We start from the raw sequence: 72,089 nt of genomic DNA, 5'->3' as shown, positions 1-72,089 counted from the left end.
AAGTGTTAGTTAAAATGTGGTAACTGACCAATTATCTGCAACTCATCTTTTACCAGTTTGTTTATAAAAATAATATATATTATATTCGATATTTTACATGACCGTTTAGTCCTCTAAGCCGAGCGGAACTGTCTTTTTATTAGGATCGGAGTTAGTGTTCGTGTGTTGTATGAACGAATCTGCACTAAAACTCAATTTAGATTCACATAGTACATTTTTGTCATCAGTTGTCAAAACGAAAGTACGGTTGATATTCAAATGCATTATTTTTCTCTTTCCGGGATATTGTTTTAGTACGTTGATTCTGCATTAACAAAATAAGTGTATATGATGTGAAAACACCAAAAATGAACAACGGTTGCGATAGACACTTATACATGCGCATAATATCACTTTAATTGAGCAGATGTGTATGTTGAGAGCAGTCTCATATTTATGTAAGATAGTCACCAACAGTTAAGAAGTTTTACTTAGTTTAGATTAAAAGTTAATCATTTGATTATAAAACAAACGCAAACAACTACTAAAGTTTTTCGGCTATAAAATCTGCAACAATATTATAATTACCATTATACATATTTACTATTTCACTTACGTGGGGCTGTGCAATATATTCATTGGATTAAATTTTTACATAATGTATCGTAAATTTTTTAACTATCACAACCATAACTTCAACAAACTGTTTGAAAAATCAACACAATTGTACAACAACTTCTTATTGACGGGCTTAACGTTTTTAGAAAAAAAAACTAGACTAGAAGTAATGCAAAACTATAAACGTTTCAACTTACGTTTGTTTTTTTAGCTGCCATAACGCCTGTCGGCTACATCGGACGTCAGTCGGACGTGACAATCGGTAACGGTTGCGAGCGCAAGGGCACCGTCATGCACGAACTTCTTCACCGCGCTCGGCTTTTGGCACGAGCAGAGCAGGACAGACCGAGACAACTACGTCACAGTCCATCCGGAAAAACATCCAGAAAGGTTAATATGTTATGTTATCTTTATTTAGTGAGAAAGCTGGTGTTAGTCATTCTTACTAGTAGTCAGAAAATACAGTCAATTTACTTCTTAAATTAAAACCAAATATTGTTTTGGACGAGATAATTTGCTAACAAGTTACACAATATTAGTCGTTTGAGCAATATTTGTTGTCATTTTTATATAAGAAAACCTCAGCACCAATTTGCAAGTAATTCAAGAACAAATATGAAGTTAGTGAAACTCTTTAGGAGGTCTACAAAATACTGGCAAAAGTTGCGTATTAGCAATTATTGTCATCTTCACATTGAAAAAGTTATAAACGAAAGAAGAAATATGCTTTATTAAGAATCTTTTAAATTAGAATGCCATTTATTCAATCGACTTTTGAACCATCCATTTACAAAGAAAGAGATAGATTAATTTGAATCACTAATTGACCCATTTATATGCGTAGCGTATAGAAAAAGGGCCTTGACAAAAAGCGTACACCCATATGAGACGCCGCATCATGCGGCGTCTAATCTGAGTCTACGCTGTTTGCATAACATAATTTATGTAAGAAATATTCTAAATATCGAAATAAATATACTAGACATCGCTAATTTTCGGAATTAAAATTGATCCAATTTAGAAGGATGGGAGAGTCCATTAGGCATAAATGGGTTAAAGTCTGACATACGTTCTAGCAACAACCATAACATTCAAATGGAGCGATAGTCATCTAGTCATCTTTCTACGCAATCCTCTCGGACAACGAACAGAAAGAATTTGAGTCGCGTTCTGAGAAAACTGGGTATAATGCATGTACGTAAAGTGTCGTCCCACATTAGCAGGTCCGCACAGGCTTATGACATTTTTCATTTAATGAAGTCTGTTCTTAGCAAAAATCAAATTTAGGCGAAAAGCGTCGTCCCTGTTTAGCCTGTTGTACTGCACAGGCTAATCTGGGGTGACACTTTACGCACATGCATTATGCCAAGTTTTGTCAGAACACGACTCATCTGGTTGTTAAATGTAACGGAAATGCTGAATATTTGCTCTTTCGATAAATTGCATTTGACTGCATCTTTAACATTACCTAGTGCGGTATGTGATTGTTACAATATTGTTTTTATGTTTGTCGATAAAATCAAGATATATATTTCAAACGTTTGCGCGGTGACAGTGAAATTTGTTTATTATTTTAGCGGCTGATACTATGTACTAAGTAGATTTAACTGCCATATATTCGCAGGTACCGAGGGAAACTTCAACAAGTACCCGACGGGCTACATCGATATGCTCGGTCAACCATATGACTATGGCAGCATTATGCACTACAGGTATGGTGCGAGTAAATGTTCAAATCATTCGTATTTACTAACTACCGTTATTTTAACCCTAATCACCGTTATTTTAACCCTAATCATGTTACAGCTAAAAATATATTTAGTCTTTTTCTTAATCTAGTATTAATACAACAATACGTTTACGATCATATAGATACAGCCTTCATGACATTTGAGGAACGTTTTCGATAAGCTAATCCTTCGGAAATTTATTAATTAACACAATTCACATATGTATAGAATACATATTCTTTATAATATCGAAAAAATGCACCAAACCATACTATATAACACCATTTCATTATGCTGTATAATTCCTATATAAAGACGGTTTTCTAACAGAATAATTTTTTTCTGCTTTGACGGTCATTGTTTACGTCAGTCGATAAACTGTTTTTTTTTCCGGTGAACGCGTTAGACATAACATTATGAAATACAATTTTTGCTACAACACATCTTGATGTTGACTTTTATTCACTCATGAGCTAAAAAAATAAGAACATTCAATATTGTGCAATCTTAAGGAAACAAATGCTGTGACATATGCGCCTTATGGTTACGAGTTATTAAGGCATGGCAACCGGTTGTTACGTCTTGGCCACGCAATTATAAATAAAAATCAAACACATTACCATTCCTCTTTTCCGAATGATGTTAAGTTAACGGATATTGTAAATGCATTTTATAATGTTGTACGCTTTATTTTGCTTACGCATCATACAAACAAAATAAACATTACAACTCATTTGTACGAACAGATTATTCTCTAAAAATAAACGTTTAAACTTTAGGAAAATTGCACACTTTTGAATCCATTTAAATTGTTGATATTGTATTATATTTTGTTTTAAAGATAATATGTCAACGTGAAACAATTTAAGTTACCGCTGATTTTGTATTTTATCTTATAGCGCCTATGCCTTTGCAATTGACCCACATAAAATGACCATCGAGCCCAAGCGGCCTGGAGTGACCATTGGTCAGCGAACAGCCCTGAGCCCTACGGACATTAAGGAGATCCAACTTTTGTACGACTGTATTGCCGCAGACCCTAATGGACACACGTCAGACCCATTCGTGACCGCCCCTCCCACGACTACCCCCGCCCCGCCCACCGGCTGTGAGTGTTTTCGTTTATCAATAAAAACCATACATTCGTATGAGCATCGTTGATTTTTATATTCATTCCATGCTTATTGACAAGGCAAAACGAATAGTGCATTTAATAGAAATACTTTAAACGTGACAAATAAAACGGAGTTGTTAAAAACAAATACAAATAACAATATCATAAAAAGGTCGGAGATTAAACAAGAATGTTTTTGTAATATCTTTACAAGCTTATTTCAACACATGAATATCGTTCAGCCTAATGGATGAAAAGTCAAATTGATAAAAAAAAGTTACGTGCTTACAACGGTTTCGTTCGAAAATTCAAAAATACTGTGATTTTACTACCATACTGTTCCACAACCCTTGACAAAACCTTCTTTTGTTAGGAGATCTGTTTTGCTTTGTTAGTTGGCATTACGTCGAGTTATATTGGCGTTATTTTGGGTGAATATGACATTGCGTTGGGTCAAACTGGCATCAAATGGAGTCATAATATGATATGGTTAAGTCATGTTAGCTTTTGGTTCTGTAACTTATACATTTGGTTGAGTGAATTGGCATCATGTTTGATCAAAAGGGCATAATGTTGGTTGAAAATGGCATCATGTAACGAAACATGCCAAGGTTTATCTCAACCATACGTACTCTCTTCGACACATGCATCAGACGAAATGCGACCCTACTTAAATGTATCAAAGAAGTGAAGCTGGTCATGTGATATTCTGTAAATGTTAATTGTACATAATCGTTAATGACATTCATTAATTCCGAAGCTGACGTTTGCACCTTCGAAACTGGTCTCTGCACGTGGACTAATTCGCACTCCGACACCATGGACTGGACACGTTACCATGGCTCAACGCCTTCGGCTAACACCGGCCCAACAACCGACTACACCGGCTCTACCTCACGTAAGCGAAGTTATTAGGGAGGCGGAAAACTACAACGATCGAGGCATGGTCAGGGGGTGATAACCCCAAAAAAGGGTTAGGGTTAGGGGTCGGGTTAGGGTTAGGGTTGGGTTCGCTCGTTGTCGTTTTCCGCCTCCCAAGTTAATACGCCTAATTACACGGGTACGCTTTGCTCATCGCATCGATTACAAGTTACTTTTATATCTTATTTCTATTTGAGCATTGAGCTATAATATTTGAAACTACTCTGTAGCGCCGTTAAATGTCGCATCGCCGTTATATGTCGCAGGCTACGAGATTTGTCGCAACGTTGACGATAAATGTCGCAAGGAACGATAAATGTCACAAATCCTACTGACGATATATGTCGCAACTTTAACGATAAATGTCGCAAAAATTTCAACCGCCGATATATGTCCCAACATTAACGATAAATGTCGCACACCTTTGTAAGTCATGTTAAAAACGAAAACTTGAAGTAAAATGATTAACACTTTAAGGTTATATTTAGAATACCCGACGAGGTTCTTTGAGCCGACTTCCACCAGAATGGTCAGTTTTTAGTTAGTATTGTCCGAAATGGTTAATTGTGATCAGTATTTTCCATAATTGTCAGTTGCGGTCAGTATTGTCCGAAATGGTCAGTTGTGGTAAATATTGACCCAATCAATTCTTATAATTCTTGGCTCGAGTAGCCAGTTGTTGATTTCCCAGTGCTAAATGGACTGCTGTTAGATTGGCCAAATGTTGTGAGATGTGATAAAACTGTAACATTATTACAGCAACACAAATTACGATAAAATTGTTTTGAATATTGTATGTTAGTTACATGACTGTAGTACATGTATCATTATCTTAGTTTATGTATTACTATTTTGCAGACGAACTGGCATATGCCGGAGTTTGTACTGGCATACTGATGAACTGACTGAAGAATAATATGTTCTTTTTATTTTTTCAATATCGTTTCCTTCAATTAATGCTTAACATATAGGCAGCGGTATTCTATGTCGCCGATTCACTGGCTCGCTGCAGAGTATCAATCTAGTGAAAAATACCTCATCCTCGTTTATCAGTGAACTTAGCCTTTTGTTAGTTATTTCCTTTACTTTCATGAATATAAAAGTTGTTGGATAGTAACAGTGTCAAATATCATCCTCCGTACACAGTAATTTTGTTTTATTAGATTCCCGATCCTTTTGGAATTTGAACTCGTACTCCTTTAAACTAACCAATCACGAAAATGGCCGCATTTACTTTAAATAAATAAATATAAATGGAATTTGAACTCGTACTCCTTTAAACTAACCAATCACAAAAATGGCCGCATTTACTTTAAATAAATAAATATATATATATATATTATATATATATATATATATATATATATATATAATCTGACACGAGTTCTCGTTTCATACCATTTTTTACAGACATTTATTTTTTACAAATTTTTATCTATGTAAAAATTGGGTCGGTTAAAAACGAAGTTTATAAAATTCAAAATACTATCATTTAAGTTGTATTTTAAACTTTGTTTTAATAGAAACACTATATACAGCAAAAATACCTAGAAATGGACAGATTTACCGTTTACTTTTTGAAATAAAAATAAAAATGCAACATGCATCATTCGTATTTTCAGCAGTAAATCACCCAATTTAGCCATAACGTTGTTTTAATTTTAAAAATTGAAGGATGTGCATCAAAATTTTAACATATTTAACAATAAACATAGTTATATGCTATATTAAATCAAATTACGTTAGAAAAGAAATAAAACGCGTCGCAAAAAAGTAAGCGATGTCGGCAGGATTCGAACCTGCGCGGGAAGATCCCAAAAGTTATCTAATACAGTGCCTTTACCACTCGGCCATGACAACATCACAGTAGTGCAAGCTTAAATTAGATATCCATAAGTAAACAGGTTAACAGGCTTGTCGATTTTTGAAGAAATCGCGAAATCGTATTTTTCAGATGATATTTGGATCAAAGTCAATATTTATTGTGAAAATAATGTATTCTAAAGGAATTACGTAAACATATATCAAAATTCGAAGTTTGAAAAAAATAAAATGCATCTCTCGGAAATAACCGATCATTGAAGATCGGCGATGATCGTAAAATAAATCGCGGGAAATCATTAGGGGTGCGCTACCTTAAGAAGAGAACCCGTAATTCCTGGCAGTTTTCATAGAAAGGCATTTTCCTTTGCCGGCCCCATAATTACCCAAAGAGCTGAGCACAGAGGTTGGGACCAGAGGTCCCGGTGTGATCCTGGATCGATGATTCTATCCAAGAATATTCGCCTTCTATCGCTGATTCAAAGATGGCAAAGCTGTCAGTCTCCAGCAGAAATACCGTGGCATTCACATGTTGTTCTACCCAGACGGTTCCTGTCAGACTGACCTTATATAACCAAACTTGTCGAATCGGCCTTAACCCCAAAGCAAAAACTTACGGGCCCCTCGCTTTTCCGATTTCCGACCAATTTAAAACAAGGATTTTGTCATTTTTGACTACAGCTTAACGTTTTGGGTCGAAAATGAATAAATATGACCGCTTCGGTCGATCTTCACCGCAGCTGACAATTATGGACAATACTGACCACAACTGACCATTTCGGACAATACTAACTAAAAACTGATCATTCTGGTGGAAATCGGCTCAAAGAACCTCGTATGTTAATCTAGATCTAACCTGAAAGTTTGAGTCATTTTTACTTCAACTTTTCATTTTAACATGACTTACAAAGGTGTGTGACATTTATCGTTAATGTTGCGACATTTATCGGCAGTTGAAATTTTTGCGACATTTATCGTTAAAGTTGCGACATATATCGTCGGTAGGATTTGCGACATTAATTGTTTTGCGACATTTATCGTCAACGTTGCGACAAATCTCGTAACCTGCGACATATAACGGCGATGCGACATTTAACGGCGCTACATACTCAACTCTCGGTGCTTCAAAGGTGTGCGTTCCATTGAGACTGAAGTGGGTCATTTTAAGGGTTGAACATGAATTACACAATTGCCTTTACTGCTAATTGATTAAATGGACCGCGCTCGTGAATGAATTAGTGTTTTAACCATTTTAGGAGATGATATCACATTGAAAAGAAAATATTCAAGTTTTTTTTTCATTTTGTAAATGTTTACATGTAATAAAAAAGAGAGCCTTGTTTCTTTTCAAGCAGAGGTTGACCTCGTTTCCAATACATACAAATGTGACTTATAATTGTTTAATGTGGTGTTTAAGAAAACATATTCCGGATGAGAATTTATTAAAATTATTCCGGACTGTGCATCAAACAAACATCAAAAGTGAATGCTTACACACCAACAACTTTCTCGTACAAGAACTGGTATTTTAATAAAATTAAATAAATCGTACAAACACGTCACTGTTTATTTAAATGTTTCTGGTACTAAACATGTTTCGGTCGTAGCCTTCATCAGTAGTACATTATTATAAACAAATACAAAGGAAGTGACGTCAACGTCATACAATAACGTAAGGTCGTTTGGCGGAAAAATATATAGTACATAATATTACATAATACATAATACAAAGATGGATCATTGCTGATACAACAGTCTATTAGTAATAACATAATTCATAAAAAAACATAGTAATAGACAAACATCAAATGTATATGTAAAATATGTTTATGTTCTATATGTCATACAGCAGTTTATTATTGAGACCGTTAGGAATCATTGTTTTTAATTTGTGTATCCAATATGTTTCTTTACATAAACGGTCTAGATTGTTTTGAACAACATCAATAGGTACAAAGGAGAAATTTGATAAAGTGCAATCATTGTGGGTAGATCCAAAATGTGTAGCAACATGTGAAATAGGATTTATTGAAAAATTTCTGATATCAATGACTATTCATTCTGCGGGAAACATTCTGATTAGTTTGTCCAACGTATTGTTTATTATTATTTTTACATGTAATAAGATATATAACATTGCGCGAAGTATAAATGGTATTTTACAAATTATGTTTCATTAAAACACAATTTCCTGATGTGGAATTCGCTTCTATTGAATGTGTAATTGTTCCCTCAGATTTGTTTTGTTTTGACATGTCAAGAACATTCCCATATCAGTCTATTGGTGTTAAACCAAAGTTTGTGTTATATCTTTACAGACTACTACTTGTACTTGGAGGCAACCGGACACGCCAATAAGGTTGCCCGCCTCGACTCGAAGCTGTATCCGGGCGGTGACTACTGCGTTGACTTTTACGCTCATATGCACGGCTCTGGAATTGGTTCCCTGTACCTCAACGTCAAGGCCGGGAATCAGATTATTCACTTGCAGAGCTGGAGTGGTGAACATGGAACCTTGTGGGCTCACATCCGGTTGAACGCCAAAGTGCATACTACCGGTTATTTCAACGTATGTTATGTTTATTTGTTTTATATGGCACTCGCTTGTTGTTGTCATTTTTGCGCAGTACTCCCTTGTTACCTCGTCGACGCGCGATCCATTCCGACTTCTGGTGTATTTTATATACACATAACAATTAAATATATTAATTTAGTAAGTCAACATTGTATAGCCAGATTTTGCCGCTTTTAATCGAGCGAAAAACGTTGCAGTGTCAAAAATGACGGCAAAAATTCTTAGCATTACATGACTGCATCTTTAATTGTAGCTTTAGGTAGTCATTTCAATTTTAAATGCGATTTGCTAAGGCCCTGTTTAAACCCTCTTTTTAAATTATATTCCCACCGCTCCATTCCAAAATCCATCGTATTATATTCCCGTTCATTCGCTGCAGTCCTTATCAGCGAATGTCAATACACAGATTCAAAGGAAACGGTTCAGTAAAAAAATTATAATTCAAATAATGGATATGGCAAAAAGTATTAGATATTTAACCCATTTATGCCTAGTGGACTCTCCCATTCTTCTAAATTGGAATAATGTATTTCCAAAATTTGGGATTTCTAGTATGTTTATTTCTATATTTAGAATATTTCTTACAGAAATTCCTTTAAGCAAACAGCGCAGACCCTGATGAGACGCCGCATCTGGGTCTACGCTGTTTGCCAAGGCCTTTTTTCTAGGCGCTAGGCATAAATGGGTTAATGGTATATCGATTTTGATTCAGTGAGCTGTTAATTCCCATTTAGGGGCAAGACTATTATGTAGATTAGGCTTTTATTCTTAAAAATTATCGTTACAGTTCGAGTTTGAGGGGCACACCACCAGTAGCCAACTGGGCGATATCGCCATCGATGACATCACCATCCATCCCGGAAACTGCTAGTCACGTGACTGACCGTATCCCAATGTACTCACTGAGTCGAATAAACATGATACACACAACTCTTGTTTTTTGTGGTTCAGCTCACCGGGCCATGATGTGCTCGGATGGGCTTTCGTTAGATTTGGTCATGGGTCATGACTCCACAAATACAAATTGTTCATTAATACACAGTTATATTTAAAATACCAATGCTTCCAATACACGGTTGATAAATAGAAAAGAGAGATAAGTGATGACTTTTTGGAAGTTGTCAACCCCTTGTTTTAATTTGTAAAATTCAGATCAGATATTCTTTGCTAAGTTTGATTTAACAAATAATTACTTTGAGTGTATGTCTTTAACAGACTGTATTTAAAGTGATTAATATTTAGTGAGGAAGGAACCACCGGTTTTAAAAACGATAGATAGATATGTTAATTTATATTATAGATACAAATCTGTTATCTCAGACAACCAATCAGCGGAGCTTAAACCGCAAGTGAAAGGTAAATGCCGCGACTTCATTGGTCATCTCTTAACTATAGGGTTAAGAGACTTTGAACTGCGGTTCAACGTCGTAAACTGCGGTTTAGAGGCGCGGGATACACATTAATTATTTAACAGTTAATTATATAGTTAAGAAACTTTGAACCCGAGTTCAAAGTGCCGTTTGCACAGGGTTAAGAGACTTTGAACTGCGGTTCAAAGTCAAAGTCTTCAAAGTCTTAAAACTGCGGTTCAAAGTCTTAAACTGGGGTAAAGACGTGCGGAATGCACATTAATTATTAAACAGTTACATATAGGGTTAAGAGACTTTGAACCTGCCGCTTGCACATTTATTCCTTAAACCCGAGTTCAAGAGTTTGAACCGCGGTTCAAAGTGTGTCTAAAAATAGATACAAATATCTTATCTACATAATTCAGAGACAATCAATCTGCGGAGCACAAACCACAATTAGAAGGCAAATGTCACGATTTCATTGGTCGTTTCTTAACTATAGAGTTAAGAGACTTTGAACCGCGGTTCAAAGTCTTGAACCCGGGTTTAAGGAATTATGTGCAAACGGCACTTTTAACCAGGGTTCAAAGTTCCTTAACTATATAGTTAACGGTTAAACCGTGGTTTAAGACAATAATGTGCACTTCGCTTGCCATACTGTGCAGTATTGTAATCCAAAATTAAGAAAATAAAATTTGGAAAAAAAACCTAACGAAACAAAGCAGTTTAACACACGGACACAATTTATTAAAGAAACGAATGTGAGTAATATGTATAATTAAAGTAAATTGATGGATGCAACATAACTAATGGACAGACACATGATCAGTCCCTGTCTTCGTATACATATATATAATTCGGGCAGGCAGGCATCCCTAAGAGATATCTGGTTTGTTCGAAGGTGATATTGACCTGTTTCTCGGCGAGAACCCGCTGGTAAGTGTGTAGTGGTGATTGATATTTCGTCCTTCGTGGCCCCTGTAAAGCCGCCTTTGTTCACAAAAAATAGGTCTAATAATAATATCTAATGCTCAACGATAACAAAATGATTTTACTCTTATAGGGATCACATTCCTCACATAGCATTGACTAATTATTTGCATTTCATGAGAAGTTTGTCATTCTATGGAATCATATCGCATACGAATTGAACATAATTATCCCGTTTTTTGTGATATCCTGCATACTCAACTCTTTAGATAATTTGAACATTATTCTGTACTTACTTACAAATTACTTGTCGTGTGAGATATATTATCCGCCACATAACGAAAATCGCATTCAAAACAAGATCTCACTGATTAAATCCCAAACAAGCAATCGAAAACTGGTTCGGATTCTTTTCGGTAGTCCGTTTTGTGTGAAATTATTGCCGTGTCGATACGCCAATAATATTTGCTCTTCTCAACTCGAAGAAGCATCCAGTCGGTGACTTCTTCGACGACTTCTACACTAATCTGCACGGAGCTTGTATTGTAACTCTGTACCTTCACGTCAATGCCGGGACATATTTTGCTATTGCAGAGCTGGCTGGTAAGACCGTCACCCCGTGGTCCATCCCCGTTTGAACACCCTAGTGCTTTCTGCGTCAATAAAATTGAGGCAATTACATGTTTGTTTTGTGTATTTGATAATTTGTGGATGATGTGTTCAGGTACGCTGCCGCGATCGGTCATCGTCTTTCGACAATCGCCGTTCGGCTACGATTTTTGCGTTCGCCGCACTATGACGGACGACAGATAAAACCCGCTCAAGAAATTTCAGTCCGAACACTCTATGCCTGTACATTCATAGATTTACAATAATTAAAATGGAAAAGGGAAAATGTGTTTGATATATAATCATTGGGGAAATATGATTGCCGCGAGTTAAAAATATCACCTGCGTGTTTTGATAGTAATTGCGTAGAGAAGTGAAACCATCCAGACTTTTCAATTTTGTTGCAGTGTCTACCTCCCCATGTGTTAACTAAGACACTGAATTCACAAGTTCAATTCTTTCGTCTACACTATCGTACGAACTGGATTGAAAATAGTACTGCAATGCCCGCTCTTCGGTTGTTGAAGGCAAATCCAATTAAGCGTGTAGAGGTTATGTGAATTGTAAATGAGATCAAATAATTGTTTATCAAGATCTTTTAACGAGGCTTTTTCACGAGAACTTTCAAAATTCACTAAACAATTTCTCTTTCCCAAAGTCATCTAACAACAATAACAAAAAAAAGCATTAACAACTTGACGTCGATTACTTGGTAGTTTATGATACTTGTGAAAAAAGGTAATGGTAACGATGAACACGATGATTTTGATCATGATGCTGATGCTGTTGCTGCCGCTGATGAAAACATTACTTTTAATGATGATGATGATGATGATGACGTTTATATAAACATGATGGCGATATTTGCAATTTGCCTGATGACAATGATCGTAACAACGGTACCCAAGATAGATGATGATGAATGATGATGATGGTGGTGGTGGTGGTGACGATGATGATGATGATGGTGATGCTGATGGTGGTGGTGGTGGTGGTGATGATGATGATGATGATGATGATGATGATGATGATGATGATGATGATGATGATGATGATGATGATGATGATGATGATGATGATGATGATGATGATGATGATGATGATGATGATGATGATGATGATGATGATGATGATGATGATGATGATGATGATGATGATGATGAAATCTGGATTATTCCGAAGCAACGTACTTTTTAGTGAGTTAAAATGCTAATTAGAAACAGCGTTATGTTAATCTAGATATTCATACATATTCATTATAAATCTTATTATGCTTATATATGGAGTATTGCTTGGAGTTGTTATCAAACAGACACATTCATAGAATCAATGAATTGGTTAATATCCGACTGTGATTCACGGACAAACACGACAATAATAGCTGCATGTCCATGTTGAATATTCATGATTGGCAGGGTAACTTGATAAAACAACGTCTGTTGACCTGCTAGCATGGTCAAACAAAGTCCAGTGACTATGATTCATTGTCCATCACAGACAATCGTGCAAAGTGCAAATAAAATCCGTGGCAAACATCTTTAAAATTAACAATCGTTTCAAATTAAGTTATTACTAGACACTTATATAATTAAGTAAGTTTGGCACATTTTTAAGATTTCCCTTGTTTTCTGGTCAAGCTGTCGTTTCACATGGTTATGCATAAGTCACATCAATGCAGACCATAGTCAAATGGAACCTGATAGTCATGCACCAGTTGTACAACATAGCCAACCATGCTTAGCATGTTTAACCATGGTCAAACATGATTCAAGATTAACACTTCACGAGGTCAATGGTTTTACCATGAGTAACCATCATTTGACATTCATCTGATTGTGGTATTTTTAATATGGTCTGATTATGGTAACCGCATTCATACCATGGTAAAATCATGGTTTATCATAGTCAAAATCGATTAGAGTCGAAGTCGTCTCGAATAAGATGATACATCTGGCTAGTGTTTCTTTAAAACAAATTGCAGTATCTTTACATATCCATACTGTATACATGAAGATTTTAGATATGAGATAAATCTAGTTTAAATACACCTTCTTTGTTTACGCATAATTTTACATAATTGAAACCTGTTTTGACAGCAATCTAAGCACATATCAGACATTCGGACTAACAAGTTATGCAGGGTGGTGATTATACGAATTATGTAAGACTATTAAAGTACTTGAAAAAGAAGTTTTGAGACATGTTGGATTAGTCTACACGCGAGTGCTGATCAAAATAGAGATCGAAACAGCATCCATGGAAATTGAACGGGTAAGAATTAAACATCGTAAGTCTGTCAATTTAAAAAATACGTACACTTAGGCGAGATATTTTTTGTTATATACTTCAAGCCGCCAATGCGAATTTATCGACTAGCAAAAATGTTCTACTTAAAAATGTAGTGTAATCGATGGTAAACGCGAGTTTTTTTTGTTCACATCCCACTTTAAGAGTCGTCAATTAAATTATATAAATCACGTAGGCGCCTTTTCGTATAATCCAAACATCTCTCTTTAGTTTTCCAACACTGAGGTCGACGATTTTAAACATGCAAGTTAGCTTCCTTTGTATTTTATCATAACCATAACATTGTTAACGTACTTAAATCGACTTCATTATGTTATATTCTCAGTCAAATACTTTTAACATTTTTACTTAACAATATGTAATCAAAAGTTAAATTGTTCGTGTTAATGTGATCAACAATCACATTCTTATAATGAATGGCTGAGAAAAGAGTCTCCGTTAGTTGATTACCAACGGTAGGCAATTACGCATCTTCTGAAACCACAAGGTCCAACGGTTTGAAAATCGACATATGACGTCGTTTGTTTGTCCTCTACCTTGATAGCTCAAAGCATGTTCCTGTGGTCATAAACAGCATCGTCCAGGAAGTTACTTGTTTATATATCTGTATACAGAGAAAACTGTTAAATATTGCAGAAACACCTTCATGAATATGTGTCTGTGTCAAAGCCGGTTTCCAACAGACATGAAAGTTTTGCTGAAACTGGTTTTAAACGTCGAATTTGTAACCAACCGATAATCAATAGGTTTTATTTCAGCGAATGTGCAACATATTCAAAGTGATTAGGAAATTAAGTGTATTATCAACTTAATTATAATAATAATCAACATAATAATGGTATTGTTTGCATTGCAGGAAAACCTGTTAAACACCGTTGCTGACGCCATAGAGACGCGGCCTCAGCACAAAGCGCGTCTTTCGATCAACAGAAACGTCTATACACAGGACCAATACGACGCCAAGTATGCACAGTCAAATGCCACTAAGTCCAACCTGTCAGCACTTGTCAAAAGAAACTACAAGCCTGCACACCCAGACAGGCTGGTGAAGTCGCGCTATCGTATTTCCCGTGCGTGAAATTCGTGCGTGATTATGATATTAAGAACGATTTCGTCGGGGACTTGATGTCGGGCATTACGGTCAGTTTTATGCATTTACCAATGGCATTAGGTTTTGGAGTACTCGCAACACTACGTCCTATCCATGGCCTATACTCCACCTTCTTTTCCGTGTTGGTGTACATGATTTTAGGGACGTCCCCACACGTTTCCTTTGGAACCAACGCTCTGACTGCGTTGCTGACACAAACTGTTGTTGAGCGCGAAGCGAGTGTTTTTGTCGACGCCAGACGATCGGCAAATGAAACTGTTCCAACTGAAGAAGAAATTATGGAAGTAAAAATTGGTACCGCTATGACGTGTAGTTTTCTTAGCGGTTCAATTCTTTTGGGAATGGGGTTACTGAAACTTGGTTTCATCACGACGTATTTGTCCACCTCGTTTGTGGGCGGGTTTACCACCGCAGCCGCCGTCCATATAGTAACAAGCCAGTGGACAAAAGTAACAGGTATAAACTTGACAAATCACGCAGGGGCCGGGAAACTCATGTTTACGTACATAGAAATATTTATGAAGATCGGCGAAACGAATGTAGCGACAATCATAATTGCTGTGATATGTATGGCATTGCTTCTATTTGTAAAGATTTGCATCAATGAGCGCTTTAGAAGCAAAATGAAAATGCCGATGCCTGTTGATCTTATTTTAGTGATAGTTGTGACAATCATATCGCATTTCGCGAAATTCAATGAACATTTCAAGGTCAAAGTCCTTGGCGAGATTCCTAGTGGATTTAGCATGCCTACGGTACCACATTTCAGTAACGTTGATTCGTTAATAATGGACGGCGTTATAATCGCCGTTCTGTCCTTTACTTTGAGTATATCGATGGCAAAACACTGTGCCATTATCCACGGCAATGAAATAGATGACAACCAGGAACTAGTTGCGTACGGCGCGAGTAATTTGATTGCCTCTTTCTTCCATGCCTTTCCGGCTGCCGCTGCCCCGCCAAGGACCATGATACTTAACTCGCTTGGAGCCAAGACAACGCTACACGCGGTGCCCACGGTCGTGTTCATCTTGCTAGTTATTTTGGTCATTGGTCAGCTTTTCGTTTCCCTGCCAATGACAGTTCTGGGCGCCATGATAATCGTGTCAATGCAGGACCTATTGCTCCAGTACAAGAACCTTCCGCGAATCTGGCGTATTAATAAGTACGACTTTGCTGTTTGGGTGACCACAAATGTGGTGGGCGTTTTAGCTGATCTTAATTACGGCATAATGGCCGGCGTTGGGGTGTCGATATTTCTCGTGGTTGTTCGTGATCAGTGCACGAAAGCGAGTGTCGCAACTGTAGCTGTGAACGAAGACGTACTCGTAAATATAAAAGAATTCGACGGCGCAGCGAATGTCAAGGTCTTTCAAATACCAACAAATCTGTACTTCGCGACCTGTGAGCGCATTAAGTCCGATCTTTTTAAGCGAGTTCCTGGCTCTATCCAGAAAACGAGACCAGTCGATACTTCACTTAATACGGCGTTTAATATGGATATAAATATTAAAGATACCGATTTGCATCCAAATGATGAAATAACGAGAGCAAACCCAGTGGAGAAAATTGATAATTGTGTTATCGAAGAACATGTGGTTTTGGTGATTGATTGTGTGCGGGTTGGGTACATAGATGTGGCTGGCCTTGGGGTTATGTTACAGATAGTTAAATCATACAAGGCAATCGGAATTGACGTCTTTTTGACAGGGTTACACAAATCGGTATTAGATACATTGACGAACGGAGAGTTCTTTAAATCGTTTTTACGGTCCAACGTATATTATGACGTTTTTGACGTTATGGAAATGCTGTCCTCGAGGATGGAGACATTATGATTAGCTGAAAAAGTGAATACAGGCAGTGCTTGCACTAGATTAGAACAAGAAATGACACGGATAAATAAACTAGTATATTGTTTTTCATGGAAACAAAACATAACAAAAGGTGTTTTAGCAGTGCAAAATATATATAACTCAACAGCTTTCATGTACCCTACTAAAAAGTATATAAGGTGACGAAAAGTGTCTCCTTGTTGCTCATAATACTAACGAATTTATTAATATATACATAGTAATACGAGTCCGATTGATACCCTATTGATTGAAATTACTGGGTTTATTATTCTTTCTTATTTTTTGATGAATTTAAAGCGCATATGTTAAAACAAACGTATTTGAACAACATTACTTCGCGCTATTTATAGAACAATAACTGCCTCGTTAAATAACGGGACACAAGGAGTTAAAAAAATAGCATGCAAGTTTATTTAATGCTTCAACAAACAATATTTAAAGAAGCTCCGTGAATTTTGCTATAACTAGTTCGCTTATTTATCAGATAAACAGAAACATGTCACTTTAAAGTGTGTACTTGTCAATTAATTTAATTTGGCACGTCGCCGTGGCGTAATGGATATGGTTTCAGCCAAGCGTACGGGAGGGAATTGGTTCGATCCGCACTGTGGGAGCAATGCATAAACGTTATGATCGATTTGAGCCGCTCAAAAAGCATCATCACATTTATTCTTGCTGCGTAAATACAGGTTGTTTTAAATAATTATTTAATTATAAATACCATATCACTCTAAGTAAAAAATAATATTTTTAAAATTATGCACAATTATGTTCAGTTCAAGAGTGTAGGTAACATGTATTCGCATAAGTGTATTCTAACCACTTAATTTAAACGAGTGTGTACATATTAAACGTAAAACATATGCAACAGTCACACGTATATCACAGGCACTCGGCATTATCTACTACCCCCTACCCCCAGCTGCTACCCCCTTCCCAAACTCTCAAAATTGTCCATTAGTAATAAAAAATAACATGACAAAAAAGTTCGCCGAATTTTTTTTTTGTTTTTACTTATATATATTAAGTCCTTTATATATATAAGTAAAAAAATAATTTTGTTTCGACGAACTTTTTTGTCATTGGGGTAGTAGCTAATGCCGAGTGCCTGTGGCGTACATGATACATATTTTTGCAATTAGTTTGCATTATCTAAAGTTGGAACAGTTTAGCATTCAATATTGCCGCTACATATATTATCGCAAGAAATAAAGATACAAACGTGAGCTTTGTCAGCGACGCTAAACAAACTTTGCAGTTGCACTCAATCTAAGTAAACAACCATACATTTTCTAAAACGAAAAGATATTATTTATGCAAGATATGTTAATATCAACTTCATTATGTAATACAGGCCATGTAACGCGGTTTTAAATGTACAATGCTACATTAATGTTAAGTGTGCATTCATAAATAAATTTCTCGATTTAACTTCTAACAATGTTTAAGTTTCACACTTGTGTATGCAAATAAAGCTACAAATAAATTTATATTTTTAATTTCTAGTTCGGATTGCTCCTAATACATTATTAGAATAGTTAACAGTTTAATATGAAATGATGTTGTTAAACTGTCAAAGTTTTGAATTAAATTTGTATGAAGCTTTTCTTTAACGGATTTTTTTGTCCACATAAACTGTTAAGAGAGATGTGTCCACATTAATAAACTAATGTCCTGAATTTCCAATATCAACAAAGTAACATTTTCCAAAATGGTCAAAACAACGCACGCCGACGATACGGGATGTCACCTCACTGTGAAACCCAAAGGGAAGTAACCATAGTATTAAACGAAGAGGGACTTAACCGCTGCGATAAGATTCGGTTACTGTTCCGTGGCAAAGGTTGTAACTGATGCGATGAGATTTTGCTACTTCTACTTCTAAACGCAAGGGGAAGTGATGGTTGCGACGAGATTTGGTAACTGTGACTTGATATGCGACGTTACTTCTTCAATGTTTTGCTAAATGATTTAAAAAGAAGCCACGACAAGAAGATTTGGTTTTTCAAACGACAGGGGAAATAGCAGCTAGGTCAGAGTGATATATCAATTTCCACGCAAAGTTGTCGTTCCATGCTCTCACATACAATCTCTTATTTTCCACGTAGAGCTGTCATTCTTTGCTCTCACATACAATCGCTGCCATCACAAGAAAATCCTACCAGATTTGGTAGGATTTTATTTCATTAGTTAAAGTATTATATTATGAAAAGTAATATCATTTTCTTTTATATTTTGAAAATAGTGTGTAAGTTTAGGTTCATAATATAAAAAAATAACCTGAATTTGAAAAAGTAAAAATAACAACGGTAAAATTATTGTACCACGTGGCTAGGCTATCATCACGTGGTTGGTTATGAAGGAAGGTATTTGATCCAGCAATGCTGGTTCCCGTCAAATCTGCGCGGAGGTTGACAATCTCTGCCATCACAAGAAAATCCTACCAGATTTGGTAGGATTTGTTTTGTTTAAGTATTATATTATCAAACGTAGTATAAATTCATTTATATCTTGAAAAAAGCGAATACGTTTAGGTTCATAGTAAAATAATGCATTACCTAAATTAAAAAAGAGTAAAAATTACAACGGTAAAATTATTGTACCACGTGGCTAGGGTATCATCACGTGGTTACTTATGAAGTCAGGGATTTGATCCAGCTATGCTGGTTCCAGTCAAATCTCTGTGCGGAGATTGGTGATGTAGCTGTTTACCGTAAAGTCCTTCAAAACATTACGCTCAATAAGTTATATGCCACATAAAACAAAGCTTGTAGTGGCGACCAATATATTCAGTTCGTATAAACGGTACACACTAATCGAAATGTCGGACAAATTCCGTACGTCACTCACAATCTATTCTGTGTCAAATTGTACTCCCGAACTAGGAATTGTGTACATTAAATATGGATTGCATATTTTATTGAAGCGTTAATGACCATACGGCAGGGAGAAGACTATCTGTCCTATGTGATAGTCGTATGTAAGTTTTCTTCCGCTTTGATAGTAAGATATACGTTTTCTCTCAGTTACGTAATATTATGACCATAAAGTTGTATTTGAAGTGCAATAACTGCAGTAATTGTATATAATGATATGCTAACTAAAAGATGAATATTTTCCAAATTAAAACAAGAATTGTTACCGTGTATGTTAATTAGATTTATACCTTTTTGCCAATTACTTTCGCTGCATTTAATAAACATTTCAAGCAAATTCTGCATGTACGTTACCTACACAGAAAATTACAGCACAATACGTTCCTTAAGACTGAAGTTATTGAGCGGAAACCAGTTTTTCTATTTTTAGTGATATTGACTTGAACCTCACAGACCCACATTGCAGTCCCAATATACAAGATTTCAGCACACTATTTCCACTCGAACTCAAGTTGTTTTTAATGGAAACTGTTTGTCTATTTTAAGGACAAGTGACATTGATCCCACTGGTCAAATGTCATATCCCAACATAGGTCTGCATGTAAGCGACTTACGCATACACTTACAGAAAAGCATCGCCTATTTCAAACACTATTACCCCATTTTTACTGAAGTTATCTATCGAAAACTTCGTATATGTTTTTAGAACCATTGACCTCTTACCTTGACCCATGTGCAACACAATGCTAAGTGAACAAGTAATCTAGAGATGGAAAACAAACATGCTAAGTGAACAAGTAATCTAGAGATGGAAAAAACATGTAAAGTGAACAAGTAATCTAGAGATGGAAAACAAACATGCTTACTGAACAAGTAATCTAGGAGATGGAAAACAAACATGCTAAGTGAACAAGTAATCTAGAGATGGAAAAAACATGCAAAGTGAGCAAGTAATCTAGAGATGGAAAACAAACATGCTAAGTGAACAAGTAATCTAGAGATGGAAAACAAACATGCTAAGTGAACAAGTAATCTAGAGATGGAAAACACAAATGCTAAGTGAACAAGTAATCTTGAGATGGAAAACAAACATGCTAAGTGAACAAGTAATCTAGAGATGGAAAACAAACATGCTAAGTGAACAAGTAATCTAGAGACGCAATCGTTAATCGTAATTTCATTAATTCAATAAGGGGCATAATAATGCTGAATTGCAGGTCAAAGTTAAGGCCCTTGGTCTGTGACTTAAAACGATGATCTCTATAGCATGTTTAAGCTTAAATTGAATGTCTGTAGATCACAGAGATATGCACTCGTTGCACGCAACCCATAACATACTTATTTCTACTCTTATAAGTACAAAAGCTGGGAAAATCCTGCAAAAAAGCTGGCAACAGTTATAAGTCTATTATAGGATTGGTCAATTATTGTTCATAAAAAATGTACTTATTTTATGTCGAAGGCGTATTAACATTAAGTCAAGGTACTATACTTTAACTACATGTGAAAGTGTGAATTTAATATACAAAGCGACTTATAAAGTCGAATTGAAGCAAAACAATAAAATATTTTCAGAACAAATCTTGTTCCAAAAGTCAGGAAATGCAAAGGACTTTTGGGGTCTCGACGACAACATACAATCTAGAGTCGAGAGGCGTTTACGCGTAAAATTTACATAATGGTACGCCTGAACAACCAACCGATGTGCAGGAGTTGACTAGTTCCGAGCGTAGATAACGGTTTTTACGGGTGGTAATATTGCACTATAAGTGTGCTGAACAAAACAAATCGTCAATCTGATGAGCGATTACCATACAATTCGCATATCTAATCGCGCCGAACACTTATACACTGTGTATTACCTAAAAACAACGCGCTGAATTGCAAATATGAGTTAATATCTTTTGCTAAATAATCTTATAACACACATTATAATAAAACAATGAATGAAGCATTAACGATATCATTCTGGTTTATGTACAATTGCACGGCATACTAAGACGCGGGAAATCGAAAATGCGAATTAAACTTTTAAACAGAACTCTTTCATAACGGAAATTCTTTTAAGATACAATCAATGCTTTCCAAACAGAACTCCAAACTAATGATATTTGTTTTGGCAATTGTTGTTTTAACCTAAGACATTCGTCTGGAAAGGTCATCTGTTTTATAGTGAATTGTATCCTCTTACTGTCACGTCCAATGATAACATCCGCGGAGAGATTTGGCGGGAACTAGCATAGCCGGATCAAATTGTACGTGACAGCAAGGAACGACAACTCTGTCTAATGACAGCAATCTCCACGCAGAGTTGTCGTCTCATGTTCTCACATACAAGTCTCGCATACAGCTATGCCGGTTCCAGTCAAATCTCTGCGCGGAGGCTGCAATGACCGTAGATGCCAGTCAATAGTTTGAATCGATAAATCTGTTTATGAGCTTGCTCAGCTGCATAAAAACGCGCTTATAACAACATAATTATGTTGTCTGCTTAGATTTATATTCCATCGGACTAAAACCGCAATTACTGTTTTCTTGCGCCAGGAGTATTGCTAAATATATATTTGTAGCGTGCTTGTTCCAAACGGATAATTGACTTGAAATTTACTTTAAGTGGATTTTGTCGTAGTGATGTTTTAGTGTTTCGCTATATTCTCGATAATATTTTAAATGAGCAACCAGATTTTTGAAAATGTTATTTGCTTTCTGATTGGTTAAATATATTACAAATTTTTAACACAGAACATCCTGTTTCATTGTCTTTGTTTTAGTAGCTTGATCAACTCTAGAAAATTGAGGATTATGGTACAGTCCTTTATTATTTTAGTTTTCAGTTTATGCCTTCTAGAGTTGTGTTGTACACGACTCACAAGAGTGCGCTAACCTGAATACGATTTCTAATAACTTAAAAAGAATACGGACACGTAATATAATTGTGCTGGAATGAAATTGTGCGAATATGAATTCAGAATAAGGAAGTAATTGACCAACACATTTGTTTACTACAGATGGATTTGAATTATAAGTGGACTTTTGTGTACAATATTTGCCTAGCGAAAGACAAATAGAACTAGCGGCCATGGAAATTGAACGGGTAAGCTTTAAACTTTATACCTCAAAGATTTTTTTTATAATTGTCTGACGAAATTAACATTTTAAAAGTAATCGTTAGTATTTAACAATCTTATCATAATGACTTTGAGTGCTTAAACATTATAAACCTGATTTAAAATTGCAGGCTTTATAACCCAATAAACAATATACTTAAACAAGCCACCAAAAATAAGGAAACCCATTTGCCCAAGCTTTACATTCCAGGCTTTTTATATTTATGACATTATTACGACATATTGTATGGATTTTTTATTCTTGAAGGCGAACTTCTGACGCGCGTGTGTGTGTATGCGTGTAAGTGTGTGTGTGGGGGGCGGGGGATTAAAATGATTAACTCAACGTTTCTACTGCTCTGTTTATATGTATGTTTTTTGCTGACTTATGCTTGAAAAGGGCTTTAAAAAACCTAAACACATTTGTTTTGAGAAAGAATACCCGACATACCATTTTAATTTTTCAAAAACATAGGTATTATACAAAGTTAGTGATTTCATTTTGCAACCCATTAGTCATCATTCAAATCGAAATTTACTTCATTTTTGTTTGAAAATTCTGTTTTACTGAAAATATTTTTTAAAACCTTAAATTGTGAAACCCTGCATTTTAAACTTGACATGGGAAAATATTGAACATTACGTTTATATCCGGTATTACATCTGGTATTGATAGTAAGCGTTTTATTGTTTACATACAGCTATACAGTGGTGATTTCCCAACACAACATATTAATGTAGTTATTCAGTTTGCACATTTAAACGCTTCGGCTTGTTGCGTACACAGAGATATTATTATCTAAATCAGGGGTATCACCGTGTTTCATTCGTTGTATGTTGATTTATAATTGAACGAATGCGTAAATAAATAAACTGTACTTCTTCGAAGTTCAAGCGCTGTACTTCCTGTGCTAGTCAGATGCCAAGTGGTACATCTAGACACACTCAGCTCACATCCTCTCCCTGAACAAAGGTTAAGTAAGTGGGCTTAACGAAGAGATTAAATGGAAAGCCACTTTATGTATTTAGTTAAGATCAGAAACGAGTGTACATGAATGATAATGTGTGTATGATTTCAACGTATTTTTTTATAAACAACCAGGTTTTTGTTATCGTTCTTCATTTAAACTATGTACACGTGTAATTTTAACTATGTACAAGCGTAATGGTGCACTAGTTTATTAATTATTTTCATTAGTAACTTTGTTGTGCATGAATACTTTTCATTCTCCCCGCATGCACCTATTGAAATATCTTTTAACTTTAGTGTTGATAAAGCGTCTATTGGGGAAGAGAAAGTTACATTTAAAAAATTGAATTGGTGTTACGACGATGATTAGTCTAACACATATTTAACAAGTATGCAAAACAATTTACACGAATATGATCGCATTGTCGATACTATAATTAGCAGTAATTTGAATATTGACATAGGTATTGAGAATTTCGCGACATTGTTGTATGACTGTGCATTTAATGCATATGGTCAAACGAGAACATTTTTTAATTCTAAGAAAACACCTGGACGGAAATATAATAGCCCATGGTTTAACAACGAGTGTAAAGTTGCGCGTCGTAGCTACATGCGGGCCAAACGATTATTTTACGCTGATCGCTCAACTGATAATCGGGCAGTATTTTTAACATCGAAGACGCAATATAATAAAACAAAAAGACATGCTAAGCGTTCATTTAACATGCGTCAACGAGAAAATTTTCGCACATATGCCAAGTCACAACCTCAAAAGTTTTGGAATGAAATAAAAAAAGTAAATAATCGGCGAAATGATAGTGATATTACTCCGGACACATTTTTTGAACATTTTAAGAATTTATTTTCAAGCGATGATGTTTTTTCTAATGTCATGGTTAAAGAAGATTTATCAAACTTATTAGATAGTTTCATTGTTTCCGTGAAATTTCTTGATAGCGACTTCACAATTGAAGAAGTAATGAATGCAATAGGGGATCTTAAACGGGGGAAAAGCGGTGGTTTTGACCAACTTATTCCTGAGATTTTTATTGATTGTAAAGTGATTATATCTCCTGTCCTATGAAAATTGTTTAATTATATTTACAGTACAAGTAAAGTCCATACTCATGGTCTTTAGGCGTTATTGTCCCAGTGTCTAAGAAAGGAGATAAGAACGATGCCAATAACTACAGGGGAATAACTCTTACTAGTATTTTTTCTAAAATATTTTCCATATTGCTAGACTTAAGAGTATGTAAATGGCTTGAAAACAATAATAAACTAAGTGATTTTCAATTTGGTTTTAGAAGCGATAAGAGTACTATAGATTGTATTTTTGTGCTAAATGCAGTGATAAATAGAGTAGTTTATCGAGAAAACCGGCAGCTGAATTGTGCCTTTGTTGATTTAAAAAAAAAGCTTTCGATCTCGTTTATAGGAACGGAATTTTGTACAAACTGCTGCAGCATAACATATCATCTAAATTTGTTAAAATGATTAAATCAATATATGATTGTGTTAAATCATGCGTTAAGACAAGTAATATAAGTAGTGGTTCATGTACACAGTGCAGTAGCACACGTATAGAAAATCAGTGTAATCACACATTTAAAACTGGCTATTCTCTTTCAGAATTCTTTGATAGTCATTCTGGTGTAAAACAGGGTGAGCCTTTATCACCATTATTATTTATATTGTTCGTAAATGATATATATGACTATTTGTATAATGATTCTACTGAATATGGTAATGTCGACAACATAAAATTATTCTCGTTGCTATTTGCTGACGATACCGCTTTATTTTCTTACTCAGCAACTGCACTCCAGCGTCTTTTAGATAGGTTACATGAATATTGCAGCGAATGGAGAATATCTGTGAACACAAGCAACACTGTTGTTATGGTTTTTAATAAAGGCAATAGAATTAAAAATATTGATGTTAAATATAATGATATCTAGCTAGAGGTAGTAAATAAGTTTACTTATCTCGGTGTGACATTATCCTCAAACGGCAATTTTTTTAAAGCGCAGGAAGCCTTATCGAAACAAGCGTCTAGAGCAATGTTTTCCCTAAATAAACTTTTTTTCTAAAATTTCATTCAGTATTGCTGACAAAATACGTCTTTTTGATGCTATGATATTGCCAATATTGACCTACGGTACTGAGATTTGGGGATTTCATCCCAGCCCAGACATAGAGAAAGTCCATCTAAAATTCCTTGAACAGACATTGTCTATTCGACCACAAACTACGTCTGCGGCAGTGTATGGCGAGCTGGGTCGTTTTCCTTTAGAGTGTATAAATAAGATGCGTATCATTAAATTTTGGTTCAAAATAAAGCAGAAACCAGATTCCTTACTTAAAAAATTGTTGCTAGATTTTGATGATGCTAATTCGCATATTACTAACTGGGGTATTAAACTCAAGATATTGCTCCAGGATATAGGATTGCCTTTTTTGTATTATAAATATGATATAACCACTAGTGATGTTAATTGTATTTGTCAGCGTATAAAGGATATCAGTTTACAAACATGGGTTAGCGATATTGATAACTTGCCTAAACTTGATACGTATCGTTTATTAAAATCAAATTTTGATTTTGAAAACTATTTAGATATTGTGGTAAATGATAGGGATAGAATTTGTTTTGCTAGACTTCGCTGTTCTGCACACTCACTATTTATTGAAGAAGGTAGATATAGAAATATTCAAAGAAATGAACGAGTATGTACAAGATGTAATATGGGTGTAATTGAGAATGAATACCATTTTTTGTTAATTTGTCCATTGTATAGGGATTTAAGAAAACTATTGTAACCTAAATATTATCTACGCTGGTCTTCAATAGATGTCTACTTCGAATAGAAAAACATTAATTATATTGGCTAAATTTACTAAAATGGCATTCAATTTAAGATCTAGTCACAATTAGTATTATGTATGTATATATGTATATTGTTTATTGTTTTTTTGTTTTTTGTCAACATTCGCACAACCATTAATCATTATTTCATGTCCATCATATACACCATACTTTTCATCACAATTGTTGTATATGCATTTATTCACACCGTCATTACATGTATTATGTATATTGTTTGGCTATGTACAAATGTATTTGCCAATAAAATTGACTTGACTAGATTTTAATGATATCAGCTCATTCTTAAAGAAGTGTAAGTATACATCGGAAATTGTCGAATCACTCACAGTTGCTAAGTGAAAAGCGAGAGTTACATAGAACAGGTCACGTGTTACACTTTAAAGTCATACAAACACTGATGCTTCCATATCATAATTAGAGATACGAAGAACAATTTCTATAATCATCCCTACGTTCTGTATTGAATTGTTGATCGAAATAAAGTAAACATCGAACCGTTTTCTGTATTAATTAGATATGTACGAAAACACACCCATAAAATGTAATGTTGTATTTCATGTTTTATTTAACCATGTTTTCGGACGATCGATATAGATATTGCTTTCAAAATTAAACATTTTTATTATATACATAGTTTTAACAAATCACAATAAGAACAATGAATTTCTGGTGTTCCTATTTTGCAATATGTAAACTATTGTGTGGTCTTAGAAAGTATTCAGGTACCAGCAATAATACAATTTACCGCTCTCATTAACCAATTAAAGAAAATGATTGTGATGTATGTATGAAGCGTACGTATAAAGTGAAGTCTTGTTTGAACTACCTTTTTGCATACGCACACGTTAGCAAGATACACTTTTAACAAAATTTATTTTAGTAGATCTTCTATTTATTTCTATGATTTTCTATTATATTCGCACCTAACAATAGAAATGAGATGATACGAGCGCCCTCTGTTTTCTTTTGTTCTTGAATGTGATACATACATAGGATTCTAACATAGTTTTATGGAGTTTTGTTTGTTTTTAAACAGTGTATAAAAGTTTATGTAAATAAAATCTCATACTATAGAATCACTATTACCATAATGTAAGGACTATGCACAAACTTCAAGTAATCACTATGACATTGACCTTGGAGCGATGTACATGGTTGTTTCACACACCGACTACAACTCCAAGTGTTCTCTGTGACCTTCAGGAGAGCGACATGGGCAGTCCCGGATTATCCATTGGGCTGAGTGGGAAACTGGATATGGTCTCAGCGACTTTTAGGGGCCCCTTGATACCGTGACGAAATATTTTGTACTTACTTACTTGGCCAAATTTAATGACTTTACTAAGCAAATTATGTTATATCAATCTTATGTTCCGATTAAAGTCTTGACATTGTCTAACCAAGAAACAAGAAACAAGTTATTATTTGCAAAACCGTATTTAAAATCTCGATCTAACAATCATATTTTTGTATCAGCATTGCGGTATTTTAATGACAGTTTATACCTTTACAAGAATATTGTCACAGTTTGTCTTGCCAGCCTTGGCACTGGTATTAATCGAGTGATGCTGCTGTTGATGATGATGATGAAGAAACAAAACGTTATGATGATGAATGCAACCTCTTGACATACTGATGTGAAATATCACGTTCATTCGCACGACGTTATTCTATACACATAGAGAAACTAAGAAATGTCAGAGATGCCGCTGTCCCTTTTTCCCTAAGCATGTTTAATACGAAATAAGAGATACTATGATTTTGCAATAATGATGATGATGATGATGATGATGATGATGATGATGATGATGATGATGACTGCGTGTCCGTTGTGTCTTAAAGCAGAAGACACATGACAACTAATCGTATAAATTATCTTTTCAAAAAAAAAAGATATACGGCGTTGATGTTGGCATTTGATAACAAGATAATGTAATAACTGTAAATAAATGTATTAATTGTAAAACTATTTCCATTTGTTGTATGTGATGATTTTCATAAAATAAGCTCATACTTATTTCTTTAATAGCAAAATGCTGTTAATGAGTTTTCTCTCAGGCGAGTTCGTAAACAAATAACATTTCAGTATTGGATAATATTCTTGAACTCATGTTAAATAAGTAAGCCATTTTGCTAATAAGTCATAAACAACATAAACAAAGAACTTAATCGTAATCGTTTTACTCAAATTGTGTGTGGTCGTGCGTCGTGCAAAACCGTACAATACATGCAGGTAAGGAATGAAGTACATATCGAAAAACTGCGGTGCGCGCAGCTTCATTTATCTTTCTTAGTACCACCCTTTTGGGTCTTTTGTGAATTATCGTCTTTCGATCGAACCTGGTAATGTCAAATCAGCAAAATAAGTAGATGCATCAGCCACTTTGAAATGATAAATTTATATATTTTCATAACATGCGTTTATCGATCTGTATGTATTTATCTTGATCAAAGCCAAGGTGTCAGACACATTTGGGCTTCAATTCATGTAAATATGTACCCAATTTAAGAAATGTGTCTACCGAAATTAATCCATCGTCATTTCGTATAAATAAAAATCGATAACAAACTTTGATAATGTCCTTTATGCTTTATATAAAGCTTTAATTAAACGATGATAACTGGCAGAGGCATAAAATAGTGGGTTTATTAAAGATACGTCAACAATAAAAGCAAACATAGATCCTGAATAACTAAACCCTCACGAAAGGTCGCAGCAAGAAATTGATTGTATCCGACATAAATATACAGAATGCTTGTCTTATGCAAACACATCAATTTGCGATTGTTAGTTCTGTTGTTGATGCTAAGAACAAAAGCCCCCACAGCTGTTCAACATCAATGTAATCTCGATGTAGAAGTTGTAAGCGCTGACAAAGCGCTCTGTTATAGCAATTGTTGTGTCGGGAACGTTAAACAGAGTTTGAATCAGAACATAGTTGACCGTGGTTTGAGCTGTAATGAAACTTAATGTTTGGGTAACCATAATCATGGCAAAAGCGGTAGTAGGGATGGGGAGTATAAAAGTCCGCCTCTCCGTAAACATGAACTTATCCGACGAATAACCCCTACGCTTTACAACGTGCAATACTCAAACTTGCATGAACTGTTCCTTATAACACGATAACTAAGCACATAAAATGAACTTAACCGTGATCCTTTTACTCAAATTGTGTGTGGTCGTGCAAAACCGTACAATACATGCAGGTGAGACCTGTGCACGAGGTACGAGATAAATCTATCTTATATATGGGGCATTTCTGAGATAGTTGATGTATCTCAAATGGTTTAGCTTGCAGAATCGGTCGTTGTTAAATGTAAAGAGACATTCAATTCAGCCTAGTTTTTGTTTCTCCCAATTTATGTATCTTTAACAAATGCAAAATGAACTAGTTCGGTGTGCTTTGTAAAAATGTTTGCAACATTTTATTGTATATTAATGTGGGTGAAAACCTGTAAAAGACGTCAACGCAGAAAATAACACCTTAACAAGACGGAAGCAATTTACATGAAAAAAAAAATATATGAATTAAACTCTTGGTAGCAAATTAGTATTTCCCGTTTTCTGTCCGCAATCTCCCAATACATTCGACCATTTGCGGCCGTAATGTCTTCTCGATAAGTATCCATGCACAGCGCTAAATTGCTAGTAATTAATAAGTCTCAAGTATCCGCGATATAGGAATGGAAATTGCAAGCGCAAGTGCATGTATTATCACAACGTTTCAACAGATTGTTTATCTGTTTGTAAAAACGACTATTCGTAGATTTATCCGATCTGTTCTAATCGTCTGCGTAATGCTCGAGTTAAGGCAAACGTGCATCCTCTCCATACAACTGTCTCAACTACACGTATTCAATTGTTTCTTCCAACGTGTGTCGGGGTCGTTGTGCAAGATTACTGACTAATTTTCATACCTCTTAGCTGCAACTGAACCAAATTTCGTCCTTATAGTAGTGGGGGACATATTGTTTTTGCCCTGTCTGTTGGTTGGTTGGTCTGTTGGTTGGTTTGCGCCAACTTTAACATTTGCAATAACTTTTGCAATATTGAAGATAGCAACTTGATATTTGGCATGCATATGTATCTCATGGAGCTGCACATTTTGAGTGGTGAAAGGTCAAGGTCAAGGTCATCCTTGAAGGTCAAATGTCAAATATATGGGTCAAAATCGCTCATTTTATGTACACTTTTGCAGTATTTCAATATTCATGATAGCAACTTCATATTTGGCATGGATGTGTATCTCATGGAGCTGCATATTTTGAGTGGTGAAAGGTCAAGGTAAAGGTCATCCTTCAAGGTCAGAGGTCAAATATATGTGGCCAAAATCGCTAATTTGATGAGTTCTTTTGCAATATTGAAGATAGAAACTTGATATTTGGCATGCATGTGTATCTCATGGAGCTGCACATTTTGAGTGGTAAAAGGTCAAGGTCAAGGTCATCCTTCAAGGTCAGAGGTCAAATATATGTGGCCCAAATCGCTTATTTAATGAATACTTTTGCAATATTGAAGATAACAACTTGATATTTGGCATGCATGTGTATCTCATGGAGCTGCACATTTTGAGTGGTGAAAGGTCAAGGTCAAGGTCATCCTTCAAGGTCAAATATATGGGTCAAAATTGCTCATGTAATGTCACTTCTGCAATATTGAAGCTAGCAATTGTATATTTGAAATGCATGTGTATCTCATGGAGCTGCACTGTAGCGAGCTTTTCCGATGTTCTATTAGAATTACTGTTCGGACTGTATACGATTTAATCACTACATTGAGTTCATTAATAACACAACACTTTATTAATATTTTAGATCGTATTTTATTTTTATTTTAACACAAGTTTATATTCCAAAATAAGCTGTTTTTATTTGTACACTTAATAATCAGTTATATTAATATTGCTGGTCTTAATTCAAATATAATTCCACATTAAAAGGTTTCTGTTGTTACTTCTTAAAAGCCTAAATTCCAACTCTAATCTAAACTCTTTCCAGACACGTTATTTAGCTACAATTTTGTCCACTCTCACCAAACAGACCCACACTTATCAACATTCACAACATAAACAGCCGATCAGCACAGCCGAAAATGTAATCTCTCTCGCAACAGAGCACATTTAATCTAAAACAAACAAACTCTCTCTCTCGAACAATATCAGATATCCGATCCAGCATCCACACCCAGGTATAATTAATCGCAGTTCGCGACACTCCCGCCAAAAAAGATGAAAAATCAATAAGCAATCAACACAACATAACATAACATAACACTCATACCATACCAAACCATAACATAACATTACATAGCATAGCATAAGTTGTCAAAACCAATTCTTGATTGAAAGCTATATCATTATACCTAACACTGTACACTTTAAAAACACATACATAAACACATACATAAAACAATACATGAACTTAACATGAACCAATCATTTACGAAAAATCAACAATACATGTTCCATGCCAACCTCACAATTCGTTTCTTCACCTATGCCAAATCATTAACACAAAAATGTAATATATGTTCAAGAAGTATATATTGTACCAACCACACGTTACCGTTGATCTTATATAACTTATTTATTGAAACAATAAACACGAACATAAGTGACAAATATCCATACATGTAATGAAAACAGTCTTACACAAGCTTTTTTTGTTAATTTTGGTCAATTTTGTTTATATATAACGCATATTTACACCACAAAAGTTAAGCATAACACAAAGTTAAGTTTGATATGTAAACACTTTAATTCTGTCCCTAGCAGTGATCGCAGCTTTTCGTTTTGTACGTTCTGATTGTTTTTCTTCAACTTCCCGTAATATTTTTTGGTTTACCTTTTGATTGTCACTACACTCTAATGGATATAATAGGTTAATCGGTCTTTTGATTATAGTTCCAGAAGGTAGTCTTATTACAGCTGAACGAGTTAGTCCATCATTACTCGACTTAAGTTGTTCAATTGTTCCATTGTCCTCTTGGAAGGTCATCCTTCACTATTACGACATCTCCTACAGAAGGAGAATGATGAGCTTGGACGCGTGGTGATTTCATTTGGGAGGTGAACCTTTCTCGTAGACTTTGGAGGTATTGGTTTTTCCAAATGTTCCCAAATGCATTTATTAAATTTTGGCCCTTCTTCCACATTTGGAGTAGTTTGTCAGCATTCGTGTATACATCCTTGTAATCGGGGTCAGAATCAGAATAGTTAATATCCTGGAAACCCATTTTGTTGTTCATTGAAAGAAAATGTCCCGAAGTTATTACCATTGTTGAATTAACATCATCGTCCAAATACACTAAAGGCCGTGCATTCACAATTGCCTCAGCCTCTTTACAAACTGTTTGAAGCTGTTCAACTGAAAGAATTTTCGTCCAATCGATTTACGAAGAGACCTTTTTACAATTTCAATCAATCGCTCGTAAAATCCACCCATCCAGGGAGCCATTTCTACGATAAATATTTACTTGATGCCTGAATTTGATGAGTAATTTTGAACGTCCTCACAATCCACAATTTCCCGCCACGCCAATTTCATTGTATGATTTGAAAGTTTGAAATGTTTCGCATTATCACTGACAATGATGGTTCCACGAACTGACACAAATCGTCGTAAAGACAAGATGAATGAAGCTGCAGTAAGGTCTTGAACCATTTCCAAATGTACAGCCCTTGTTGCCATACATGTGAATAAACACACCCAAACCTTTTTCACGTCATGTGAGATTTTTACATATAGTGGACCCATGTAATAAATTCCCGTTTTTGAAAAAGGAATACTCGGTGTAACTCGTGTACTTGGAAGTTGAGCCATAGGGGGTAGGCGGTATGGTCCACCTTCTGCACGTCGACACACCACACATGGCTTTATCACCTGTTTCACTGTTGCACGCCCTTGAGAAATCCAGTATTTTTGTCGAATTTCACAAAGAGTTTGTGACACACCACAATGCATCATGATCTTGAGTGTCCTTTCGATTAACATGTGAGTAAATCTGTCATTCGCTGGGAGAAGAATAGGACGTTTTGCTGCCTCAGAAAGAGAAGCGTTGTCAAGCCTCCCGTAACACCGTAGTACACCATTATCGGATTCATACAATCCTAATTGTTTTGATAAATTATTGGGTTTCTTTGTCAGAAGTGATTGAAACACATCCGCAAATTGCTTTTTCTGAACATGTAAGATCCACATAGTCTCAGCAGCCTTGATTTCATCACTAGTCAGTAATGAACTTTGGGGTTTGTGTCCTTTGAGTTTGTTAACAAATCGATTACACCAAGATGTAATCCTTAGCACCTTTGTAAGTGATGAGTAACTTTCAATGTCTATTCCGAATGGAGGTTTCTCAGAATGTTTATTTTTTACTTGCACGGGTTGTTGATTGTTATTTACCAATTCTAGGCCATCACTACACACAGCTGCTATGTCCAATGTATCATTGCAATTTTCACTTCCCTCTTCTTTCACCTTTGTGTTTAAATTCACTTTGCCCGAGTCACATAGCCATTTTGGTCCATGCCACCATGTGGTACAAGCACACAACTCTTGAAGTGTACATCCGCGACTTGCGATATCTGCAGGATTTTCAGAAGTACTCACGTACTGAAAATTGCTCCCCTCTGACTTCCTTATTTCAGTCAGACGATTTTCTACAAACACAGGCAATATTTTCTCTGTACCGATCCATTGTAGTACACACTGCGAGTCTGAATAAATTGTTTTTGATTTTACCCTTAATTTTAACTGTGATTCAACATAACTCATACACCGCACTCCAATCAACACAGCCAAAAGTTCCAAACGTGGTATAGTTAATTCCTTTACTGGCGCCAATCTTGTTTTGGCATATATAAGGTCACTCCTTTTCTCTTCTTCAGTCTCTTGAACAAGATATATTGCTGTTGCATATGCACGGTTAGATGCATCACAGAAGCTCACAAGATGATAGTTCACACTTTCTGAAGGAGCTTGTACAGCTATGCATCTTTGAACACTAAACTTGTGTAGATTTTTCAAATCTGAATCCACTGTGTTCCATTGTATTTGATCCGCTTTATCAATTTGTTCATCCCACTCTTTGTTTTTAGTCCACATTTTTTGGATAAGTGCCTTTCCGTTCAGCATTACAGGTGAGAACAAGCCCATAGGATCGAACACAGATGCTACTGTTTGAAGTAGGGTTCTTTTTGTATCATAATCCTTGTCTGCATTTGAATGTTTGATTTTTTGGGGTGATAGTTGGTCAGTCCTTACATCCAAAACATGCCCCAGGACTTTCACGTTGTCTTGGTCTCCATTTGTTTTGTCTTCTTCACTGAAAATTTCAGTCATCTCTTTACTGTTTGTATTTCATTCTCGTAGGTTCATATTGGCTTCATCAAATATCTTCTTTGCCCCAGTGTACAAATCGCTAGCTCCTTTCAAAGTTTCACACCCTGTGACCAAGTTGTCATTATAAATATCGTCCCTGATTTGGCATGCGAGGCTTCTTTCATATCTTTCCAGGTGATGCTCAACAGTTGCACTTAGTAAAAATGGACTTGATATAACTCCAAAAGGCACCCTGCAAAATCTGTATTCTTGGAGATGGTTTTCATCTTCAATCGGATTTTTCCAGTCCTTAAACCACAAAAATCGAGTTACATCTCTGTCCGATGTTTGTAAACCGACCTGATGAAATGCCTTTTCAATGTCTGCAATAATCCTAATTTTATGAAGCCGATATCTCAGCATCATTCCACATAAATCTTTCAGTAATACAGGTCCTCGACAAAGACAATCATTGAGGCTTTTCCCATCTTTCTTCGTTTTTGCAGATGCATCATAGACAACTCGAAGCTTTGATGATGTCTTTTCAGGGTTAATTACAGCATGATGTGGAAGGTAGTGTTTCCGACTGTCACTGTGATCCCTTTCTACCCGTTCTATTATTCCTTTTGTTCTTGGTCCTTGAAAATGCTATCATACTTTTCCATCAGTTCAGGTTTTGGCAACAATTTGTTTGTTAATGACCTAAGTCTACCAATTGCCAAACCTCGGTTTTCTGGTAATTCAGGTATTTCATTTTTCCAAGGCCATGTGACACTGTAGCGTCCGTCTTCAAACTTTATATTATCTTGGAAATGTTTCATTGCAGTTTCATCTCTTGATAGTAAATCAGAATCTCGTATTCCGATTGCTTCCATATTCCAAAAGTCTTCAATATCAGGTGTGTTTGGAAGAGAGCTATCAACTTCACTGAAAAGACAGGAGTCATTCAAAGTTCTTCCTGGAGTGAGAATACTCATGTCATCAATTTCTCTATTCCCATCAGTTCTTCCAGTTACTATCCATCCCAGTTTAGATGAAAGCAGATAGAGTCCATCTTCAATTTGAATTCTTTCACTCTGGATAATGTCTAAATAAAAGTCATTACCAATCAATAAGTCAATTGTTCCAGATTCAGCCTTTGACGGTATTTTATCAGCAAGGTCTAGATGTTTTGCCAATGACTTGAACAAATCCTTTTGGTAGATTTCTAATGGCATTCTTCCGGTCGTACCAGTCATGGTTGGCACAATGTTAGCAGTAATCAGCATGTCACTGCCATCTTTCAATTTGAGGTTCACTTTTGTTACCTTTGTTTTCAGTACTTTACTTTTGGCACTTCCAAATGTAACTACTTTTATTTCTTGTTCTCCTTCATAGCCAAGACCTAGCTCTTTTGCCTGGTTTTCTGTCAAATACGTTCTCTGAGACCCAGAGTCTAGCAATATCCGTGCATCATTTACCTTTTTATTTCTTGGGTTCATAATTTTTGACTTTGCCGTTTGCAAAACTACCATTTCGCCTGATGCTAAGAGAACACTTTCATCTTTTTCGAGGTGTTCTTCTTGGGTTTCATTAATTTCTTCTGACAACATGACAGGTTCTCTATTTGTCTCTTTTCTTTGTTGAAATTTCTTGGGACATAATGACCTGTGATGGTGATTAATGACGCCGCAGTGTACACACTTTTTGTTTATAGACTTGCATTCATGAGACAAATGTCCCTCTTTCAAGCACTTGAAACAACTCTTTTTTAGACATGCTTTTCTTTCTTCAATTGTGTTGTACTTCAAACAATCATCGCTCCAGTGAGCCTTAGCACAGAATCTACATTTCCTTTGGATTGAAGGAGCCGCTGCAAGAGCCTGAGCATGTCTTTGATCATATTCCACTTTGTGAATGCGATGATTTCTTGGATTTTCGGTTTCCCTTTGACTTACTTTGTTTACTTCATATTCAGTACTTTCCTTTGCATCTTTCACACTTTTTTCTGTGTTTTCTCGAGCTGTGATATACTGAAGCAGCATTTCGCGCAGCTTTGGAACACTCCATTTGTTTTCTGCCCCTTTCAAAAATTCTAATTGGAGTAGGACTTCTGATGGTATTTTCTTTTTGATTATTGCTACAAATACTTCCTGGTTTCCGTTTTGATTCAATACTTCGAGACTCCAAATATTTTTCTCCACTTCATTTACAAATGATCTCAAGTCTTGTGTGGTATTCCTTGGAGGACGAATATCCATCAGCATATTGTAATGCAAATCAATTGCTTCTTGATTATTTCCAAAGCGTTCATGAAGAATTTTCACAGCCACTGAATAGTTCTCATTAGATAAAGTGAGTCCTGATATTGATTTGCGTGCATCACCAGTGAGTTTACTTCTGAGATAATTGAATTTGTCAATGCCAGATAGGCTTCCGTTTTTGTGGATAGCACTTTCAAAAGAATCCCAAAATTCTATCCATCGTACTTTTTCTCCATTGAAAGACATGATTTCAAGCTTTGGAAGTCTAACATTTGTTTCTTTTGTCAACTTCTTATTTTCACTCTGCTTATGAAGGAATTCTTCTTGTAACTTCATTTGTTGATCAAATAGCCTTTGTATAAAATCCTGATCAGTGTGCACGTCCTTTTGACTTTCACCAATTTTGATTTTTCCTTCCAGGTGCTGAAGATTCCTTATAAGATGCATGGCTTTTTCTTGCAGCGTGGCATCTTCATTTAAGATGATGTTCGTGAACTCAGAATCTGTATCCCCGAGTGTCATGGCTAATTTGTCTGAATTCATTTGTAGCTTTTCACTGCAAGATTCTATTGCTGATACACATTTGCTGATACTATCTGTCAATTCTTTTTGGTTGCATGAAGATAGATTAGTATCTACCAATTGGAGTCCATTGTCTAATTCTTTTTTTAGAGCATTGATGGCTCTAGTCCTTAAGCCTTTAAGGTACTGTAGATTTGCCATCGTTATCCTTTGATTATTTTTCTCTTTTTTTTCACAATTGTCCAATTACTCCTTTTTTCACGTAATCACCGAGCTTTGGATGATGAACGTTATTCCTCTTTTTATATTCCTTTATGTCCACTGTGCCCGATTTTAAATTGTCACCCTGTGCCGTCTTTTAGGCCCTTTAGTCCTTTGATTTGATTTCTTTATCTTCTGTGTTATGCTTTGTCAACACCATTTTAGACTGTTCCTTGAAGACATATACAACATTAATGTCCACTTTTTACTCTTTTCCACACGTAAATTACTAGCTTTAGGTAATTTACATTTCTTATTTTTCCACGTTTAAAATTAATTTTTGTCTGTTCCAACCATTTTTAATTTAATTTCTTTTAGTCCTTTGATTTTGCAAACACTGCCTTTAAACCTTATTTGACATAATCCACTTTTAGTCCTTTGATTTTGCGCAATGGCACTTTAATATATTTTTAATCTGTCACTGGTATAGTAAAATCCAGATTGAAGATAGAACACAATTTTGTCACTGGTTAAATTTCCGGTTCGCGGGACCATTCAATCTAGCGAGCTTTTCCAATGTTCTATTAGAATTACTGTTCGGACTGTATACGATTTAATCACTACATTGAGTTCATTAATAACACAACACTTTATTAATATTTTAGATCGTATTTTATTTTAATTTTAACACAAGTTTATATTCCAAAATAAGCTGTTTTTATTTGTACACTTAATAATCAGTTATTTTAATATTGCTGGTCTTAATTCAAATATAATTCCACATTAAAAGGTTTCTGTTGTTACTTCTTAAAAGCCTAAATTCCAACTCTAATCTAAACTCTTTCTAGACACGTTATTTAGCTACAATTTTGTCCACTCTTACCAAACAGACCCACACTTATCAACATTCACAACATAAACAGCCGATAAGCACAGCCGAAAATGTCATCTCTCTCGCAACAGAGCACATTTAATCTTAAACAAACAAACTCTCTCTCTCGAACAATATCAGATATCCGATCCAGCATCCACACCCAAGGTATAATTAATCGCAGTTCGCGACATGCACATTTTGAGTGGTAAAGGGTCAAGGTCAAGGTCATCCTTCAAGGTCAAACGTCATATAGGGGGACATTGTGTTTCACAAACACATCTTGTTGTAATGAGAAATTGTGTTTAGGTAACTGTGTTACACCAAGGTACCAATGTATTTACTGAAGGTATTCAATTGCAACTTCACAAATGTGTTCGGGGTCAATGTATGAACTATTGTGTACTAAGAAAGAATTGGTTGATGTAAACATGCAACATCTTGATTTTACTGTTGTTACCATAGGTGTTCAATTAAAACTTCATACGTGTGTCGGGGTCATTGTGTGAGATCACTTACCTGGATCCAGAACTCCGACCTGCACTTTCGAAGAATCATTCCCCCTATTTGTGATAAGAAAATGTGTTCATGCATGTAAACGTGAAGTACCATAGTGTGACTTTTTCTTCTACAGGTATTCAATTAAAACTTCAGACATGTGTTCGAGGTCATTATGTGAGGTCACTGACCATAAATCAGAAGTTTTTTCCATTTGTACTTAGAATTGGTTAAGGTAAACGTGTAACATCTCTACATTGCTGTTTCTACTACAAGTATTTAATTGAAACATCACATATGCGTTAGGGATCAATGTGTGAGATCAATGACAAAGTTCAATACCTCAGAATTATGTCCCATTGCGTACTTTTAAAATCGGTAAAAGTAAACATTTGCATATCGTTGTTTCTTCAACAGATATTTACCTTAACCTTCACGAATGCGTTTGAGGCTATTGTGGAAGTGTACTTACCAAGCTCAATAACTCTGAATTGCAATTAAGCACAAGTTAACCAATTTCTTTAGATCGACTATTCACCGAACTATACAATTCACCAAAATGTCGGCCCTTTTCGTTAAAGTTATGATCTGGTCAAGGTTAACGTGCAACTAAGCCACATCACTGTTTCTGCTACAGGTATTTACTTGAAACATCACACATGTTTCTGGGACTCAAGGGTGGGATTGAACTGAGACGTGTTTCGTCAAAGTCCGTGTAACATAATATGGAAAAACGGGTTTCCGCATATTCCTGTAATTTAATTTGTTGTAATGCTGTGCGTTTTTGATATACAGTCAATTGAATGCAAGTTATTAAACCTGAAATAATGACATTTTGTTGCCTGGCATGGTCACTTTACTTGTTTTCATTTAAAAATGCTGCTTTAAGTTTAGTGTAGACATTCAACATCAAATTTGTCGTTGCGGTCATTTCATCACGTGACTGACGCAAAAAGTTCATTAAATGTCAAAGTGGACGCATTTTCTCAGGACAGCACATGGTTTTCATAAATAATTTAAGGCAAGCAGAAACCCCTAGGTGAATGCAATATCGTGATTATCTTATTAATAATTGACGCATATCTAATTGCGCCGAACACTAAAACATTGTGTATGGCCCAAACACAACGCGCTGAATTGCAAATCTGAGTTAATATCTTTGCTTAATAATCTTATAACATACATTATTATAAAACAATTTGTGAAGCATTAACGATATCATTCCGGTTTATGTACAATGCACGGCATACTCAGACGCGGAAAATCGAAAATGCGTCCTAACCTTTAAACAGAATCTTTCATAACAGAATTTCTTGTTGAATGCAATCAACGCTTTCCGAACATAAATCGAAACTGATGATATTTGTTGTGGTAAAAGCTGTTTGAACTTAAGATAGAAAAATCGGGACGCACGTATCCATAGACAGCTTTGCGACAATCGTCTGAAAATGTAATCTGCTTTATAGTGAATTGTATCTTCTGACAGTCACGTCCAATGACACTGCATCAGCAGACAATTTATTCCATAATGGAGGTTCCGTAGATATTCGATGTATCACGATTGGTCAAATGACAGCAATGACGAGTTGTCGTTTCCATGCTCGCACATACAATTCTCGCATACAGCTGCTTCCAGTCAAATCTCTGCGCGGAGGTTCCAATGACCGCTGATGCCAGTCAATAGTTTCAATCGATAAATCTGTTTACGAGCCCGCTCAGCTGCATAAAAACGCGTTTATAAACGAGAGCGCCGATGGCGCTGAAAGCATAGTTGCAAGATACAGGGAAGATGCTGCTGAAGTAAATGTTTAGGTCAAAATATACTAAATAGTTTCCTTATATGTTTCGATGCAAAAGCGACAACTTAGAGCGAAAATAAATACAACATTTTGCACATAGAGACCCCCATAACCATACCTTTTCTTGACGGGCATTCTTAGCTGAATCGATTTAAGCAATACAAAAGATTTGTCATGTTCAAACCAAAAACAATTTCGACTCAAATCAAAATCGACTGTTTTTGCGCCTTTTTCGGCCGTTTTCTAGTGGATTGTAACCTTTTGCAGTGCCATTTTTTACTTTAATCTCCAACTTTTTCCTATTTCAGGGATTAAGTAGTGAACACCTATGCTTACCCTATCAATATCTCCAAACGATAAAACCAGAACAAAGTGTACAACATGCCTTCGAGGAAAATATGATGATTTGTTTAGAAAGTACAGCCCTTCATGACTCGATTATTTAGTATATTGTAGCCTTAACGATTGCTGACATCACGAGTCGCCCCCCTTGTTAACAAAATGCTCTATTTTTAGAAACGGGAATTCCAAATAGTGACGAATGTGAATGGTTACAAAATGACATAACTATGAAAATAAATACGTAGAATTACATTATTTCACGCATACCATTATGCAACCATCCGTTTTCTTTTCCGACTTGATACATTTACAGCTTTCCATTTAATATTTTACAGACACAGCACTCGTCCAGAATTCACGCGAATCCATTAAATCCGATGCCACATTTAAACCGTTAACTCAACTCGTAACGTAAATTTCTGGCTCAAAGTAAATCATTTTAACTTCAATTAACACATCTCTTACTTTTAAACTCTACTTCATCAAATCCATAGAAAGGCACGTCAGAATCCATGTCATAAATCAGAAAACATTCATCGTACTCCGCCATTTTTTACACATTTTCAAAGAATAAAAGTGCTTTATGCCCCACTTCCTGCTGATAATATGTTTTAATTTCTATTTATAATTAACCGATGAAATGTTACATATACTTTAACCAGGGCCTTATTAATTCAGTTATGTAAACATTTGACCTCTCACAGAACAGTAAACGAAGGAAATAGAAATTGGGATCCCATATAAATTAGGTGTGAGGTCACTATCAACAAGAACAGAATTGTTTTACGAACGAAATTTGTTTTAGGTTATAAGAAGATTTTTTGACATAAAACGGTCTTAGAAAAATTCACTAAAAACGGTGTCAGCAATATTCTTGGAAGAAAACGTTAGAAAAACGTTTCCCCCCCAAAAATTGTAAGAATTACCATATGCTAAATTAAATAGATATTTCGTCTGATTTTTGATCAGGTAAGGCTTCAAAAAGAGTAACCGACCGATGTGGATTTTCAAAATGTGGTATATACCTTAAGCATAGGTGCAAGCACCTATGCTAAAAATTATGTTGTCTGCTTAGATTTATATTCCATCGGACAAAAACCGCAATTACTGTATTCTAGCGTCAGGAGTATTGCTAAATATAAATATGTAGCGTGCTTGTTTGTTACGGATAATTGACTTGAAATTTACTTTCAGTGGATTTTGTCGTGGCGATGTTAAAGTGTTTCGATATATTCTTGATAATGTTTTATAAGTTCAACCAGAGTTTTGAAAATGTTATTTGCTTTCTGATATTACAATTTTCTAAAACATTACATCCTGATAAATTATCTATGTTTTAGTAGCTTGATCGACTCTTGAATATTGAGGATTATGATACAGGCTTTTATAAAGCACACTGATAATTGTCACAATGGTACTCATGATGTAGTTGGCTACCTGTATAGAATATAGATGTATTGATTTGTTATTTCATGTATTGCTAACTTATGAGATACGTACGTTAAATAATCCAATAGTTAAAGCATGTATTATGCAATTAAATATGTTTCGTTATCACATAAAATGTGTTATAATTCGTCCCTTTAAGTTAAATATATCAAACTATTTAATGCAACGATCCGAGTTATCGATACAGTAAATGAAACCTTTTCTATAAATAAACACACCTTATGGTGGCTATCTAGATAACGTGGATACCCAACACTAATTTACAAGTGAGTTTATGCCTTCTAACGATGCGTTACCCCACTCACAAGAGTGCGCTTAGATGAATACGATTTCTAATAACTTAAAAAGAATACGGACACGTATTTTGTGGTGGGATGAACTTGTGCGAATATGATTACAGAATATTGAAGTAATTGACCAACACATTTGTTTACTACAGATGGATTTGCGTTATAATCGGAGTTTAGTGTACAATATTTGCATAGCGAAAGACAAATAGAACTAACGGCCATGGAAATTGAAAGGGTAAGCTTTAAACTTTATACGTCAACATTTTTGTAGATCTATAATGGTCTGACGAAATAAACATTTTAAAAATAATGGTAAGTATTTAACAATCTTATCATAATGACTTTGAGAGCTTAAACATTATAAACCTGATTTTAAATTGCAGGCTTTAGAATCCAATAAACAAACAAGCGACCAAAAATAAGGAAAATAATCTTTGCTCAAGTTTCACATTTCAGGCGTTTTATATTTATGACACTATTACGATATATTGTATGCATTTTTTACTCTTAAAGGGGGGACTTCTTACGTGTGAGTGTGTGTGTGTGTGGGGGGGGGGGGATTACAGTGATTAACTCAACGTTTTCCTGCGCTGTTTGGATGTATGCTTTTTCATTTAATTGCTGACCAATGTTTGAAAAATGCTTTAAACAACCTTAACACTTTTGTTTTGGGAAAGAATACCCGACATACCCTTTTAATTTTTCAAAAAACATAGGTATTATACATAGTAATTTTATTTTGCAACACATTAGTCATCATTCATGTCGATATGTACTTCATTTTTGTTTGAAAATTCTGTTTTACTAAAAGTATTTTTTATAACCTTAAAACCGTGAACCGTGCCTTTTAAACTTGACTTGGGAAAATATTGAACATTACGTTAATTGTCTATATCCGGTATTACAACGTTAGTAACCGTTTTCTTGTTTACATACAGCTATAAATACATGTATAGTGGTGATTTCCCAACACAACATATTAATGTAGTTATTCAGTTTGCACATTTAAACTCTTCGGCTTGTTGCGTACACAGCGATATTATTATCTATATCAGGGGTATCACCGTGTTTCATTCGTTGTATGTTGATTTATAATTGAACGAATGCGTAAATAAATAAACTGTACTTCTTCGAAGTTCAAGCGCTGTACTTCCTGTGCTAGTCAGATGCCAAGTGGTATATCTAGACACACTCAGCTCACATCCTCTCCTTGAACAAAGGTTTAGTAAGTGGGCTTAACGAATAGGGTAAAAGGAAAGCCACTATATGTATATAGTTAAGATCAGATACGATTGTACATGCATAATATGTGTATGAAGTCAACGTATTTTTAATAAACAGTCAGGTTTTGGGTACCGTTCTTCATTTATACTATGTACAAGCGTAATTGCGCACTATTTTATCAATTATTTAAATAAACATACCCATACAATTTTATGTTGTATTTCATGTTTTATTTTACCATGTCTGCGAACGATCGATGTTCATTTTTATTAGATGCAGAGTTTTAAAAAGAAATGTCTTTTAAACAGATATACGGCGTTGATAGTTCAATCAATGAGATCATGGATAGCGAATGTCTTTTTCTGTGCAGTTCTTAGCTGCATCACACGCAGTACGTGATGTTACACGGAGTTTTCGCGGCTTATTTTGCATTATTACATATTGCTGGTCATAAACCTATAGATACAAAACAGAAACCCAAAAGAAGAATGGAAGTGAAATTAAAGCATATGAGTCAACCGGCCACACGCGAAGTATCCGTATATATATAGGCGCGTTGTTCAAACAAATCTGTTTAAGTGGTTTGTCGGGCATTGCTATTCGATTCGATTATTAACAGTATCGAGAATCATCGCGCTCATGCTTAATACATTTCTCAATATGGTGGAATAATTATTGTTAAATTAATCCAAATAATATGTATCATTGTATTGTTGAAAATACATTAATTATGTATTATTGACATACCATAATTATATTGCTGAATATCTTCATTTAACATATTTCTGGTCTAAAGAAAATTCCAGGTCACCTAGTTCACGGATAGCGTCTTCTAAAAAAAAATTCCAGGTCACCTAGTTCACGGATAGCGTCTTTAGTATATTACGATTATTTTACTGGCCGCGAACTCCGGTGATGATCTGTATATAAACTCTGATATTCACACACTGGCCGCGAATTGACCCGATACCTGGTTGAAATGCAATGAATTAAAGTGAGGCCTCGCTTCCACTGCTCTTTATACTATGTTAACATGTTGACAGGAATATGGAAGTAAGTACTAAATGTGAGAACATAGCCTTTAAGTAAAAACTCTTTTGCGCAAGCAATTCTCTGAAAATAAAAGGTGCACGCACAAACTGTATTGATGTCGAGAATTGAGTGTAAAACTGTTCTATCTATTAGATAAAATTGTTTCATGCAGTAAAACAGTGTTACAAAGACGCGGATATGTTTCCAATGTTCTGGTGGTATACTCAAATCAGCCAATGGAATTAATGAAGTGTATTCATTTGTACCTAGCAGCGGGAATTTTTTTTGACTTTTATTGGACACTTACAAAGGTCAGGTAAGGTGAAAAGCTGGCTTAATACAGCTACGCCGAAATAATCACAATATGAACAATCATTTACTTTATGATGTTCCTATTTTGCTATACGTGACTAGTGTGTGGTCTAAGAAAGTAGTCAAGTACCTGCAATAACATCGTCGGGCACCCCCGGTGTATTCATTACGTTACTCTCCATTCCTAGATGCATGAGCGGAGCGTAATCAGCAACCGTGGGTATCCGACGATGCAGCAATAATACAATTTACCGCTCTCATTATCCAATTTAAGAAAATGATTGTGATGAATGTATGAAGGGTATTTATAAAGGGAAGTCTTGTTTGAACTACTTTTTTGCACACGCACACGTAGGCAATATACATTTTTTACAAAATTTATTTTAGTATTTATTTCTATAATTTTCTATTATGTTCGCACCTAACAATAGAAATGAGATGATACGAACGCCGTCAGTTTTATTTTTGTGTTGAATGTGATACATACGTAGGATTCTAACGTGCTTTCATGGAGTTTTGCTTGATTGTAAACAGTGTATAATAGTATCAATAGAATCTCATACAATAGAATATCTATTACCATATTGTAAGGACTATGCACGAACTTCAAATTATCACTTTGACCTTGACCTTGAAGCGATTGCTATGGTTGTTTCACACACCGACCACAACTCCAAGTGTTCTCTGGGACCTTCTAGCGAGCGACACGGGCAGTCCCGGATTACCAATTGGACAGAGTTGGAACTGGATATGGGCCCAGAGACTTTTAGGGGCCCCATGATTACGTGACAAAATATTGTGTACTTACTAACTTGGTCAAATCTAATGACTTCACTAAGCCAATTATTTGATATAAATCGTATGTTCCGATTAAATGCTTGGCATTGTCTAACCAAGAAACACTCACTGATTATTTGCAAAACCGCATTTAAATTCTAAAAATAACAATTCAAATTTTGTATTAGCATTACGGTATTTAATGACATTGTATACCTATAAAAGAATATTGTCATTTAATGTCTTGCCAGCCTCTGAACAAGTAGGTTTATTTTAATCAAGTAATGATGCTGTAATGCATTAATGATGATTACGACGACGATGATGACAACGATGATGATGATGTTTTTGTTTAAACGATGATAACTGAAAAAGCAATTTAACACTGGATATGTATTAGTCAAAATCAACAGCAAACATAGAACAGAAACAAATCAAATTCTATCTTATATATGGGGCATTTCTGTGATAGTCGATATATCGCAAATGGCTTTGCCTGGCAGAATCGGTCGTTGTTTAATTTGAATGAGACATTAACATAACCGTGGTTTTATGTTTCTACCAGTTAATGTATTTTTTACAAGTACAACATTTCAATGAACGAAATCATGTTATTGTATATTTATGTGGATGATAACCTGTAAAAGACGGTTACGCAGAAAAAAACCTTCACAGAACAGAAGCAATTTACATACAAATAATCTATGCAATCATCTCTAAATTGGAAATAAGTATTTCCCTTTATCTGTCCGCAATCTCCCAATACATCCGACCATTTACGGCCGTAATCCTTTCTCGACAAGTATAACCTCATTTTCAAATCCTTTTTATGTAAATGCTCACGAAATTCAATGTCAAAACCGTATCCAAATGAAACAAAAATGTTGTTCGAAACGCGTTCTTATTAAAGCATCTTTTTAGTTATTGCAAAGTCATATTACCGGTATCTATTTGTTTTTAGCTCACCCTGGGAGCACAATATGCTCATGTTGAGCTGTTGTAATCGCCTTCTGCCCGTCTTGCGTCTTGAGGCGTCCTTGTTAACACTCTGGAGGCTAAATTTATTTGTCCGATCTTCATGAAGTTTTAAGTCTCAATAATTATCCAATCTTTATGAAATTTTGAAATTTGGTCAGAAAACTTGTTCTAGAGATATCTTTGATGAGTTCGAAAATGATTCTGGTCTGTTGAAAAACATGGCGGCCAGGCGGCGGGGTATTTTTCCTTATATGGCTTTAGTAAAATCTTGTTAACACTCTAGGGGCCACACTTATTGTCCGATCATCATGAAACTTAGTCAGAAAATTTGTCTCAGTGATATCTTGGACGAGTTAGAAAATGCTTCCGGTTGCTTGACAAACATGGCTGCCAGGGGCGAGGCATTTTTCCTAATATGGCTATATATAGCTACAGTAAATTAAGGAATATGTCTACCGAAATTAATCCATCGGCATTATGTATAAATAAAAATCGGTAACAAACTTCGATAATGCCCTTTGTGTTTTATATAAAGTTTTGATAAACCGATGTTAACTGGCAGAGAAATAAAATAGTGGGTCAACAAAATAAGATACGTCAACAACAGAAGCAAACATAGATACTGAACAAATCAAACCTCACGAAAGGTCGAAGCAAGACATTGATTGTATTCGACACAAAAAATACAAAATTCTGGCCTTAGTTACATTATATTGTTTATAATGAGAACAAAAGCTCCCACAGCTGTTCAACATCAATGTAATCTCGAAATAGTAGTTGTCAGCGCTGATAAAGCGTTCTGTTATAGCAAATGTTGTGTCACAAACGTAACGCAGAGTTTGAATCAGAAAAAAGGTGACCGTGGTTTGAGTTGTCATGAAACATATTGTTTGGGTAACAATAATCATGGAAGTGGTAGAGGGGAGGGGGAGTATTCTGGATTCACCATGAATTTAAGTCCGTCTCTCCGTAAACATGAACTTATCAGACAAATAACCCCTACGTTTTACAACTTGCAACACTCAAACTTGCATGAGCTGTTCCTTATAACTCGAACACTAAGCACATAAAATGAACTTAACCGTAATCGTTTTACTCAAAGTGTGTGTGGTCGTGCGTCGTGCAAAACTGTACTACACAGGCAGGTACGGACTGCGCACGAGGCACGAGATAGATCTATATTTTCTGAGATAGTCGATGTATCTCTAATGGTTTACCTTGCAGAATCGGTCGTTGTTAAATTTGAATGAGACACTAATTTTAGCATGGTTTTTGCTTCTCCCAATTTATTTATATTTCACATCTGCAAAATGAACTAAATCGGGTGTGCTTTGTGAAAATGTTTTCAACATCTTATTGTATATTAATGTGGGAAACCTGTAAAAGACGCAGAAAGAAAAAACACGTTATCAAGACGGAAGCAATTACGTTCAAACAATCTATGAAATAATCTGTAAGTTGGAAATTAGTATTTCCCGTTATCTGTCCGTAATCACCCAATGCATTCGACCATTTTCGGCCGTTACGCCTTCCAGATAAGTATCCATGCAAAGCGCTAAATTAATTAATTAGTCTTAGGTATCCACGATAAAGGAATGGAAATTGCAAGCGCAAGTGCATTTATTATCACAACGTTTCAACAGAGTGTTCATCCGTTTGTTAACTCGACTATTCGCAGATACGTCCGAGCTATTCTAATCATCTGTGTATCTCAAGTTAAGGTAAACGTGCAACCTTTCCATACAACTGTCTCAACTACACGTAATCAACTGAAACTTCCAACGTGTGTTGGGGTCGTTGCGCAAGGTCACTGACTAATTTCCATACTTCATAGCTGCAACTGAACCTCGTGGTAATGAGAACATATGTTGGGGTAAATGTGGAACTCCAAGATATCAGCGTATGCAGGTATTCAATTGCTTCACAAATGTGTTCGGGGCCAATGTATGATCTATTTTATACTAAGAATTAAATAATTGGTTAATATCGATATAAGTGTGTTTACCATAGAGGTTCAATTAAAACTTCACACGTGTGTCGGGGTCATTTCCCGATATCTTTGACCAAGATACCAAACTCTGACCTGTAACTTAAAAGAATCATTCCCACTTTTTGTGATTAGAATACGTGTAATGTATGTAATCGGGCAATACAATAATGCAACTTTTTATACTAAATGTATTCAAGTAAAACTTCGAACTTTTGTTCGGGGTCATTGTGTGAGATCACTGACCACGTTCCATAACTCAGAATTTTTTCCCATATTTACTTAGTTAATTGGTTAAGGTAACGTGCAACATTTCTATTTTGCTGTTTCTAATACAAGTATTTAATTGAAACATCAGAAATGCGTTAGCGATTAATGTGTGCGATCGATGACAAAGTTCTATACCTCAGAACTATGTCCGATTATGTACCTAGAAAATTGGTCAAAGTAAACGTTCAGCATATCCATATCGCTGTTTCTCCAACAGATATTCACCTTTAACTTCACGCATGTGTTTGAGGCTATTGTGCAAGTGCAATTACCAAGCTCAATAACTCTGAATTGCTAATAAGCACAAGTAAACCACTTGCTTTTGCTCGACTATCCACCGAGCCATACAATGCCCCAAAATGTTGGCCCTTTTCCTTAACGTCCGTGTTGTGATCTGGTCAAGGTGAATGTGCAACTACGCCACATCACTGTTTCTGCTATAGGTGTTCACTTGAACATCACACATGTTTCTGGGGCTCAAGGGTGGGATTGCACTGAGACGTGTTTCGTCAAAGTCCGTGTAACATAATATGGAAAAACGGGTTTCCGCAAATTCCTGTAATTTTATTTGCTGTTATGCTGTGCGTTTTTTATATACAGTCAATTGAATGCAAGTAATTAAACCTGAAACAATCAAATCTTGTTGCCTGGCATGGTCACTTTACTTGTTTTCATTTAAAAATGCCGCTTTAAGTTTAGTGTAGACATTAAACATCAACTTTGCCGCTGCGGTCTTTCTATCACGAGACTGACGCAAAAAGTTCATTAAATATCAAAGTGGGCGCATTTTCTAAGGACAGCACAGGGTTTTCATAAATAATTAAGAGCAAACAGAAACCCCTAGGTCAATGCAATATCGTGCCTGATTATCTTATAAATAATTGATGCATATCTAATTGCGCCGAACACTAAAACATTGTGTATGGCCCAAAAACAACGCGCTGAATTGCAAATCTGAGTTAATATCTTTGCTTGATAATCTTATAACAAACATTATTATAAAACAATTTGTGAAGCATTAACGAAATCATTCCGATGTATGTTCAATTGTACGGCATACTCAGACGCGGTAAATCGAAAATGCGTCCTAACCTTTAAAACAGAATCTTTCATAACATAATTTCTTGTTGAATGCAATCAACGCTTTCCGAACAGAACTCGAAACTGATGATATTTGTTGTGGTAATAGCTGTTTTAACTTAAGATAGAAAAATCGGGACGCGCGTATCCATAGACAGCTTTGCGACAATCGTCTGAAAATGTCATCTGCGAATTGTATCCTCTGACAGCCACATCCAATGACACTGTATCAGCAGACAATTAATTCCATAATGGAGTTTCCGTAGATATTCGATGTTTCACGATTGGTCCAATGACAGCAATGGCGAGTTGTCGTTTCCATGCTCGCACATACAATTTTCGCATACAGCTATGCTGGTTCCATTCAAATCTCTGCGCGAAGGTTCTAATGACCGCTGATGCCAGTCAATAGTTTCAATCGATAAAAACTGTTTACGAGCCTGCTGCATAAAAACGCGCTTATAACAACATGATGTCTGTTTAGATTTATATTCCATCGGACTACAACCGCAATTACTGTTTTCTTGCGTCAGGAGTATTGCTAAACATACATATGCAGCGTGCGTGTTTAAGACGCATAATTGACTTTAAATTTTACTTTAAGTGGATTTTGTCGTGGTGATGTTAAAGTGTTTCGATATATTCTCGATAATATTTTACACGTGCAACCAGAGTTTGAAAATGTAATTTGCTTTCTCATTGGTTAAAAATATTACAAAATTATAAAACAGTATGTATCCTGTTAAATAATCTCTATTTTAGTAGTTTGATCAACCCTAGAAAATTGAGGATTATGATACAGTCTTTTATAAAGTACACTGATATTCTGTCACAATGGTACACATGATGAAGTTGGCTTCCTGTATCGAATATAGATGTATTGATTTATTAGTTCATGTATTGCTAACTGTCAAGACATAAGTTAAAATACATCAATAGTTAAAGCATATATTATGCAATTAAATATATTTCGTTATCACATAAAATATGTGAAAATTTCCTTTGATTGATATACATGTATATCAAACTATTTGATGCAACGATCCGAGTGATCGATACAGTAAATGAAACCTATTCTATAAATAAACACACCTAATGGTGGCTATCTAGATAACGTGTATACTCAACAATAATTTAGTTTTCAGTATATACCTTCTAACGTTGTGTTGGATACGTAATATAATTGTGCTGGAATGAAATTGTGCGAATATGGAAGTAATTGAACAACACATTTGTTAACTACAGATGGATTTGAATTATACTTGGACTTTTGTTTACAATATTTGCTTAGCGAAAGACAAATAGACATAACGGCCATGGAAATTGAACGGGTAAGCTTTAAACTTTATACCTCAAAGATTTTTTTATAACTGTCTGACGAAATTAACCTTTTAAAAGTGATCGTTAGTATTGAACAATCTTATCATTATGACTTTTAGTGCAAAAACCGGATTTATAATTGCAGGCTTCATAACACAATAAACAATATAAACAATATACTTAAACAAGCGACCAAAATAAGGAAGATAATCTTTGCTCAAGTTGTTCATTTCAGGCGTTTTATATTTATGACACTATTACGACATCTTGTATGGATTTTTTTAATTCTTAAAGGGGGAACTTCTGGCGCGCATGTGTGTGTGTGTGTGTGTGTGTGTGTGCGTGCGTGCGTGCGTGCTTGCGTGCGTGCGTGCGAACGTGCGTGCGTGCGTGCGTGCGCGCGCGTGCGTGCCTGCGCGCGCGTGTGTGTGTGTGTGTGTGTGTGTGTGTGTGTGTGTGTGTGTGTGTGTGTGTGCGTGTGTGTGTGTGTGTGTGTGTGTGTGTGTGTGTGTGTGTGTGTGTGTGTGTGTGTGTGTGTGTGTGTGTGTGTGTGTGTGTGTGTGTGTGTGTGTGTGTGTGTGTGTGTGTGTGTGTGTGTGTGTGTGTGTGTGTGTGTGTGTGTGTGTGTGTGTGTGTGTGTGTGTGTGTGTGTGTGTGTGTGTGTGTGTGTGTGTGTGTGTGTGTGTGTGTGTGTGTTAGTGTGTGTGTGTGTGTGTGTTCATGGGGTTGGGGATTAAAATGATTAACTGAACGTTTTTTCTGCGCTGTTTATATGTATGTTTTTAGCTCACCTGAGCACAACGTGCTCATGGTGAGCTTTTGTAATCGCCTTTTGTCCGTCGTCCGTTGTCCGTCGTGCGTTGTGCGACGTCAACATTTGCCTTGTTCACTCTCTAGAGGCCATATTTATTGTCCAATCTTCATGACATTTTGTCAGAAGATTGGTTTCAATGATATCTTGAATGAGTTCGATAATGGTTACGTTTGCTTAAAAAAACATGGCTGCCAAGGGGCGGGGCATTTTTCCTTACATGGCTATATATGGCTATAGCAAAATCTTGTTATCACTATAGATGCCACATTTATTGTCCGATCCTCATAAAACTTGGTCAGAAGATTCATCCCAATGATATCTTGAACGGGTTTGAAAATGATGTCCGTTGGTTGAAAAACATGGCCGCCAAGGGGCGGGGCATTTTTCCTTATATGGCTATAGTAAAACCTTGTTAACACTCTAGAGGCAACATTTATTTTCCGATCTTTATGAAACTTGCTCAGATGATTTGTCCCAATAATATCTTGGATGAGTTCAAAAATAGTAACCTTGGCTTGAAAAACATGGCTGCCAAGGGGCGGGGAATTTTTCCTTATATGGCTATATATATAGCTAAAGTAAAATCTTGTTAACTTTCTAGTTTGCTCAATCTTCATGAAATTTGGTCAGAACATTGGTTTCCTGTGTAGTATTGGTTTTATTATGTCAATATTATGTGACATTACCTGTGTTATGTAATTTTTCATAACACAGAATTTTCATAGTTAACATAACTGTTTTAGTCATTAACACTTATGATAAGCCTTTCAACTAAGATATAACTGAAAGAAAGACAACATGTACATGATTTTGCAGTATTTATGCAGTATTTATCTCCCTTGTTTAACCTGTTTCAGTAATCTATTTTTAGTTATGCTCTGGAATTTCGGAAGATATTGATCATTGATAAATACACTGTTCTGAGGGAAAATTGACTACTCTGCCATTGATCTCTTCTTAACTGTATAAAATAAGCTGTTTGGGCTGATTTAAACACCTCTTGATGCTTTCTTGAAAAGTTAACAGCTCTTGAAAAAGGTTGGAATTTTGAAATAATTAAACTCTAAATTATTTTTTACACCAGCATCAAGACATTTTGGCATTATTTTCTAAATTATTCTTATTATTTAGATTATTTTCATTTGGCATTTTCTAAATTAGAAAGACTCTATTCTATTTTAATAACTATAGTAAATTTTTCTTATTTTTACATATGATTCACTGAAGTTTCCTAATATCCATAAATATTGTTCTTTAGATTAAATAAGACCTATTTTGTAAACTAGATTTTTGAAGCACTTTCTAGACTAACAGTAACTTATATTTATATCAGTTTTTTGGACAGATTTTGAACTTCTTTTAACATTCATTAAGGTATTTGCTGTATGTTGTTCATTTTTGTAACGTTACTTAGATTCTTTAGACTTGGCTTGTACCTGTTCTTAATTTTCTGTCATTGTTCTTTATTTTCCGAGTTCTTGGAATAAAAATTAGTTATTTTTGTTAAAGCTGCCTTGGCTTTCACTTATAAATAAATTCTTTGAGTGTATTTAGGCGCCCATGACTGAACGCCTTTAGTTAATTGAATTACAACCAGTCAGTATATTCATCCTGACCGGAAATAATTGTTTGTTAAATAAATATTTCCGCATTACATAAGTGCTTACAAAGTTACATAACTTGTAACCGTCCTGTGACCGGTTCATTTGCGTTAGCGAAGGAGACCGAACTACCACACCTGGATAGGACAGTTGAGTTCGATAATGGTTTGGATCGGTAAAAAAATATGGCCGCCAGGGGGGGTCTTTTTCCTTATATTTATATAGTAAAAAAGCTTGTGAACACTCTAGAAGTCACATGTTTTGCCTAATCATCATGAAATTTTGTAAAAACATTAGTTATGTGGATGTCTCGGACGAGTTTGAAAATGGTCGTGATCCGTGAAAAAACATGGCCGCGAGGGAGTGGGGCACTTTTTCATTATATGTATATAGTGACAACATGTGAACAGTCTAGAAGACACATTTTTCCCAATCTTCCTGAAATTTGGACATATCTTGGAAGAGTTAAAAATGGTTTAGGTCTGTTTAAAAAAACATGGCCGCCAAGGGGCCATTTGTTGTTAATTCTTCATTATACTTGGTTAGAACATTTGTTCCATTGATATCTTGGGCTGCAAAGAACAGGTCATTTCTTTTTATCTCAGGTGAGCGACTTTGGGCATTTCAGGTCCTCTTGTTGTATTTTATTGCTGTCCAATGTTTGAAAAAGGCTTAAAAACCGTAACACATTTGTTTTGAGAAAGAATACCCGATATACCCTTTTAATTTTTCAAAAACAAAGGTATTATACATAGTAATGTTATTTTGCAACACATAAGTCATCATTCATGTCGATATGTACCTCATTTTTGTTTGAAAATTATGTTGTACTAAAAGTGTTTTTCCAACTTAAAACCGTGAAACCGTGCCTTTTAAACTTGACTTGGGAAAATATTGAACATAACGCTAATTGTGTATATCCGGTATTACACAAAGTATTGATAGTAACCGTGTGCTTGTTTACATACAGCTAAAACATGTACAGTGGTGATTTCACAACAAAACATATTGATGTAGTTAATCAGTTTGCACATTTAAACGCTTCGGCTTGTTGCGTACACAGAGATATTATTATCTAAATTAGGAGTATCACCGCGTTCCATTTGTTGAATAGTGATTTATAATTAAACGAATGCGTAAATAAGTAAACTGAAATACTTCGATGTTCAATCACTGTAGATCTACTTCCTGTACTAGTCAGATGCCAAGTGTTATATCTAGACACACTCAGCTCACATCCTCTCCTTGAACAAAGGTTAAGTAAGTGGGCTTAACGAAGAGGGTAAAAGGAAAGCCACTTTATGTATACAGTTAAGATCAGAAACGATTTTACATGAATGGTAATGTGTGTATGAAGTCAACGTATTTTTTAATAAACAGCTAGGTTTTTGGTACCTTTCTTCATTTTAACTATATACAAGCGTAATGGCGCCCTATTTTATCAACTATTTTAATGATAGCAACTCATTCTTTAAGAAGTATAAGTATACATCGGAAATTGTCGAATCACTCTCAGTAGCTTATTGAAAAGCGAGAGTTAGACAGGTGGTTAGCGTATATATATATATATATATATATATATATATATATATATAATATATATATATATATATATATATATATATATATATATATATATATATATATATATATATATATATCTGTATATATATCTATATCTATCTATATATATATCTCTCTATAATCTCTCTCTATATCTCTCTCTCTCTCTCTCTCTCTCTCTATCTCTCTCTCTCTCTATCTATCTCTCTATATATATATATATAACGATGTATCCAACTCAAAATATCCGGAAAACGGGGTGCATCGCTTTGAACAGCCATAACGTCATCAATTGTGCAGCGATGTTCACGATCTTGGTCTTATTCAACGCAGAAATGAATGGGTCAAATTTTAAGAAATAACACAATACGCAACTCGCGTAACCTACTTGACACCGATCAGAAAGAATTAATGAATGAAATCTTCAGTTGTAAAGACACACCTTCGCATTGGACCAATGAGATCACTCGTGTGTTTAAAATGTCAGTTAGTTGAAATGTATGTAAACAAAGGTTTCAAACGGCGCTGGACAGTTAGTTAGCATAATGCAACGGCAAGCACGGTAAGAATGTTTTTTTCATACGTTTTATTAGCTTACCTGTCACGAAGACATGGTGAGCTTATGTGACCGTGTGATGTCCGGCGTCCGTATGTGTGTGCGTGTGTGCGTGCGTGTGTGTGTCCGTCAACAATTTGTTTGTGTAGACAGTAGAGGTCACAGTTTTCATCCAATCTTTATGAAATTTGTTGAGAATGTTTATCTTGATAAAATCTAGGTTGTGATTGTATTTGGGTCATCTGGGGTCAAAAACTAGGTCACTAGGTCAAAACCTAGGTCACATAAAAGGTCAAATAGTAGAAAAACCTTGTGTAGACAATAGAGGTCGCAGTTTTCATCCAATCTTTATGAAATTTGGTCAGAATGTTTATCTTGAACGAAATATAGGTTGGGATTGTGTTTGGTTTCTCTGGAGTCAAAAACTAGGTCACTAGGTAAAAATCTAGGTCAAATAATGGAAAAACGTTGTGTACACAGTAGAGGTCACAGTTTTCATCCAATCTTTATGAAATTTGGTCAGAATGTTTATCTTGATAAAATCTGGGTTAGGACTGTATTTGGGTCATCTGGGGTCAAAAACTAGGTCACTAGGTCAAAAACTAGGTCAAATAATATAAAACCTTGAGTAGACAATCGAGGTCGCAGTTTTCATCCAATCTTAATGAAATTTGGTCAGAATGTTTATCTTGATGAAATCTGGGTTGGGATTGTATTTGGGTCATCTGAGGTAAAAAAACTAGGTCACTAGGTCAAATGATAGAAAAACCGTCAACAATGTGTTTGTGTAGACAGAAGAGGTCACAGTTTTCATCCAATCTTTATGAAATTTGGTCAGAATGTTCTTGATGAAATCTGGGTTGGGATTGTATTTTAGTCATCTGGGGTCAAAGACTAGGTCACTAGGTCAAAAACTAGATCAAAAACTAGGTCACTAGTTCAAGTAAATGAAAAACCTTGTATAGACAATAGAGGTCACAGTTTTCATCCAATCTTTATGAAATTTGATCAGAATGTTTATCTTGATAACATCTGGGAATGGGATTGTATTTGGGTCACCTGGGGTCAAAAACTAGGTCACTAGGTCAAATGATAGAAAAACCTTGTGTAGACAATAGAGGTCACAGTTTTCATCTAATTTTTTATGAAATTTGTTCAGAATGTTTATCTTTATGAAATCTGGGTTGGGATTGTAGTTGGTTAGTCAGGTGAGCGATTCAGGGCCATCATGGCCCCCTTGTTGAATTATGGTATCGAGGTCCCAGAACTTTGCAGGTGAAATGCCCTTTGCTCCGTGAATATTTCATTCATTTAACCTGTCTGATCGATGTCAAGTAGGTCATGTGAGTTGTGTATCCTGCTATTTCTTAAAAGTTGACCCAGCATTTGAAAAACTATTGCAAGACGTGTACATTTCCAGAACGAAAATTCCTGATTTCGAATAAGACCGCGATCGTTAAAATCGCTGCACAATTGATTACGTTATGGCTGTTCAAAGCGATGCACCTGCACCCCTTTTTAGGGTGATTTTGAGCTGGATGCCTTGTATATATATATATATATATATTTGATAGTGAAACTTTTTTTTCAGAAAAATTGATTTTTCGTTATAATATGATTATTTATCAAAATGATAATTTCACTAATTAATATCATAACAACACGCTAACCACCTGTGAGAACAGCTAGATCACGTGTTATTCTTTAAAGTCATTATGAAGAACACATTTCTATAATCATCTCTACGATCTGTATTTATTTTCTGGTGGAAATAGAGTAAACACCGAACCGTATTCTGTATTAATTACATATGTACGAAAACATACCCATACACTTTTATGTTGTATTTCATGTTTTATTTTACCATGTCTTCGGACGATCGATAGAGATATTGCTTTCAAAATTAAACGTTTTATGTTTTTATTATATACATAGTTTAAACAAATCACAATAAGGACAATAATTTTCTTTAAGGTGTACCATGGCTGCTATATGTTACTATTTCGTGGTCCTAGAAAGTATTCATGTACCAGCAATAATACAATTTACCGTTCTCATTATCGAATTCAAGAAATTGATTGTGATGTATGTATGAAGTGTGCGTATAAAGTGAAGTCTTCTTTGAACTACATGTTTGCATACGTACAAGTAAGCAATATACACTTATAACAAAATTTATTTTAGTAGATCTTCTATGTATTTCTATTATTTTCGCACCTAACAATAGAAATGAGATAATACGAGCGCGCTCTGTTTTCTTTTGTTAGTGAATGTGATACATACGTAGGATTCTTTCATACTTTCATGGAGTTTTGTTTGTTTTCAAACAGTGTATAATAGTTTATATAAATAGAACCTCATACTATAGAATCATTATAAGCATATTGAAACGACCATGCAAAAACTTCAAGTAATCTCTACGACCTTGACCTTGGAGCGATTTACACGGTTGTTTCACACACCCACTACAACTCTAAGTTGCCTCGGTGACATTCGAGCGAGCGACACGGGCCGTCCCGGATTACCCATTGGGCAATTTGGGAAACTGGATATGGGCATAGCGACTTTTAGGGGCCCCATTATACCTTGACGAAATATTTTGCTACTACCGGTACTAACTTGGCCAATTATTTTATATCAATGTTATGTTCCGATTAAAGGCTTGACATTGTCTGACCGAGAAACACTTACTTATTATTTGCAAAACCGTTGTTAAATTCTCAATCTAACAATTATAACTTCGTATTGCATTACGGTATTTTAATGACATTTTATACCTTTAAAAGAATATTGTCAAATTTTATGTCTTTCCAGCCTTGGTACTGGTAGGCTTATTTTAATCGAGTGATGATGCTGTTGATGATTATGAACAAAAAGAAGTTTATGATGATGATTGCAACCTCTTTACATACTGAAGTGAAATTACCACGTTCAGTCGCACGAGTTTATTCTTTACGCAAAAAGAAACTAAGAAATGTCAGAAAGGCCGCTGTCCCTTTTTCCCTAAGCATTTTTAATACAAAATAAGAGACACTTTGATTTAGAAATAATGATGATGATGATGATTATGATAATGATGATGATGATGATGATGATGATGATGATGATGATGATGATGATGATGATGATGATTGATTGATTGACCATTGAGTTGAGTTCTAATTAAACATAACGCGTGGGTTACAATGATCATTACAAACTAGGTAGAAGGGTAGTGGGATATTCTGGACTCACCATGAATGTCAGTCCGTCTATCCGTAAACAATAACTTGTCCGAAGAATAACTCCCACGCATTTCAATGGGCAACTTTCAAACGTGAATTCACTGTTCCTTTTAACACGAAATAGAGCATATTCTATTTTTATTATCTTAAGAAAGATGTTGCTAAAGTTGGCTCCTTTTTACAATTTCAACAACATGAGAGTAATAACTTAACACACTACGACAAACGTAGTCAGGTTATCCGTCACTGTTGCGACAAGCTTTTGTTGGTTTCGACAGCAAATTTGAAATCTAGACGGATTTCAGAAGCCATGAGAAGCATGTTGTCCATGAAAAATGCGTGACCATTGTGTCTAAAAGCAGAAGACATATGACAACTATTCGAATAAATTATCTTTTGAAAAAAAATGTTTAAAAAAGATATACTGCCTTGTTTATGTTGGTATTAAATAACAAGATAATAAAATAACTGTAAATAAATTTATAAATTGTATACATATTTCCATTTGTTTGATTTGATGATTTTCATAAAATTAGCACAAACTTATTTCTTTAATACTAAAATGCTGTTAATGCCTGTTAATGGAGTTCACTTTCAGGCGAGTTCGTTAACAAATAGCATTTCAGTATCGGACAATAATACTTAAACTTATGCAAAACCGTACAACACAGGCAGGTAAGGACTGTGCACGAGGCACGAGATAGATCTACATGTATCTTATATATGGGGCATTTCTGAGATAGTCGATGTATTGAAAATGGTTTTGCCTGGAAGAATCGGTCGTTGTTAAATTAAAATAAGACATTAACTTCAACGTGGTTTTATGTTTCTACCAGTTAATGTAGTTTTAACAAGTACAACATTTCAACGAACTAATTCGGGTGTGCTTTGTGAAAATGTTTTCAAATGTTATTGTATATTTATGTGGGTGAAAACCTGTAAAAGACGGTTACGCAGCAAAAAAATCACAGGAAGGCAGCAAGTTACCTACAAACAATCTATGCAATCATCTCTAAATTGGGAATACTTATTTCCCCTTTATCTGTCCGCAATCTCCCAATACATTCGACCATTTTCGGCCTTAGTGCTTCCTCGATAAGTATAACTTTATTTTCAAATCCTTTTGTATGTAAATGCTCACGAAAGTCAATGGCAAAATTGTATCCAAGTGAAACATAAATTTCGTTAGAAATGCGCTCTTACTAAAGCATCTTTTTAATTATTGCAAAGCCATATTACCGGTATCTATGGTATTTTAGCCTACCGGAGCACAATGTGCTCATGGTGAGCTTTTGTGATCGCCTTTTGTGCGTCTTGAGTCGTGCGTCTTGAGGCATCAACGTTTGCCATGTTAACACTCTGGAGGCTACATGTATTGTCCGATCTTCATGAAGTTTGGTCAGAATAATACTATTTAAGTCACAATTATTATCCAATCTTCATGTTATTTGGTCAGAAAACTTGTTCTAGAGATATATTGGATGAGTTCGAAAATGATTCTGGCCTGTTAAAAAACCTGGCAACCAGGCGGGGCATTTTTCCTTATATGGCTATGGTAAAACCTTGTTAACACTCTATGGGCCACATTTATTTTCCGATCATAATGAAACGTAGTCAGAAAATGTGTCTCAATGATATCTTGGACGAGTATTTAAATGCTTCCGGTTGCTTGAAAAAACATTGCCGCCAGGGGCAAGGCTTTTTTCCTGATATGGCTATATATAACTTCGGTAAGTCTCATTTACAGTTTACACTTTATCAGCTACAATTAAGTCCGATTTTCATGAAACTTGGTCAGAATATTTGTCCAAATAATATCTTGGACGAGTTCAAAAATGGTCCCTATTGGTTGAAAAACATGGCCGCAATTGGGCTTGGCATTTTTTTTCTTAAATGGCTGTAGTAAAAACTTGTCAACACTCATAGTCCAATCTTTATGAAACTTGGTCAGAACATTTGTTCTAAAGCTATCTTAGATTAGTTCGAAAATGGTTCTGGTCTGTTAAAAACATGGTGACCAGACGGCGGGGCATTTTTCGTTTTATGGCTATATACACTCTAGAGACCTTCATGAATCAGAAAGGTTTTCCTAATTATATCTTGGGCAAACACGAAAATGGTTCCAATTGCTTGACAAAACATGACCGTCAGGCGGCGGAGCATTTTTTTCATATATGGCTATATATTTCTATAGTAAAACCTTTCCCGATCTCTATAAAACTTGGTCAGAAGATTTTTTCCAATGATATACTGAACGATTTCAAAAATGGTGCAGTTTGATTGAAAAACCTGACCGCCATGGTGAAAGGGCGGGGCCTTTCTCCTTATATGGCTTTAGTAAAAACTTGTTTACACCCTAAAAGTCACATTAATTTTCAAATCTTCATGAAACTCGGTCAAAACATTTGTTTTAGTCACATATTGAATGTGTTCTTACGTGGTTATGGTCTGTTTGAAAACATGGTCGCCAGGGAATTTTTGCTTATATGGCTAATGTAAGACCTAATAAGCACTCTAAAAGTTACATGTATAGTTCATTCTTCAGGAAACTTGGTCAAAACATGTGTTGTTCTTACGATATCTTGGGCTGCATATAACAGTTCAGTTCATTTTAATCTCTGGTGAGCGACTTTGCGCCTTTCATGTCCTCTTGTTTATAAAACGTTCTAAGGAAAAAGGGCGGGGCGAGCGGCTTCATTTACATTTCTTAGTACCACTCTTTGTTGATCTCTTTGTGAATAGAGTATCGCCTTTCGACACATTCAATGCTTTTTAAATATCAGTCTCTTATGTGAGTAAAGACGAATGCGTACATATAACGAGAAACACGCGTTTATCGATATGTATGTATTTATCGTGATCAAAGCCAATGTGTCAGACACATTTGAGCTTCAATTCATATTAATATGATTGTACCCAAATTAAGAAATATGTCTACCGAAATTAATCCATCGGCATTTTGTATAAATACAAATCGGTAACAAACTTTAATGATGTCCTTTATGCTTTATATAAAGCTTTGATAAAACGATGATACCTGTCAGAGAAATAAAATAGTGGATCAACAAAATAAGATACGTCAACAACAGAAGCAAACAAAGATCCTGAACAAATCAAACCTCACGAAAGGTCGCGGCAAGAAATTGATTGTATTCGACACAAAAAATACAAAATGCTGGCCTAATGCAAACACATCAATTTGCGATTGTTACATTCTGTTGTTGATGCTAAGAACAAAAGCTCCCACAGCTGTTCAACATCAATGTAATCTCGAAGTAGTCGTTGTAAGCACTGATAAAGCGCTCTGTTATGCAAATGTTGTGTCACAAACGTAGTATACAGAGTTTGAATCAGAAAACAGTTGACTGTGGTTTGAGTTGTCATGAAACATAATGTTTGGGTAACAATTATCATGGAAAAAGTGGTATAGGGGAGGGGGAGTATTCTGGATTCACCATGAATTAAAGTCCGTCTCTCCGTAAACATTAAATTATCCAACAAATAACTCCTACGCTTTACAACTTGCAACACTCAAACTTGCATGAACTGTTCCTTATAACTCGAACACTAAGCACATAAATATTGTTTGTGGTCGTGCGTCGTGCAAAACCGTACAACACAGGCAGGTTAGGACTGTGCACGAGGCACGAGATAAATCTTTCAAAATGTCGCATTACAGAGATAGTCGATGTACCTCAAATGGTTTACCTTGCAGAATCGGCCATTGTTAAATGCAAATGAGACAGCATGCTTTTTGTTTCTCCCAGTTCATTTATCTTTAACAATTGCAAAATGAACTAATTCGAGTGTGCTTTGTGAAAATATTTTCAACATGTTATCCAATGCAGAGCTCCATATAAGGATTTGGTGTAATGGATATTTCATTCCCTGATATTATTGTTAAAGCGTATTTTACTCGTTTGTTTCAGCCATAAAGGATATTTAGGAATATGTAGGGGTATTTTCCATAGAAAACTGACAAAGTAAATGGCGTTTTTAATTGAGAAATATTATTTTTTGTTATTTATATTATCAAATGCAAACAGAATGAATTGAAAATGATGATATGAATAGATTTTCTTTAAAAATATTTCCGCAGGGGCAACTGGTCGCTTAAAACGTCCATTTTTTTATCCACAAGCATGATGGGTCGCCATTTTATTACAAGCTTATTTTGATTGACTTACTTTTGATTCAAAGGTTTACTTACACTAAAATGTCAACTGGATTATTGGTTAAACCGGTTACGCTTTAAATCGATTTAAAATACGTACCAAGATTTGAATTGCGTTTTGTTACGTACTGGGCCGATTTTTAATGCGTTTTTTTATATATTTAAATGCGTATATACGCATGTACTCCTCTTATCTGGAGCTCTGTGTTATTGTATATTTATATTAATGAAAAGCTGTAAACGACGGTTACGCATAAAAAAAAACAAATCCACAAGATGGAAGCAATTTGACAATCAAACAATCTTTGAAATAATCTCTAAGTTTGAAATTAGTATTTCCCGTTATCAGTCCGCAATCTCCCAATACATTCGACCATTTTCGGCCGTAACGCCTTCTTGATAAGTATCCATGCACAGCGCTTAATAAATAAATTAGTCTCAGGTATCGATGATAAAGAAATTGGAATTGAGAGTGCAAGTGCATTTATTATCACAACGTTTCAATACAGTTCTAAGTCAGGCCCCAGAGAGAGAGTAGAACTAGATTATTCATCCGTTTGTTAACTCGACTATTCGCAGATTAGGCCGAGCTATTCTAATCGTCTGCGTTAATGCTCAAGTTAAGTTACACGCGCAACCTCTCCATACCACTGTCTACACGTATTCAACGTCCAACGGGTGTCGGGGTCGTTTCGCAAAGTCACTGACTAATGCCCATACCTCTTAGCTGCAACTGAACCATGGTGGCCTTTTTATGTCCCCCACTATAGTAGTGGGGCACATATTGTTTTTGCCCTGTCTGTTGGTTGGTCTTTTGGTTGGTCTGTTGGTTGGTTGGTCTGTACGTTGGTTGGTTTGCGCCAACTTTAACATTTTGCAATAACTTTTGCTATATTCATTATAGCAACTTGATATTTGGCATGCATGTGTATCTCATGGAGCTGCACATTTTGAGTGCTGAAAGGTCAAGGTCAAGGTCATCCTTCAAGGTCAGAGGTCAAATATATGTGGCCAAAATCGCTCATTTTATGAATACTTATGCAATATTGAAGATAGCAGCTTGATATTTAGCATGCATGTGTATCTCATAGAGCTGCACATTTTGAGTGCTGAAAGGGCAAGGTCAAGGTCATCCTTCAAAGTCAGAGGTCAAATATATGCGGCCCAAATCGCTTATTTTATGAATACTTTTGCAATATTGAAGATAGCAACTTGATATTTGGCATGCATGTGTATCTCATGGAGCTACACAATTTGAGTGGTGAAAGGTCAAGGTCAAGGTCATCCTTCAAAGTCAGAGGTCAAATATATGTGGCCCAAATCGCTTATTTTATGAATACTTTTGCAATATTGAAGATAGCAACTTTATATTTGGCATGCATGTGTATCTCATGAAGCTGCACATTTTGAGTGGTGAAAGGTCTTGGTCTAGGTCATCCTTCAAGGTCAAAAATATGGCTCATGTAATGCCACTTCTGCAATATTGAAGCTAGCAATTTTATATTTGAAATGCATGTGTATCTCATGGAGCTGCACATTTTGAGTGGTGAAGGGTCAAGGTTAAGGTCATCCTTCAAGGTAAAACGTCTTATAAGGGGACATTGTGTTTCACAAACGCATCTTGTTGTAATGAGAAAATGTGTTGAGGTAAGAATGATTCCTCCTTTTTGAGATAAGAAAATGTGTTTATCCATGTAAACATGCAGTACCATAATGTAACCTTTTCTACTACAGATATTCAATTAAGCACAAGTTGACCATTTTCTTTAGCTCGACTATCCACCGAGCTATACAATTCACCAAAATGTCGGCCCTTTTCGTTAACGTCCGTGTTATGATCTGGTCAAGGTTAACGTGCAACTAAGCCACATCACTGTTTCTGCTACAGGTATTCACTTGAAACATCACACATGTTTCTGGGCCGCATGGTGGGATCGCATTGAGGCATGTTTCGTCAAGACAGTGTAACAGTAAAAATAGACAAACTGGTTTCCGCAAATTGCTGTAATTGTTCAGTAATGTTGTGCGTAATTATCTTCGATATACACATGTACAGTCAATTAAATGCAAGTAATTAAAACTGAAATAAGGAAATCGTGCTGCTTGGCATGGTCAATTTACTTGTTTTAATTTAAAACTTGCCTGCTTTAAGTTTAGTATAGACATTCAAAATCAAATATGTCATTGCGGTCATTTTATCACGTGACTGACACAAAAAGTTCATTATAATATCAAAGCGGACGCATTTTCTAAGGACAGCACGTGGTTTTCATAAATAATTAAAGGAAAGCAGAAATCCCCTAGATTCGTGCAATATCTAGACTACCTTATAAACAATTGACGCCATTTTATTACAGGAGCACCATGTGCTTACTCTGTTTCGTTGGCGCAGAGCGCGTGGTCATAATATCAAAGGGGGTGCATGTAAGCCATGCATCAGCGGGGTTTAAGCAAGCTTTTGAGATATATGTAGTAAATATTTCGTGATTTCGTTTACAGTCATCGAACAATTGGCATATTTCGTTCATTTAAGTGTTGCATGGGTAATACATTAATTTCGCCATGACGTACTTCTCTAACACGACATCATTCCTTTAAACGTAGATACTAGTTAGGTATCGTTTACGTTCATACCCCTACTGATATTAAATGGCTGTCATATTATTTTAGAAACTTTTGCATTTGGTTTCGGTGTGGTAGCTTACACAGTTATAACATAATTCCGTAGTATTGTCAAACATAAGTATAATGCATTTAAATCATTTTTGCAGTTACTCTATATATGCAGTTTAAGTCGTTAAGCTGTTTACCATTTATTATTCATTTGCTGTCAATTAATTCTAGGAACATCGTATTTGTATATTCGGGAGCTTAGGTTTTCAAAGTGATAATTATTTTGATTCATTTTGCAGGAGCACTTGATTTTATCATTTCTATGGCAAGCTTGTCGAAAACGATTAAAGGTCCACGATATTCATTTTCATTTAGACGTCACGATCATTATCAACTCAATTTAATTAATTTGTATTGCAGGAACGCCTTTTAAACATCGCTTCGGACGACAAAGATGTCCGCCCTAAGCACACGGCGCAGGTTTTGATTACCAGAAACGTCTACACACAGGACCAATACGATGCTACGTATGCGGATTCGAATGCCACAAAGTCCACCCTAATGACGTGTGTAAAGAAAAAACTTAAAATCTGTAGTCCGAACAAAATTTGCGAAATTGTGTTATCGTATTTTCCTTGTGTTTACTTTGTGCGCAATTATAATATCAAGAAAAATATTGCTTGGGATTTGTTGTCGGGTATTACGGTCAGTTTCATGCATTTGCCGATGGCGTTAGGCTTTGGAATTCTCGCAACGTTGCGTCCCGTGCATGGCCTGTACACCACTTTCTTTTCCGTATTGGTGTACATGATTTTGGGAACTTCACCACACGTGTCCTTTGGGACCAACGCCGTGATGGCGTTGCTGACACAAACTGTTGTTGAGCGCGAGGCAGGTATTTTTATTGACGAACGAAGTGCAGCCAATGGAACCGCCCCAACTGAAGACGAAATAATGGAAGTGAAAACGGGTGCTGCTATGGCATGTTGTTTTATTGTCGGTGCAATTCTTCTGACCATGGGTCTTCTGAAACTTGGTTTCATCACGACGTATTTGTCCACATCGTTTGTTGGCGGATTTACCACTGCGTCGGCCGTCCACATAGCAACAAGCCAGCTACCAAAGGTCACAGGTATTACATTGACCAATCATGCCGGAGCTGGGAAGCTGATATTCACGTACATAGAAATTTTTAGTAAAATTGGCGATGCGAACGTAGCGGCAGTTATAATAGGTGTTATTTGTATGGCAGTACTGCTGTTTGTGAAGATATGTATCAATGAACGCTTTAAAAGCAAGATGAAGATGCCAGTGCCAATTGATCTTATTGTTGTAGTAGTTGTGACTATCATATCACACTTCGCGAAATTCTATGATAAATTCAATGTGAAAGTTGTTGGAGAGATTCCTAGTGGTTTCACTGTGCCTGATGTACCGCATTTCCACAACCTTGTCGCTTTTATAATGGATGCTGTAGTAATCGCCGTTATGTCCTTTGCTTTGAGCATATCTATGGCGAAGCATTGTGCCGTCATTCACGGCATTGATATAGATGACAACCAGGAACTTGTTGCATATGGCGCAAGTAATTTGATTGGCTCTTTCTTCCATGCCTTTCCGGCTGCCGCTGCCCCGCCAAGGACCATGATTCTTAGCTCGCTTGGAGCCAAGACAACGCTACACGCGGTTCCCACGGTCGTGTTCATCGTGCTAGTTATTTTGGTCATTGGTCAGCTTTTTGTGTCACTGCCAATGACAGTTCTGTGCGCCATGATAATTGTTTCAATGAAGGATCTGTTGCTTCAGTACCAGAACCTTCCGGGAATCTGGCGCATTAATAAGTACGACTTTGCTATTTGGATGACTACAAATGTCGTAAGTGTTTTAGCAGATCTTAAGTATGGCATTATTGCCGGCATTGGGGTGTCGATATTTCTCGTGGTTGTTCGAGATCAGTGCGCGAAAGCGAGTATCGCAACTGTAGCTGAGAACGAAGACGTACTCGTTAATGTTAAAGCATTTGACGGTAACGCGCATGTAAAAGTCTTTAGAATACCCACGAATCTGTACTTTGCGACCTGTGAGCGCATCAAGTCAGAGCTGTTTAAACGGGTACCTAGCCCTATCCAAAAACCAAGAACAATCCATGCCGATCTTCACAAGGCGTTTAATATTGATAAAAATATTGAGCACAACGATACGCATAAAAATGGTGAAATATCAACAGCGAAGCCAGCGGATAATTTTGAAAATGTTGTTGACGAAGAGCATATAGTGCTAGTGATTGATTGTTTGCGGGTTAGTTACATAGATATGGCCGGCCTTGGGGTTCTGGTACAGATAGTGAAAGCATACAAAGGGATGGGAATGGACGTCTATTTGACAGGTTTACATCAATCGGTCATAGAGACGTTAACGAACGGAGACTTCTTCAAATCGTTTCCAAGGTCCGACGTATATTATGACGTGTTTGATGTGCTGGAAATGCTACCAAAGACCTCGAATATGTAAGAATTACTATTTGCATTGTATACTAAGCGGCCGTAGTGGAACTATTTTAAGGACAAGAAGGGAAACAGATTTATAAACTTAAAGTTACTATATGTTTTTTATGGAAACATGATTAAACACTATGTGTCTATAGAATTAATAGGTATATTGAACTAATAGACGCAATCCAACACGTACGGACATCATTAAGGAGAACGACTTAGATGGGATACTAGTGTTTAATAATACTATTATTGCTAATGTTACTATTATTCATAATTTATAATATTTAGTACAATACAAATGGACAGATATGTATTATAGTTAATTGCTGGTACAGAGTTGGTATTTTGGTATGTGTTTAATTAAACTATATGTGACTTTTCCTGACCACCTCTGATATATAAGTATACAAGAACATAAAAACATTTTTTTCGTTAGTAGTCGCGGGTATTACTATTTTAATGTTGTTTCGCAATTAATAATATTATTTACATTTCTATTTGTTGTTAAATTAATCATCATAACTTTATGTATGCATATGTTATTCAAAATTCTGTTATTGATAAATGTTTGATATAGTATAATGTGATATTTCGTTCAAGCATATGATAACTTGAAGGAACAAACTTTGCCATCAACTTTATTTATTTATTACGTTTATGTTTTAAATAACTTTTGTTCTTGCCACATACTTCATTTTTGAAAGGATCGACTTGTACAAATGGCAACATTTGCTTCGTCAGGGCACCTGGCCCTTTATTCATAGCAATTGACCAATTGGCAACAATCAGACACAAGACAAAAGCGCTACACAATGTACACACAAAATATCAGGAGAAAATAACAAAAACAACACTGTATATATTCATGGAACATCGAGAGAAATGTAAAATTGCCTTCCCTGCCAGTTCATGATGTGTCGTATTGTAAGCTTGTTTAACAATACTTGTTGTTTCATTGTATACTATTTAGTTAATGTTTTTCTTGATATGTATTTCGAAAAATTGATAAAACACAAATGGTATCTCGTGTGTTTAATATAGTTTTACACTTTGAACAAACATGTATTAATTTATAAGCACATAATAGAACATCTATTGCTTTATTTTTCACTTAATGAAAATGTATTAGACTAACTTATCACAAAATAAAATGTAATTAGTAGTATTCCGTACTAAGTAAAATTACTCAGCACACAATAATCTTATGTACTAGGTTTTCATGGTGCAAAAGAAAACTGTATTATTCTTGCTGGTGGCTGAGATATGTTTTTTTTTAATTTGTTGCTACTGGTGTTGTACAGCTATGTTTGCCTCGATATTGTTACTTGAATTTTTTACAATATGAATATACAAGATAATGCATTCCTCTTTTATTTAGTTGTTCACTCCTCTTGTTTCTATTTCGTGCTGTTGACTAAGTAAGTCGTTCCCACGACAAAGCTAACTCGTCCCCACGAGTAAGTAAGTCGTTTCATCACGTTAGTATGTCGTGGGAAAGAGGTAGAAAAAGAGGAGTGCATTTTTTTTAAAGGAGTGTATGCCACCTCTGTGACACCGTAATTTTAGGACTATATCTCCACATTTAAACTTTGCTTTAGCCCAACTATTTTAGTAGCTTGTCACCAGTCTGATACATTTTTCTACGAAAATAAACAGTGCAATTCAAACTTGTTCAGCGAAAGTTTTTTGAATACATGCAATATTTTATTGAGATTATCTTAAAATTCCTTGTATATTGAAACAAACCAAAAATATGTGTGCTTAGAAAATCGGAGAGATGAAAAATCTAGTTTTAAAGTTCCGATGAAATGTATTTTTCACTGTAAAGTTGTTCTATATATATAAATATATTTACTAGAACTTGTATGCGCTCGTATACTAGATTCTAGATGACAAAATATATTTATAATGTTATTGTTTGTTTTGTTAAATATTTGAATTCTTTGAAGTTATATATGCATACACAAATTTATAATTATATTGTAGTTGTTAATAGTATCTATTGTTTTAAATGTTAGGTATACATAAAGAAAATTCAAACATTAGTATATTTATTATTTCCTCATCCCCCTTTCACATTACACTTCTTGTTCTGACTGATTATTTTCATTTCTGATATTATCAGATTAATAAACAAATGACAAGGGTGTCACATCTGTGCTCGACGTGTTTGTTACCATGGTTATCGATTAACGCTTTACAAATACCCTTTAAGTAATGTCGCTGGAAACTTATGCAAATATATGGAGGAATACAAGTACAGAACAAATGCATAACTTAAGCATTTATATTGTGTGTAAAAATGCATTTCAACCGAAAATTTTGTATTATTTAGTAGATTTATGCTTTATGGTTATTCCCAAAGTCCACATAAGTGTTTCAAAAATATGAGAAGCAAAAACAGTTCGTTATCAATGCTTAAATAATACGAACAGAAAAATGAATCAACTAAAAAAAAAAAACAAGAGGCCCCAAAGGGCACTGGGTCGCTCACCTGAGAGACTAAGATGGAAAGAAACAAAGATTAAAGCTCTTCAGCAAATATTGCAAATTATTGGTATGAGAAGACTGACTTTAAAAATAAGGTGTTCCAGAGTATTCACAATAGGCCTATATAGAAAATTACCTCACCCACCCTGGTGGCCATGTTTTTAATACCCGGATTTTTTTTTAAAATATATATATATATATATATATATATATATATATATATATATATATATATATATATATATATATAAGGAAAATGCTTCTTACATACATATAGAG

The 72,089-nt window shown here is 35.5% G+C and overlaps 2 protein-coding genes across 4 annotated transcripts in view; both read left to right on the top strand.

The window, feature by feature from the left end:
* LOC127869986 (meprin A subunit alpha-like) overlaps window positions 1–9,688 on the top strand; it is a gene marked incomplete at its 5' end in the record, with an annotated part of 11,786 nt that extends 2,098 nt beyond the window's left edge. Inside the window, 6 exons of the mRNA XM_052412646.1 lie at window positions 932–987; window positions 2,222–2,309; window positions 3,227–3,435; window positions 4,202–4,339; window positions 8,502–8,752; window positions 9,546–9,688. Coding sequence (XP_052268606.1) covers window positions 932–987; window positions 2,222–2,309; window positions 3,227–3,435; window positions 4,202–4,339; window positions 8,502–8,752; window positions 9,546–9,629 — 826 coding nt within the window. The remainder of the gene's footprint in view (window positions 1–931; window positions 988–2,221; window positions 2,310–3,226; window positions 3,436–4,201; window positions 4,340–8,501; window positions 8,753–9,545) is intronic.
* Window positions 9,689–22,035: 12,347 nt separating this feature from the next.
* LOC127868508 (sulfate transporter-like) lies at window positions 22,036–71,165 on the top strand. 3 transcript variants are annotated; one of them, XM_052410342.1, is made up of 2 exons: window positions 22,036–22,890; window positions 67,246–71,165. In XM_052410342.1, exons 1-2 carry the CDS (start codon window positions 22,876–22,878, stop codon window positions 69,334–69,336), a joined length of 2,106 nt encoding a protein of 701 aa, XP_052266302.1. In that variant the 5' UTR covers window positions 22,036–22,875; the 3' UTR covers window positions 69,337–71,165. The 3 variants fall into 3 exon arrangements, with proteins under 3 accessions (XP_052266302.1, XP_052266301.1, XP_052266300.1); XM_052410341.1 differs by lacking the exon at window positions 22,036–22,890 and adding an exon at window positions 43,307–43,535; XM_052410340.1 differs by lacking the exon at window positions 22,036–22,890 and adding an exon at window positions 52,081–52,291.
* Window positions 71,166–72,089: the final 924 nt, after the last annotated feature.

The sequence above is a fragment of the Dreissena polymorpha genome, chromosome 2, assembly GCF_020536995.1.
Source record: "Dreissena polymorpha isolate Duluth1 chromosome 2, UMN_Dpol_1.0, whole genome shotgun sequence".
Lineage (NCBI taxonomy): Eukaryota > Metazoa > Mollusca > Bivalvia > Myida > Dreissenidae > Dreissena > Dreissena polymorpha.
Note: the sequence above shows the minus strand (reverse complement) of the source record. Positions and strands in the feature narration are given on the sequence as shown.